Source organism: Lygodium microphyllum, chromosome 24 (genome assembly GCF_053477565.2).
Source record: "Lygodium microphyllum isolate KBCC chromosome 24, Lygodium_microphyllum_v1.1.10, whole genome shotgun sequence".
Lineage (NCBI taxonomy): Eukaryota > Viridiplantae > Streptophyta > Polypodiopsida > Schizaeales > Lygodiaceae > Lygodium > Lygodium microphyllum.
The window spans coordinates 8,831,653-8,903,741 of NC_141158.1; positions in this window are offsets into that span (position 1 = coordinate 8,831,653).

Consider the following 72,089-nt stretch of genomic DNA (forward strand, 5'->3'; position numbering starts at 1 on the left):
ACAGGTTTGCAAATAAAATGCCTAAGGTCAGATGGAGGGGGAGAGTACCTCTCAAATGAGTTTGCAAGGTTCCTGCAGGAGCATGGCATAAAGCAGCAATATTCATGCAGTCATACCCCACAACAAAATGGAATTGCAGAAAGGAAAAACAGGCATATTGGAGAGGTATCTCTTGCCATGCTCAACGAAAAAGACTTGCCAGATTTTTACTGGTGGGCTGAAGCAGTTGCTACAACAGTCTATATAATGAACAGGACTCCCTTTGCAGCAATACATGGGATGACTCCAGAGGAGAGGTATACTGGTAGGAAACCAGATATTTTTGATTTGAAAATTTTTGGTTGCATTGCCTATGTACATGTTCCAGATGAGTTGAGATCCAAGTTGGATCCAAAAGCTGAGAAGTGCATCTTTATTGGTTACTCTCTGCAGCAAAAAGGGTATAGATGCTATAACCCTTATACTCGTAAGTTTACAGTGAGCAGAGATGTTGTTTTTGATGAGATGAGTAGCTAGTATAAACCAGTAAATGTGATTGATGATGTAGATGCACAAAATGGTAATGCTGCACAGAATTCACAGCAGCAGTCACAAAATATTAGTGGACCTGGAGCGTCCTCTAGCAGTGGTTCACATTCTTTGCCATGGACAGGCAGATTGAGATCAGGAGAATCTTCTCAAAGCAATGCAGATAGTGGTATGCAGGTATCACGAAAAGGAAAAGAGAAGGTTGATCAGCCCATGTTTGATGTGAATGTAAGTCACTCTTATCTGGATGGTGAATCCAGTGGCTCAGAACAGAGCATTGATGATGAGTTGGGTATTCCTTCTATTGTTACACCTGGAGTAAGGAAGACCATGGATGTTTTGAGAGTACCTGGGAGTGAACCTACTTTGCGCAGGTCTACGAGAGCTAGGTATCCTGTGGAAAGGCTGAAATATGATGGATTTACAACCATTCACTATGCATATATGGTCAAAGTGATACAGGAACCAGAACCCACTTCTTTTGAGTAAGCCATGGGAAAAGAAAAATGGGAGAAAGCCATGGATGAAGAAATGGATGCCTTGGAAGCAAATGCTACATGGTAATTAGTACCTTTGCCTAAAGGTAAGAATGAAATTGGCTGTAAGTGGGTTTAGAAGGTGAAGCACAATGCAGATGGTTCTGTGAACAGATACAAGGCAAGATTAGTAGTCAAGGGGTATGCACAAACATATGACATTAATTATGAAGAAACATTCAGTCCGGTTGCAAGGATGACAACCGTAAGAGCAGTCATTGCTATGGCTGCATCAAAGGAATGGTCTTTACATCAGATGGATGTAAAGAATGCCTTCTTGCATGGTGATTTGCAAGAAGAGGTCTATATGGAGCAGCCACCAGGTTATGTGCATGGTGTTCATCCTGAGTTTGTTTGCAGGTTGAAGAAAGCCTTGTATGGCTTGAAGCAAGCACCTAGAGCATGGTTTGACAAGATAGGACAGTATCTTGTCACTATTGGCTTTCAGATTTCCAAGGCAGATTTCTCACTTTATGTGAGAAAAACAGAGAAATGTATTATGCTACTTGTCATTTATGTTGATGATTTGATTATGACAGGTGACAGTGATGAAGATATCCTTCATGTGAAAATGCTATTGAAGCAGAAGTTTGAGATGAAGGATTTGGGAGAGCTGCGTTATTTCTTGGGCATTGAGGTGATTAGATCACCAAGTGGGATACAGCTCTTGCAGAGGTAGTATGGATTGGACATGCTGTCCAAATATGGGATGATAGGCTGTAAGTCTATTTCAGTTCCATTGGAGCAGAATGTGAAGCTGAGCACAGATGCAGGTGAGCTTCTGGAAGACCCTACTATGTACAGACGCATAGTAGGAAGCTTGATTTATATGACTATTACCAGGCCAGATTTGAGCTATGCTGTTGGATTGGTAAGTCAGTTTATGCAGGCTCCAAGGAAACCGCATTTGGATGCGGCTAGACGCATACTCAGGTATGTGAAGTCCACATTGCAGTATGGACTATTTTATGAGACTGGGATTCAGATACAGTTGCATGGATACACTGATGATGATTGGGCTAGTAGTATTTCTGATAGACGATCTACCAGTGGATATGTGTTCTCTTTTTGGAGTGCTGCAGTCACTTGGAGCAGCAAGAAACAGCCTACAGTTGCCTTGTCGAGCACAGAGGCTGAGTACTGGGGTGCAGCAATGGCTGCATGTGAGGTAGCTTGGTTGCATAAGCTACTTTATGATATGCATCAGCCTCCTACAGATGGGCCAGTTGTCATTTATTGTGACAACATGAGTAGTATACACTTGGTAAATAACCCAGTCTATTATGCTAGGACAAAGCACATTTAGGTGCATTATCACTATTGCGAGAGAGGGTTTTACTAGGTCTTATTGATCTAGTTTATGTTAACACAGAGGATCAGGTAGCTGACATATTTACGAAGGCATTGGGCGCAGAGAAGCTGTGCAAGTTTAGAGATCTACTTGGTGTGCAGGAATTGGGATTGAGCTCGAGGGGGAGTGTTGAGATATCGAGCTCCACTCGTGATATGCCAGGGTGATCGTTGTGCATTTATGTCACCGACATGTCAGTTGCAGATGCGGTTGGTACACCGCCCATGAATAATAGCTACATGACAGCTATCCTTATCTACTCTAGTTCGTGGCTCAGTTAGTATGCCACCTTAGTTAGTTGAGTTTGGTTTGAGACCCATATATAGGGTTCTTCTATTTCTTTGTATGAGAGTTCTTTTGGCTTACACAACTAAGAAGAGGAAAACTGTTTTCAGCCTCCACCTTTGTGTGTATTCCCCCATTGTGCAAGCAAGAAAGCTACAAGTGAGACTCCTTCCTTCTCTTCCACAATCTTGACAGAAGGGGGCAGCCATGGGGGAAGAAAACGGGGGGGTTGGGACAGGCGGGACAGGTGCAGGGGGGCAGGTGGGCGTAGGCGGAGGGGGCAGGGCGGGTGGAGGCGGCACATAGGGAGCTGGCGATGGGGGCCCTGGCGAAGGTGAGAGGGATGGGGCACAGGTCAAACAGGGTGACGTGAGACAGGGCTATGACAATCAGATGGGGCGACGACGATCAGATGGGGCATAGGTCAGACGGGGCTACGATGATCAGACGGGGCGCACGTGACAAGGTAGGAGAGTATCCAATTCTTCTAGGTTGCAACTTCAAATCTATGGTAGCAGAAAGTCTTCAGGGTTGTGTTCAACAGGTTCAAGATGATTGTGCAGTTTCAAAACTTCAGGTTTGTGTTGGAAGTGTGCTTACAGAAACATGGTTTCACTATGGGCAAGGCTGATCATAGCCTATTCACAAAGAAGACAAGGGTTGGTTATATGGTATTAGTAATCTATGTGGATGACTTGATCAGTAAGGTGATGATGTCACAAAAATTGGAGAGATCAAGGAAATGTTACATGCTGAATTTCAAGTCAAAGATTTAGGTGAACTGAAATATTTCCTTGGGATTGAGGTTTTCTCTACACCTCATAGTACTTTGTTGTTGTAGAAGCAATATGCACAAGACATGTTAACCAAGTATGGTATGTTGGATTGCAACTCTTTGAGCACTCCATTGGAGAAAAATGTTAAGCTACTTGCAGATGTTGGACATGAGATTGAAAATGTCACTATGTATAGACAAATGGTGGGTAGCCTGATTTACCTTACCATTACTAGACCGGATCTTAGCTATTCAATTGGACTAATTAGCCAATTCATGCAAAAGCCTATGAAGCCTCACTTGGATGCAGTGAGGAGGATTTTGAGATATGTGAAGGCTACATCAGATTATGGTATATTCTATGAGCATGGTAAGCCCTTGGAGCTTATAGGATATATAGATGCTGACTAGGTAGGAAGTGCCTATGACAGGAGATCTACTAGTGGGTATGCATTTTCCCTTGGTAGTAGTATGGTCAGCTGGAGTAGTAAGAAGCAACCTAGAGTTGCTCTCTCTAGTACTGAGGCAGAGTATAGAGGTGATGCACTAGCTGCATGTGAGGCGGCATGGCTCATGAAGCTTCTTGATGATTTGGGCATGCAGGAAGTCAGGCTTGTCACACTCTATTGTGACAACATGAGTAGTGTACTCCTAGCCAGTAATCCTGTCTATCATGCTAGGACTAAGCACATTGAGGTACACTATCACTTTATCATAGAAAAAGTGATTGCAGGTGACATTGATTTGGTCCATGTGAGGACAAAAGACCAAGTTGCAGATATCTTTACCAAGTCATTGGGTAAAGATAAGTTTGTGCATTTCAGATAGCTACTTGGAGTGACGTACCCTACTTGAGCTTGAGGGGGAGTGTTGAGAGTCAAGCTCATAGTCTTCTATCAGTTGTCTACCTTAGTTGAATAAGGTTAAGTCATACTGACTTAACCATGGTTAGATCTAGGTCTCTTGATCTTTGGATGTGTGTTGTACACAATTGACTTTAGACTATGTGTTGGAGAAATGGAATGAATAAGGAGCATGTCTGCTACCCTTGAGTCCTATATTTTTGTCCATCTCTCTCTCTCTCTTTTTCTAATATCCTAAAGATATAGGTTATCAGTTTACCATTGAAACATTACAAGAATTGAAAGTTGGCATAGAAGGGTTTCTTTTGCCTGTTGAAAGAGATTGTTTTATGCAGATGTTGGCTAGGCATGGAAAAGCATTTGCATTTCAGCCAACTGAAATATATTGTGTGGATCCAAATGTTGTCTCTCCTATGGTAATATTTACTGTGCCACATGTACCATGAAACTTGAGGCCTATTCCATTGCCTAAAGCTTACTTACCAAAGCTAATGGATTTGCTAAATGAAAAGATTCACATGAAGATCTTGGAGCCCTCTTCAGCCCCATACTCAAATCGTTGGTTTATTGTGCCCAAAAAGAATGGGGCTTTGAGATTTATTCAAGACATATAGCCGGTCAATAAAGTGACCATAAGAAATGTGGGTGTCGGTCCTTTGGTTAATGAATTTGCGAAAGCTTTTGTAGGTAGAGCCATCTATTCTTTGGGTGATATTTACTCAGGGTATGATTAGTTTCAGCTTGCAATTGAAAGTAGGGATATCACAACCACGAAGACTCCCTTGGGGTTAGTACGGATGTGTACTCTCTCGCAGGGTGCAACAAACTCAGTGGCACACATGACAAATACTATGAATAGGGTACTCACGGATTTTATACCAAAATTGACATTGCCCTTCTTTGATGATGTTTCAATCGTGTAGTGGATGAAAAGAATGAAGAGATGGATGCTCATGGGTACAGACAGTTTATTCTAGACCACATTGTGTATTGTGAAACAATTTTGACGCATCTAGAAGAGGTGCATTTAACTCTTTCTGGACAAAAGTTTGTCTTTAGAGTTGAAGAGGCTTTGATTGTTGGGCATATGTGTGGGCCCTATGGGTGAAGACCATCACCGGAAAAAATAGATGGGATTGATAGAATGCAAGATGTATGCACAGATGTATCAGAGGTGCATAGATTCTTGGGTGCATGTGTGTTCTATTTGATATGGATTCCTCACTTTACACATGTAGCTGATGCTCTATATCAGCTCTTGAGGAAAGGCCAAAGATTTCATTGGGAAAGGAAGCATCGGAAAGCAATGAAGAAATTGAAGCACCTCTTAAAATTTACTCCTACATTGAGAAAGACTGATTATTGACATGGAAAGCCTATCATTATTACTGTTGATACGAGCCCAATCAGGATTAGATGGGAAATGGGGCAAGATGATGAGGAAGGGCAAAGATATGCAATTTGCTTTGGTGCTAAAGTATTGACTAAATGACAAAGAAGGTATCCACAAGTAAAAATAGAATTATGGGGAATTGTGACAGCCCTTAAATGTATAAGGAGTATTTTATAGGTGCTCATGTTTTCATTGAGACTGATTGTTTGCCAGTATTGGGTATGATTACTAGTTGTGCTACCCCAGACATTGCTATGCTCTGGTGGATTGCATACATCAAATCTTTGAACCCTGAATTTTAGCATATTGCAGGAAGAGATAACCCATTGGCACACATGTTGTCTCAGGCACGCTATGAGAATGAAGATGGGATGAGGGATTAGGAGGAAGAAGATGATTTTCTTGCAACTGAAAATAATGTTGTAAGAGTGAATTTAGCAATGCAAGGAGTTTCTATAACACTATAACAGAAGCTTGGATAGTAAAGAGAAGACACTTTAGATGTTATGTATCTTGTGTAGAAGTGTTTCTGGAAGAAAAATATGCAAGAGAGTGGCTGAGAATTGGTCAATACCTCAATACATTAACAAAGAGAGACAAGTGGTTGGATGAGGAGTTTAAGAAGATAAAGGGGAAAGCATGTAATGGGTTTTTCTTAAAAGATGGATACTTGTGAAAACATGTTAAAAAGAAACATGGTATGCCATTGCGAGTTTTGGGTAATAGAGCTTCACAAGTAAACGTTATGCAAGAATTTCATAAAAGCTTATGGGCTGGCCATAGAGGTGTGTGTCATACTTTTGTAAAGATCAAAGAAATATATTAGTGATAGGGTTTGTATAAGGATGTTGCTCATTTTGTGGAAAAATGTATGACATGTCATATTGAGAAACGCGTGGATCTAGAGTATGGCTATGGTGGATGGAACACAAAGAGAATGTTCATGATGACATAGATTGAAGAGACCAACTGTTACTCAAGTGAATTAGGTTCCAAGATGGAAACTTGGACTTAGAAACACAATCTTGAGTATGACACTGACTATGACTGAAAGGACAAAGTACAGTTGTATTCCCTCATTGAATGATAAGAAGGTACATCACTTTATAGGCTCATGATGATTCCCTTTTTCTCCACTGTGCTTATGGGATTCAGGCATCCTTTCTAGCAAACTACTTGTGTTTGCCCTATTGCTCCATACAAAGAGGCTGTCACATGGGTGTGATTGCATATTTCTCAACATGTCAAATGTATTCATCTGTGAGACATCGGGATGGATTGCAAGCCACATATCCCTTGTCTCTTCATTTTAAGTGGGTGGTGGATTTAGTCATGATGCCTATAGGTCTTTGGAAAATGAAATATATTGTACTTGCCCATGAAGAATTGACTAATCAAGTGGAAGGAAGAGCTCTACATACTAAGATAAAAAATGCAGTGTGTACTTTTCTCTTAGAAGAGATTTTTTGTCGGTATGGCTGTGTGGGAAAAATTACAGCAGATAGGGGTGAGTTGGATGCAAATGAAGCTCATGATTTCTTTGAACGATTAGGGATAAATTTTGCTTTAATTTTAACTTATAATCCTGAAGGAAATGGCAAAAGTGAAAGAGGTCATCCACCTATTGTGAAGGCATTGGCAAAAGCATGTGGAAAAGAGTGGCCATGATTGCTCCCTTATGCTTTCTGGACTGACCAAACAACTCATAGTGATGTTATAGGATATATGCTTGCTGAATTGATGTATGGTAAAAAACCTATCATGCTGATAGAAGAGATGACAGTCACATGGAGTGTACTACCTTGGGAAGAGGAGTTGAATCAAGAGGAGTTGTTGGCCTTACGTATTAGATAGTTAAGGCCTACGTATTAGATAGTTGGAAAGAAAGTCAAAAGACATAGAGGCAATAGTTGCAAAATTAAGGGCATCAAGGATACAGAACAAGAAACAGTTTGACAAAAGACATAGATTGAGGCCAAGAACTATACAAGATGGGGATTGGGTACTATTTTATGATAGCAATTTAGACAACCAGCATAGTGCCGTGCGTAAAGTTTCCAAAAGATGGTTTGGACCCTATGTGGTAAGACAAGTGTTTGATAATGCTACTTATGCATTAAATGAGCTGGATGGAACATCCCTAAAACTTTCGGTAGCAAGGAAAAGAATCAAATTATTCAAGAAGTGGGAATGTACTACCTATGAGTTGCCAGTGTTGGAAGAAAATAGTGGCCATGATACAGGGGCTAGCCATGAAAATATGGAAGATGAAGAAGTAAAGGATATGGTTGTAGAGGATGAGGAGGATTCAGAATCTAGTGACAACTAGGAGGCACATACCGGAGGATGTGTAGATTCAGAAACGGGGTGGATGTCGTGCCACTATGCGAACACAATGTGAAAAACTCTAGAGTGTAACGTTGTCGCACGGAGTTCCCATGGGGGTTCGTGATTGTCGCTCGATGTAGGGACGCTGAAAGAGGGAGCAAAGTAAAGGCAGAGAGATCACCTGCCCTTCTTTCAAGCTACTTTTAAAATTATCTTTCACAAAAGATTTTCAAAGATTCTTGCTTACAAGAGAGGAAAACTTGTCATGGTTGTTAGAATATCAAGCTTGAGCTACTCTTCAGTCAGTCTATCTTTATGTGTATGATCGACATTAGCTAGATACAGCTATATACATGTGTATTATTTAATAAGTCAGTGTAGTCAGTGACTTCTTGGTAAGTCATACCTATGTGTGTAAGTCTCTTTCAATTAATATGATGGAAGAATAATGGAAGATGAATAACAATGAGCTGAGGCTCATCTTCTGATCCACTCTGTCTCTCTCCCTCTCTTCCAGTATGGTATCAGAGCTTGAATGCCTGAAGCCTGAAGGCTTAGCAGTGGCCATTTGATATCAAGACATCAGATCTGAAGAAAACATCATCAAAGGAGACTGTGTCTACATCTCTTTTTTTGTAGAAGATATATCTTGCTACAGAAATGGATTTTGGAGAAATGCCCCTTTGATCTTGACCATTTTGACGCGATCTACAACTTTGTAGAAGAATAAAAAAAAAAATTCCTCACAGATGTTGAGATATTCAACACAGACATGTGCAGACTGGCTGCTTACTGCAATAAACAGCAGGTGATAGCATCATTGCTTGACTGAGAGCTCATCTGGGAGCTTGAAGAACTGATTACAGATCTGAAATAACAGTGGTCTACTGTATACAGACAACCTACAGCATGTATGCACCTCTAACATGAGCTTGGAGCTCTCAAACTTGTTTAGGAGTACCATTGAAGCATAGGTATATGCTGGGAAGTCATATGGACTTGATGTCATGCATTGAAGCTGGGATTTTATGCTGAAAATATTCAGATCTAGAATTTTTTAATGGCTAGAAACTGAAACTGAATGTAGGCAACAAGCATTGTCTCTTACTGAAGCATTACATGTCATTTTGGAGCTCCTGCCCTAACATATGTATATTGAATGCTTGGAAGAATAAAGAGAGCATTGGATGCAACTAAGGATTGAAATATGGAGATGAAATAAATGCCTTGACATCTACTTGGCTGGTCATTTATAGTAAATGTAGTGTATGACATTGCCACTTTACACTCCTGATCAGATAACTTGAAACAGACATCGTAAATATTCAGAACACGAATACACAGCAATAGAACCGCTATGAGCAACCAAAATCTGGTGCTGTCCTGAAGAAAATAGCATCATTTATCACTCAGGATCTCAAAGGAGTTGATTTCCTGAATGTCAGGAAGGTGCCTGAATGTTAGATTGCAAGTTTTAGACTGCATATTCTCTTCAATGCAGTAAGAATACATGAGTCAGAGATACAGTACTTGCAGAGTCTATGCATTGACTAAATACCTACGGGTTATGCCACATGCTTGTGGATGTTTCTGAGGTTGTAAAGGGTTGAAATACCTTGTTTTTTTTTGTTGCAGAAAATTATTGTAGGAAACTATGCTAATCTGCAGGAAACTATCCCAAATTGCAAAAAACTATCCTGAATTGCAGGAAACTGTCATGATCTGCAGGAAACTGGTCCTGAACTGTAAGAAAAGGAGTTAGATACTTACAGGTTGTATATATCACTGAATAACTAATCTGCAACTATGCCAAATGCTCAAGGTATTGACAATATCACTCAAATTATGGGAGAAAAGCTGGACAACAAAAACTTTGCTTTATGAAAGTTCCGTATGAATAATTTTTTGGTTGGCAGAGGTTATTGGGACTTATGTATAGGTGATGAGACTGAACCTGAAATGCCTGAAAGAAATCCACCAACAAATGATCAGAAAAGGGCTCATAAGCTATGGACTGAGAGAGCATGCAAGGTGTTACATTGGTTTTCCTTATGTATATCAGATGCTATGGTTATACAGATTACTGGATGTAGTTTTCCAAAGGATGCATGGAACATACTCATGAAGAATAATGGAAATGTAACACATACAAGAAAGATTCAGCTAAAGCAACAGTTCAATAACATGTCTAGGAATGGCAGAAGCATTCAAGCATACACTACAGAGATCAAGAACATAGTGGATCAGCAGCTTGCCACCATTGGATCTTTAGTGTCTGAGGATGATATGATTGCAGTGACATTGAATGGACTTGGCAAAGAGTATAAAGCATTTGATACATCTATTTCTATGAGAGTTGAATCCCCTGATTGGGATGAGCTGATTGCTTTGTTGCTACATAAGGAAGTTAATCTTGGACTGAATACAGGTTCCAGTAATTCTCAAAGCAGAGACACTATTCTTTACTCTAGCTAGTGTGGCAGAGGCGGCATAGGCCGTGGCTCTTTTCAAGGTCAAGGAGACACTCGAAACACTTATGGACAGTAGCAGCAGAATGCTTGGCAATACATAGGGCCAACTTGGATTTGGCGGTTTTTGAGGCAAGGGGAGATTCCCTAGAGGCAGAGGAGGATCCTAATAGTCAAATGATTAGTCCAACAGGGACAAGGACTATCATTATTGCAGTAGATATGGGTATATAGCCAAAGATTGTCATAAGAAGGCTGATATGAAAGCCAAGGGTAGACAACATGGAAATTATGCTTCATCTAGCAGAGTTCCTGATGATCAGGGTGACAGATTGTTTGCCATGTAGCATGTGTCTAAGAATGCATCTAGGCAGAAGAGAGATGAGAGATGGTACATTGATTCAAGGGCTTCAAATCATATGACACCCCATGGAGAATGGTTTGATGAGATGGTTGCAAGTTTGCATGGACATGTTTATACTGGGGATGACACCCAACATACTATTCAGCATAAAGGAGTTGTACCTTTGTTGATGCATGATGTACTACATGTACCTACAATAACCAAGAATCTTTTGTTAGTTCAAAATAGAATCTGCTGGTGAGATTTAATAGAGATGGATGCTTTGTTAAAGAAAATGGTAATGGCTGCAAATTGATTGCTAGGGGCCGAAGAGATGGCAGAATGTTTACTCTTGATGTGTCAATTCCAGAATTGAAAGCAGCCATGTTTGCACATGATGGTGGTGCTATATGGGATATTGAGATATGGCATAAGTGGATTGGCCATGTGAATGTACAAAAGCTGAAATCTATGCAGCAGAAGGATACTATGTATCCTTCATTGATGATTTCAGTAGGTACACTTGGCTTTACATACTGAAACATAAGGATGATGTGTTTGATGCATTCAAGGATTTCAAGAAGCATGCTGAAAATGAGTTGAGTTGTAAAATTTCATGTCTTAGATCAGATGGAGGTGGAGAATATGTCTCTAATCATTTTGACAGGTACCTTGCTAAATATGGGATCAAAAGACAGTTAACTTGTAGCTATACACCGCAGCAAAATGGTGTAGCAGAAAGGAAAAATAGGGTACTGATGGAATCGGCAAGAGCTATGCTGAATTAGAAGAGTTTGCCAAATGGTTATTGGGCTGAAGCAGTAGTGACTACTGTGTATGTGCTGAATAGAACCCCTACAGTAGGAATTCATTATGTAACTCCATATAAGAGGTTGTATGGTCATAAACCTGATATTTCACACTTGAAAGTATTTGGTAGCATTGCATATGCGCATGTTCCTGATGAAAAGAGGAATAAATTGGATCCTAAAGCTATCAAGAGTGTGTTCCTTGGTTATGCACAAGACTGGAAAGCTTACAAGTGTTATCTACCATCTACACATGAGACATTGATTAGCAGAGATGTTATTTTTGATGATTTGTCTTCGTGGTATGGTAATCCTATTGCAGTGGCTAGTGATGGATTAGCCAGTGCTAGTAATACTGAAAATACACCTACAGTGAGTACATCTATGAGTGGTCCTACAGTTGATGGGTCATCTACAGTAAGTCCTTGGTTAGGATGCTTGCAAAGTCGTACTCATACATCCACTAACACAGATATGTCAGTGAGGGGGAGATTGGATAAGGGAAAAGAAAATATGCTTGAGGATGTGACAGGTCTACTTACAGTAGGTTATGAGTCATCTAACAGTGATAGTTCAGATAGTGAGTTGGGAATTCCGTCTATTATGATGCCAGGAGTAAGGCAGAGTCATTATGTATCGCCTCATGAGAGGCAAGCTCAGAGTGTGCCACAGTTACGAAGATTTGAGAAAGTGAGAAAACCAGTTGACAGGTTTACATACACTGGTTATTCAGCCCGCCATTTTGCATATATGGCTAGTGTGACAGGTTACAAAGAACCTACAAAGTTTGATGATGCAGTTACAGATGATAAATGGTGTGCTGCCATGGATGAGGAGTATGCAGCCCTAGCTGAAAATGAGACATGGGAATTGGTTGAGTTTCCTGAAGGCAAAGCCCCCATTGGCTGCAAATGGGTGTACAAGGTTAAGTGCAAGTCAGATGGTTCGTTAGAATTCTATAAGGCCAGGCTAGTTACAAAAGGGTATGTGCAGTAGTATGGCCTTGACTATGAGGAGACTTTCAGTCCTGTGGCTAAAATGGCAACAGTTAGAACTATCATTGCTTCGGTAGCATACAAAGGCTAGAAATTATGGCAAATGGACGTCAAGAATGCTTTCTTGAATGATGATTTGGTTGAGGAAGTATATATGGAGTAGCCTAAATGCTATGTTCACCCGGACTTACCTACATATGTATGTAAGCTAAAAAAGGCTTTATATGAGCTGAAATAGGCACCTAGAGCATGGAATGCTCGGATCAACAGTTATTTATAGCAACATGGATTTAGATTGCGTTATGCAAATCACAGTCTGTTCACGAAGAAGACAGATCATGGATATGTGTTTCTAATGGTTTATGTAGATAATCTTATCATCACTGGAGATGATGAAGAGGGCATTGCTGAAATTAAATCATGCTTACATGCTGAATTCAGAGTCAAAGACCTTGGTGAGCTGAAGTATTTTCTTGGGATTGAGATAGTCTCTACACCTCAAGGTATATGGCTACTACACAAGTAGTATGCTCATGACATATTACAGAAGTATGGTATGGCTGAATGCAAGCCTATGGAGACACCTCTTGATCAGAATATCAAGCTGCAGATTGATGTTGGGAATGACATAGAGAATGTGACCATGTATTGTAATAAAGCATAAAATACCTTAGTCTAGGATATGTGAGGGTTTGGTATAAAAGGGTGAAGATGTAACATGTGAGGGATCTTTTTGCCATTTTTCAAGAGTAAAAGATTGAGGGATCCTTCCTCCCACCTATCATAGGGGTGTGTACCTATGTCCACCATAGCAAGAGGTGAGTATCTTGTTGCAGCATTCATCCTTTGATTCTCATGCCAATCTATTTTTCTTTCATTGGTAATACAATTCATGATAGCATGGTCACCTTAGCTATGGTTGTCTTTGGAAATTAAGAGTATTTTCTTGTATTTTTCCATTTTATTTTTGTTGTGAGAAATGCCTCTTTTACATTGGTATTGAAGCTTTGCTTTGATCCATGAGCAAGGTCAATTTCATGTCACTGTCCAGTTTCAGACATTAAAGACAGGGAATTGCAGTTAAAGATTAGATATAGGGTTTGGTTACACCACAACTGTGACTAAATAGGTTCTGCTTTAGCAAACCATGGTTATTTTGAAGAATTTGACCAAGATCCAGGGCAAAATGGTGGAGATCTCCCAAGTTTAGTAGGTCGTGACCATTTGGCAGAGTATTTTGGAGGTCTGTGGTTCAAAAATGGGCTATAGGGAGTTGGAAGAGACTAAAAGTTTCACTACTTTTTGAAGAGATAGGGTCTTCTCTCTCTTCCAAAGCTTCCATTGAGCTTCCATGGCTGAAATCTTCTCCTATCTCTTCTTCCAGGCTTCAATGACCTTCTAAGCATCCTTCAATTGATTCTCATTGCCCAAGGCTTACAGTAGATAACCATTTTGGAGAGGTTTGATGCCACGTAATCATGCTGGAAATCAATGCAAATTGCGCTGATTTTCAGACTCTTGTCCTCTGAAATGGAAGCTTATGCATCAAGCATATGAGTTATGGCTTATGAAGGGGACTATTTGGAGCATTATCTTGAAGATCTTGGCCTCAAACATCTTCTTATTCACTGACATTTGAGCTATGAACTCTTATGAAACCCTAGCTATGGCAGGTTTTGGACATCATGAAACTTCTTCAAATTTCTTCAAGATTTCATATGGCTTTTGATCTTTCTTGCTTCTTGAAGCTTCCCCACACCTCAAGGACCCGACATTGAAGGATTTTGTCAAGATTGGAGCAACTCTTCTTCTCAAATTTGGGGGAAAACAAGGCAGCTACTCAATTCTTCAAAATTTTTTGTCTTACAAGGATCATACCATGGGGCTTTTGTATTCTTCAGCTTCAAGAAGGTCTCATTGAATCTACTACATCAAAGGATGGACAACATTGGAGCAATCTATCAAGAATTGAAGGCATGTTATCTTCATGAAGGCAAGAAGGTCCTGAATTCTCATAAATTCTTGATTCTAATCAAGAATTGAGGCTTCTTAAGGTTCTTGGATTATCTACAACCCTTTCTTGAAGACACTCAATCAATGATGGCATTCCCATAATCAATTGGAGCTTCTTGATTGCTTGGAGTTGGATCAAGTATTATGGGATTAATCTTCTCTTGAAGCTGAGCCTAAACCCTTCAACTTGGATCAATTTGATGGTGGAATTTATGGAGTATTGATGACCGATTGTGATTCATCTATCATTCTTCATCAACAATCAAGAGGTATTCCTATTGCTCATTGTTAAATCTCTCTTTCCATCCTATTGTTGAGCTAAGTCCATTGTTGATAAGAGAGATATTGAGCAATTTGAGCTTCGAAATTTACTCTTAGATAACATAAGAACTCAACCTAGGGCTGATTGATGTTGTTTACTGATTTCCAGCTCTGTCCATTCATAAATTGATGCCCAAATGATTGCATAGAGTGATTCATTACTCATATTTTGTGCCTAACTTGTACTTGACTTGGTGGTGCTAACATTAATGCTTAGGACTGAAAAATGCCAATGAAAATGATAAGTGGGATATTGTAAAGCAGTGAGTCATTGCAAAGGGTAAGTCCCTATCCATAGCCCTTCCAATTTTAGCAAATTTTCCCATTTCCCACTTGCATTTCATCAAAGAATCAAAGGCTTTTTCCATCTATGCATAGCATCACTATTTTCTTAGCCTAGAATGTACTTTCCATGTCGATTCTCGTGAGGAAAAGCGGATGCTAGGCAAGTTGGGAAGACAAAAGAGAGGTGACCCTCCCTTCCCAATTATGACCCTGATGGGGTGCACAATCCGGCACGGGAGGAACTTTGCACATCTCCCGTAGTCTCAGAGCCCACATACTTTTCAAGTTTAGGTGCAGGTACATCCATTTGACAGTTATTGGAAGAGACATTTTAGTTACATCAGGGAATTATAGGTGTTTGAAGTTCTATTGGCACAAACAAGAACAGGGCATTTCATACTCTCTTGATACCTACAGGGTCACAGTTTTCACAGGTTTATACAGCAGGTACCCATTATTCACAGGTCATTCTAAAGCTCTACAGGTGCCTCACTACCCTCTCCAAGTAGCTACAGGGGTTTACAGGGTCTATTCTTACACTTAAAAGTCCTACAGGTCCAAATAGGGCACTTACAGGTTGTTGACAGGTTGCAAGAAATTCCAGGACAGTAGTAAAGATCTAATTACAGAAAATTATGTATAGATCCATAATTGAAGCTTGATAGCTTGTTGGATAGAGGGCATAATAAGCTTCGATTTGAATTAGGTGGCTCAAAGATCTAACATCTGTAGCTCAAGATATTTCAGTTTTAGTGACAGTGGGTATAGTTGGACAACACCTAGAGAGCATAACATGGACTCACTGCTTGTCAGTATTTTACCTAAGACCTTCATTCCAAGTTGAAATCTCTTCAAATCTGTATATCCCTACATCATAAGATTTCTTTGGAGCTATTACACGTCGGGATTGAAGCAATAATTTGAGAGATATAAGGGATTTTTTGACTGATAGTCCATTATTACTGCAACCATTTCTAATGGCCAAAGGCAAAAGGAAAGACCAAGTGATGGAGACAATTCAAGAAGACATTAGAGAGTATAAAAATGAACAAAATATCTCCAATGAAGCCCACAATCAAGATCAACATGATGATGGTGTAAGCATTGGTAATGCCCATAGTGTGCAACTTGGAAATGAAGAGAACCAATCATTCCATGAACCTTTTGGGGATCCTACACTTTCAAATGAGTTACATATGATGAGTATTGGAATGCATGATGGTTTTGAACAACTTTCTAAATCGATGGGGAATATGGAGAAGACAACCAATGCAATGAATGAGAGTATTAAAAAATTGGTCAATTTCATGCAATATGAAAAATGGGTTTGATGAGGTATTATCAGCCCATCAAGGTTCAAAATACACCTTCTTCTCCAAATAGACCCACTACTCATGGTGAAAATACTTCAGCCCAACCATCTAATGCAAAAGGGAAAGGGATTGATCAACCAATCATGTCCACTTTTGAGAGAGGAGAGCCTTCTATATTGAAGAATACCTATGGACATCCATCAAAGTATTATGCCCATCCACATTTTAAACCAAGACATGAGGCAACTTATGTAGGGGATAAAGACTTAAGAGAATTGGATAATGAAGAGTTCCATGGAAGACTTGAAGAAAGAAGGTCTTAGGAACTGTGAACCATCTGTTGGAATATGGAGCTAAAGATGGCTCTAGAATCCCCATCTTCATTTGCTCATTCAAAAGCTCCACCAATTTGGGCAAGTGAGCCATCGCCAAGAATAGGTCATAGATTCCAAGGGACATGCGGAATGGTAAAAATAACCATAGGCATCACAAATCTAGGATCAACACATCCAATCTCATGTGGAAAGAAAGCAAAAGCTTTACCATGTCTGTATACCATCTCTTCAAAACATATTACCTATTCAAGAAGAAGCAAAAAATATTCAGTTTCAATCTTCATCTCTTTCAATGTCTCAGATGAAAACTTATGTCCAACACCTACATGATCTCACAAAGGAGGTTGCATAGCAGCTCTCCTAATCATCTCATCAATGTCCAAAGGTAGCGGTCCTACAACTGGTCTAACCTTCTTGTCAACTGTCTTATATTTTGCTCAACTCTGGCTTCATTTCTACAACCTGCAAATTTCAACCGTTGTTGAAAATGCCCTGGTAAATACAAATTTTGCTGTTTATAAACAGCAACATCGAGCTCTTTTTGCTGAAATATATTAGCAAAAAATACCTTTTGCTGAGAATCCTAAGCACCCAAATTCTTTTGAAGCATGAAATCAGCAATTTTGCAATACATCACCAGAGAATGGACATGTAAGACATATGACAACTCTTGATTGTCAGTATTCATCAATACCAAAAGTTCTTCCATGGTATCTGAGCATGAAAGGCCATCATAGAGACCGTCTATCCAGTCTTCTTCTTGCAAAACACTTGCAAGCATCAAATATTTTTCTTTTCTTTTTGTATACTGCCTGACAGCTTTAGGCATATTAAAAATATGCTGAAAACACAAAGTACTTTCAATGGATACACCATAAAGACATGAGGAAAAACTGCCGCTACCAAAAGGCGAGAGCTTCTCCTGACTTGTACCACTATTGTCTCACAAGACAGTGGTACCTAACAAAAATGCGGCTCTCCTGCTGGAAGACGGGAATCCCTCAAAGAATCCTTATTTCGTTGATGATTGATGCAAATGGTCATGAATTGGACATCTCTCTTTCCATCGTTGCTTCGAATTCGTGCATAGGTGGACCCATCATCCAGGACCTTAGTCTCCATCCGAGACTCAGCAATAAATGGCTGCCCCAAAATAATAGGATAGGAACAAGAGTTCTACACAAAGAAATAATAAGACTCACCCACATCTCCAATAGAAATCTTCAAGTTCGGACAAGCATCATGAAAATCTCCTGTAGTGTTATTGGCTGCACACATGCGCCAACCATGATTCACATCAACTGGCCATCTACCAGTATTATATAAACCTTGCACTATGACATTAATCCTGGAGCCATGATCCAAAAGAGCAACAAAAGGAGTCTCTGTCTTGCCAAGATTGACTACAATCTCTGTAGTTGCACAAGCCGAGTGACTACGAGAAAAATGGCTACGAGGCACCAATCTAGGTGCATCTTTGCTCTCATCATACTGTACGGGCTGAAGTAAAGGATGAAGAGACTTCTTGGACTGCATACATAGAGCTCCATTTGTAGACTCCTCAATAGTCTCCTCATCAGAATCAATCTCCTCAATCTACAACCCATAGAGAATAGCCTCGACAACAACTAAAGCCTCTCGATGGATCATTTCCTGTGTCGGTTCTTCAATAACCTATCGTTTTTTTTAAATGATGTCGATGATAACATCATGAAATTCTCTTTTGGAAATCCCAAGACTTCTCCAAGAGTAAATTCAAATTTGCAATTAAGAATTTGATCCTCAAGTACCTTTTTCAAGTTCGTGGATGTCTGAATGTCAGATAGTAGCTTGAATCCAGGTTGCTTTTTGGGCTTTGGATCCTTTGTCTTTGGGGCCTTCTGATCTTCTTGTACTTTTGGCTTCTGTACGTCAGCCATACTCTGCTTCAGTCTGAAGAAGAAGGCTGAAGAATTGGATCACTCCTTCTAGTCACCCTCTTCAATCCTTCAGGTTGATCATTATCTCTTTTCCTCTTTTCTTCAACAAGCGCTTCAAATCCTTGAGATTTCGTGATGTAAGCATAGATAGAAAAGACATCAATGTGATCATTCCATTTGATCCCTTTTCTGATTGTATCTCCTATGACTGAAAGATTGGATGATGAAGCTTTACATTTCTTTTCTGCATGCAGTGCTACATAGGACCATAAAGGAGACTTGTCCTTCGGTAACTGCCCCCAATTGAAGACCATAGGCAGCAGCTTCTCTTGCCACCTCTCGCATCACATAAGAAGAGTGCAAAAGAGACTCCTCCAATAATTTCTTCATATCTCCTTTACCAAAATTTCGTTTAATCGGTTGCTCTGTATCTCTCAAAACATATCATCTTGTCCTTCGAGACCACCAACTTTAGCCTTTTCACCTCTTCAAAATCTTGACAGTTCTTTTGCTTATGGTTTGGACTATCACACCACATGCAATGGCAAACACAATCATTTCTAGAAGAATTTATAGGAGTAGAAGAAGTTGGGGTAGAAATTGGAGCTAGGTTAAGTGGTTGTTGCTCTCTCTTGGTCATCTTAATTTGAAGATCTTTCAAGTTCTTTGAAATTTCCTCGACAGTTGGTTTGGTAGATGGTCTGACAACCGCAGATAGCAGGAATAGGCATAGGCATAGACATTGAAGTAGGCATAGCCATAGGATGAGAAATAGGAGAAGAAGTGGAAGGAGAAACAGGAGAAGTCGAGGTAGGAGAAGACATCGCTAGAGGTGTTTGCATGCCATTCAAGTGAGGTTTTTATCTTCGCCTCTTTGTCAATGTGGAAACTACATCAATAGCATCTTTCTAGTCCATCTTCAATCTCATAAACTGCGTACGATCTTCAAGAAGCTCTCCCAACTCATCCCGAAATGCAGGATCAACTGCTTGCAAGAATAACTCTACTTTCTCCGAGTTTAGGGCTCCTTGCTCTAGTGTATCCAACTGGTTGTATTGTTTTTCAAACTCCCGCAACAACTCAGAAGCAACAAGACCTTTGTTGGGCTGATAGACCCACTCTCTGAATGTCTTCTGCGTAGCAATACCATAATCCTCCATAAAATATTTGTCTTTTAGTGCTTTCTTGAAAACATTCCAGTTTGAGTCTTGCACAAACAAATTAGTCACTCTAACCCGCAAAGCAGGCATGACAAGCCGTAGGAAATAGTTACTCCAATTGGACAGAATTCCAAAGAAGTGCATCTGGCTTTCAAAGGATTTCAGATAGGCTGAAACATTTTGGCTATCAAATAATTTGTGCTCACTAACCACGTCCTCAATCGCTTTGGTTGAACCATGCATATGCTCTTGTTCGTGATGTAGCATTCGTTGTTGATCCAATTGTTGCTTATGTAACTGCTATTGTTGCTGTATCGATAACTGCATCTGCTGATTCTGCATCATAATAGCTAAAGAAAGAGTTTGTAATAAACTCTTCATCTCATTGGTCAAAAAGGAAGAAGAACTCGATGATTAAGTGGGTGGAGTATTTGATAATTCTCCCATCTCGACGCGATCAGAAGCGATGCTTTCACGTCAAGTTCACCAAATGTTGTGCGGAGTTCGCGCAGGGATTCATAATTATCGCTCACCATAGGGACGCTAAGTGAGATGAAGAGAACTCAAGATAAATTCATGGATGTTTACTTGTTGTACATGTTGAAGACCATAATAAAGAAGATGTTTGATTGTTGTTGATTGGGAGCAAAGTAAAGGCAGAGAGATCACCTGCCCTTCTTTTGAGCTACTTTTAAAATTATCTTTCACAAAAGATTTTCAAAGATTCTTGCTTACAAGAGAAGAAAAATTGTCATGGTTGAGCATGAAAGCGGGTATTTCAAAGATGTTAATACATAAAGAATCCATAAGCTTTAAGCACATGACATCATGGATATGAAGCTAAGCTAAATAAAAGAGAAGATTATTAAATAAAGAAGGAGATAAGCTTTCTTATGATGCTAGAGGAGCACATGAATTGGGCCTTGAAGTATTGTAGCAAATGGCTATGTGGAAGGGCTTAATCAAGATGGAGTTTAAGGACCTCAAGATGAAGCTCATAAGGGACATAATAGAGAGAAAAGGCAATGCTTGTGGATTTGTTAGGCAAATAGTAAGGACGTGAGATGAAGATGTGAAGGTTTAAAAAAAGTACGATATCACATGAGTTTCTTAATGTGGCAAGTCTATGTTACATGTCTACGTCATGTCCTCAAGAAGCATCTATTGCAAATCTCCTTTGATGATGATAGAATTATTGACATTGTGATGCTTTTAATGTTGCATGAGATGGGAGTTGAGACATAGTGTCAGCTATAGCAGCTAAAGGAGCTCTAGCAACTCTTTGGCTTCACGTTCTCCTTCGACTTCAGCTCCTTCGTATATCATACCATGTATTTGCCATGGCATGAGTTAAACTTTGCCATCATAGAGGATGGCTCGAAGGCACTATTTGTGATCTCAGCATTCAGATAGCTACTCATGGTATGCATTCTCTGCTGAAATTACTGAGACATGATCCTGTTGAGATTGGTGTAGGTAGGGCAATTAATGTCAAGAGAGCATCGGCAATAAATGACTTCATTGTCAGGTAATACTGCAATATCTATGTGCTCTAGTAGAGTAGACATCACACTATTATAAGGTTGAGTAATAGACTTGCATAGATAGATACACAGTAAGCCAAGTTTAGAATTTTTCCCATAATCCACTCCAACAAAAGGGAGCCAAGGGCCTGAGCCTATTCTTCCATGCTTCTCCGTATTGTTCATCTTCATAAGGCGTTATTCAACATACTAATCCTCACCATCAACGTGCCAGCAACTGAGTTTTAAGCAAGCTTGGAATATTTCTCAGCATCAAGAACAGTTGGCTGAGTGTTTTATCGTGTCATCAATCTTCCATATTTGTTCATGGAATGCTGGTGCCATCAATTGCTTTTAGATGGTACCCAGACTTCGCAACCTCAACAGCATATTCTATGCCATTATAAAAGGTCCAGCCACATAAACACCCCTATCAGCTATGAATTCCATCCTAACCACGGCTTCTTATTTCATAGTTCCATCAAAACTATTTGCTTTTGCAAAGATGGTTATATTAATAGCTACTAGTAGAGGAATAACATGTCAAGAATCGCGTGGTGGGGGGACTTGTCCGAGCTGCTACACCAAACACACATTGTATACACAAGAGAAATCTCACTCAAGAACACAAGAAGAGAGATGGAGGCCAAAACATTTTCTTGCTGTTTCTTCTTCTTCTTCCACACACTATACAATGTACACAAAGTATAGATAAGATACAACATAAAGAAAAGTGGCCTACTAAGTCAAATAGTGCATAATAGACTACACTAATTGACTGGCGCTATATCTTTGTCAGTTGCAGGTAGGTGTAACAGACTAAATATAATAAGTGATAAGTTAGTGGCCATGTGAGTATCATAATGACCACCAACGTACTAAGTATAGACATGTGGATCCATCTAGCTAAGCGGTCCATCATCAATGTCCGCACGTGTTGAGCTTGCCATCTCAACACTCCCCCTCAAGTTCAACTCTATCTCTGCAACTCCAAGTAAGCTTCTTTCGAAGCTTCTCTGCACCCAATGCCTTTGTGAAAATGTCAGATATCTGATCCTGTGTGCTGACATATACCAAGTCAATCTCTCCTGCAAGTACCTTCTCTTTCACAAAGTGGTAGTGCACCTCAATGTGTTTTGTCCTAACATGGAACATGGATTCCTAGCTAGTTGTATGCTGCTCATGTTGTCACAATGAATGACAATTGGACCATCTCCATGCACATCCAAATCACCTAATAACTTTTGCAGCCATACCACCTCACATACTGCCATAGCAGCACCTCTATACTCAGCCTCCGTACTCGCAACTGTAGGTTGCTTTTTGATGCTCCATGTAACTACTGCACTACCAAGGGAAAACATGAATCCACTGGTAGATCTTCTGTCTGACATGTTACTAGCCCAATCTGCATCTATGTATCCAAAGACTTGTACATCCTTACTTGCCTCATAAAAAAATCCATAATGTAAAGTGGACTTCATATACCTCAATATACGTCTAACTGAATCTAAATGAGGCTTTCTAGGCATATGCATAAATTGACTAACAAGGTCAACAACATAGCTTAAGTCTAGCCTTGTGATAGTCATGTAAATCAAACTCCCTACTATCCTCTTAAACATAGTAGAGTCTTTGACTTGGATAACATATCCAAGCCATACTGCCTTTGGGATAGCCTTATGCCATCATCACATCTTGTCACCGCAATACCAAGAAAGTATCTCAGCTCACCCAAATCTTTTATCTCAAACTTCTTCTTCAAGAAGTCCTTAACTTTAGCAATCCCATTGTCACTGTCACCTGTAATAATTAAGTTATCCACATAAATGACTATGATGACCAAACCTGCATCTCCCCTTCTCACATAAAGTGAGTGATTAGCATCGAAAATACAAAATCCAATATTGACAAGATACTCTCCAATCTTGTCAGACCATGCTCTAGGTGCTTGCTTCAGCCCATAGAGTGCCTTCTTTAACCTGTACACATATGTGGAATGCTCTAAATCCTCATAACCTGTTGGTTGCTCCATATACACTTCTTCTTGGAATTCACCATGCAAGAAGGAATTCTTAACATCCATTTGCTGCAAAGTCCAACCAACTGTTGCCAAGACAATCATGCATCTAATAGTTTCCATCCTAGCAAGTGGACTGAATGTCTCTTCATAATCTATGCCATATGTTTGAGCATAGCCTTTTGCAACTAGCCTAGCCTTATACCTGCTAACGGAACCATCTCCATTATTCTTGACTTTGTGAACCCACTTATAGTCAATAGCTTTCTTACCATTAGGCAAGGGTACTAAATCCCAAGTCTTATTGGCTTCTAATGCAGCCATCTCCTCATCCATTGCTGCATCCCAATGAGCATGACCAGCAACATCCTCAAAACGAGTGGGCTCAATATCCTCAACTAGTTTCACCATATAATCGTAATAGTGAGCTGCATAACCTTCAAAACCAAATCTTTTAATAGGGTATCTGACCCTGCTAGACCTGCATACCACTGGATCACTCAATGGAGCCTTTACATTACTATGAGCTCTTTGTACACCTGGTGTCCTGACTAAAGGAAAACCAAGCTCATCATTCAAACTCTCTGAATCACTAGAATCTCCATCAAATCCCAAATGACTAGTAGATGCATCATTACCATCCAACACTTTCTTCTTTCCTTTGTCTTTGCCTGCAACACTTATAGATCCTCTTGAAGATGTGGGGCTACTCCTTAGTCTCCCAGAACAAGGACTCACTATAGGTGTAGTACCAGATGATGTTCCCGGTCCACTAAGACTCTGTGATTCTTACTTTTCTTTCTACACATAGCTATCATGATCATTATCATCATCTAATACATCACCAGTAGGTGTATACCAATTGTTCATCTCATAAAAAATAACATTCCTGCTCACTATGAACTCACCTGTGATAGGGTTATAACAATGATACCCTTTTTTCTCTAAAGAGTATCCAATAAAAATACATTTTTTGGCCTTTGGATCAAGCTTTTTCTGTAGCTCATTACGTTTATGCCATATTTCAATGTTTGCAACCACTCCTTTTCCTTTAGCATACATAGCAGCATCCATTGCAAGAATACCAGCGTCTAAAGTGAACATGTGGCTAACTCTACTTCCTTTTGCGACCAACCTGCACTTATCATTAAAGTCTTATACAAAACAACCTTTTGTATTGAATCAGACCTACAACTCTTGCTCTACCATTTGGCCAACATACACTAGATTCTTTGTTATTGAAGGCACATGTAATACATCGGACAAACTCTTTGTCTAGCCATCATGCAAGGACAAGGGAACCTTTTCAATGTGTGAAATTGAGTGGCATGAATCATCACCCGTCTGCACATAACCTAGATTTTGTAAGTCCTGTATCTCTCCAAACCATTCAACATGACTGGTCATATGATTAGATATACTTGAATCAACATATCATACATCATCATGTGTTCCCTTTCCTGTAATGCATTCATCATATCTGCATAATAAACAAACGCTCATTTTTGTCTTCATTCTATCGTAAAGACAATGCATAGTTTCCTTCCTGCAATTTACCATTGCATATATCATCCTTGTTAGCATAACAATGGGTTGCAATATGACCTATTTTGCCATAATAATGGCAAACAATAGTAGAATTTCCAGAACCTCTGTTTTGCCATCCATCTCTTCCTCTAGAGCTCCCCCTGCCTCTAAAGTTTTCTCGGCCTCCTGAAACGTGCATTTCACCAAATTGCTGATTGAACCTGTTTTGCTGGTTATCACCAGCACGTCCCATACCACGGCCTCTCACAAAAAATACAGTGCTCTTCTCGTATATCAAATCTCATAGCAATCTGAGGTTTTCACTCTACCCTGCTTTCGGTGCCTCCACAGGCACTATCCAAGAGAAAGAGTGGAAGAATGGGAGAGCTTCTTACCCGTTGCTTGCTTGCTCAAACCTTTCTTCTTTTTCTTCACTTCAGCCTCTCTCAGTGGCGCGACTTTGATACCATATCAAGAATTGTGTGGTGGGGGGACTTGCTTGAGCTGCTGCACCAAACACACATTGTATACACAAGAGCAAGCTCACTCAAGAACACAAGAATAGAGATGGAGGCGAAAACGTTTTCTTGCTGATTTCTTCTTCTTCTTCCACATACTATACAATGCAAAAAAAGTATAGATAAGATACAACATAAAGGAAAGTGGCCTACTAAGTCAAACAGTGTATAATAGACTACACTAATCAACTGGCACTATATCTTTGCCAGTTGTAGATAGGTGTAACAAACTAAATATAATAAGTGATAAGTCAGTGGCCATGTGAGTATCATAATGACTACCAATGTGCTAAGAATAGACGTGTGGACCCATCTAGCCAGGCGGTCCATCATCAATGTCCACACGTGTTGAGCTTGCCATCTCAACATAATAGTATCCTCAATATATATCCTTTAAGGATTGCTAAATAGTGGAATCTCTTGCTGACAATCATCAAGTTATACATGGCATGGTGCTCTTTAGGATAAAAGAGATATTCCTTGGTTGCTTCAATTGATGTTTCAAAGGGCATGTCCCAAACCAATAGTATTCTGTTCTCCCACATCTTTGGAAACAAATGTCAACTTAACATCTCAGCTTCATTTATGTTCGATAGGGTCTTAAAGGATTCCATTAATGTTGAAGTTACTTCCTCAATGTCATAGTTGGGGATTGCAAGTTGTCCATAGTCAAGATCATCACCATGTACCAGTTGAGTCTCAAGGAAAGGTGCATCATCCAAAAAGTATGCTTTGCCATTGAAATAGTAATTCTAGCTTGTGTGCATTTTTAATAGCTCTCCAGTTTTTGCATGGCCATCTTGAGCTTGTGTAAACTTGAAACATGACCTCACAATAGAGTAGTTGCAAAGCACATAAAGTCTCCTCCTTCTCCACAACGAATGCAAATGTCGGATATAGCAATACTCCACTTAAATGTCCATGATATGAGCAAATAACTTTTAACTTTTGAACCAATTTTTCTTTTGAAGAGACATACTATCTACGTTGCAACTTCCGAATTACAAGTCACATGGGGAAAGACCAAAGCGAAGGATCAACATTGCAATCTTTTCCTCAAGTCCTTGAGTCTTCAAAATAGAAACCTTCATATGAACCTTCATATGAACCTATTTTTCCATGCATTGTGCCCTATCAAGAACATGCTTTGGAAAAAAAACTTCGTGCCCATTCACTCATGCAGTTTGCAAATTAAAATCCATGCTATGCAATTAATCAAGTGATGTTTACAAAAAATTATGAATGCATTAAAGAAATTGTGTCTAGCCTAACTATAGGTGCTCATGCGTCATGCAAATGCACAAAAGATACACACAACGGAAAATAAACTCCTAATGATACTGACTAATGTGATTAATTTCTTGGTGGAAAACTCCGCCCTCAGATTTGTAGTGGTGGACGCGCAGTGTCATGACAATGTCATCCGACTTTCATATTGATCTAGAGAGTCAATGCCATATTAGTCATTATGTCAATGTCCATAGTATGGATGATTCAAAAATACTAGATTTTTGAACAATTGTAGCCTATTTTTTATATTTTGGATATTATTTTTTGTAAGTATCCTAAAAAGTTGTAGAAAACTTATAAAATAGGGTGACATGCAAAAAGCAAGTGGCTTTTTGAGCCAATTTGGGGAGATTTCATACAAAAAGAAGGATGGGAAAAATTGCACATATCGCAATCGCAGTTTATAGGTAACAAACAGCACTGTGAACTGGGAGAAGGAGTGATCTGGGAGATTTCTAACTAGGAGTCATGGGGTTTTACCCCCCTTTTCGAAGCCAACAGAACCATCAGATTTGAGGTCTAAGCAACAGAGAAGAAGCTACTACTTGATGCACGTTTTTGGCCTACAATGGAGCTCTAGGAGATCTAATGCTTGGAGATTGCTTCTAAGAAGTGCTAGACAAGGAATTTGAGGTTCTATCAATACATAGTGCTTTGATTCATTGAACTTTGTCTTTATCTTGTGTACCTCTTGTCTATTCTTTTTCTTCTCTTCTATCTCCTATTCTCTACTTCCTTCTATCTCTGATCCCGGGTGGATATGACCTTTCGACTAAAACCCCTTCGACAGCGTGTGTAGGATTTCTTGAAGAGCTACAATTGCGATTGGTCATCCTGGCGTTGGAGAAACAAAGAGAGAGAGAGAGAGAGAGAGAGAGAGAGAGAGAGAGAGAGAGAGAGAGAGAGAGAGAGAGAGAGAGAGAGAGAGAGAGAGAGAGAGAGAGAGCTTTCTCTATATTATTTTTTCCTTTTTATTTGCATAATAATCATGCCTCAATCATGAAGAGAAGGAAAGAATTAAAAAACATATGAAAAAAAATACATGCATGTGCTTTTTTGGGGGTACCTCCTCATCATCATCATTGTGATCATCATAGCATCCTATCATGTTGTCTTTATCATTCTCACCATTAGTAGTATAGCCATTACAACCATAATCCTTGTCATCATGAGTGGTAGTTGCACCATGATAATCATCATCATCATCATCATCATGATCATCATTATCATATCCATCATGCTTCCTTGCTATACTACGCTACCCCAGTGCTGCATGATGATATGCTACTATTGTGGATAGTCCTGACAATCACACCATCAACATGCTACCCATCATCATCTTCAATAGTAACCCAACAATCATCATCACCATCAATCATCATTAACAACATAGTAGCTACCAGATCATGTGACCCCTATAGACCACACTACCCTACTTCACATTGCTCGATTGTGCACCTATATGCTATCATCCTATTTGTGCACACTACTTGCAAATCATCTTCCTTAGCATTTGAATCATAATCATCATCTTCATCAATTGCAGCAGCATAATCATCATTGTTATCATGAACAACAAGAGCAAAGAATCATAATCATCATTTTCATGAGCATAGGGATTGTTTGACATATCTTCTTCATCATTAAAATTAACATCTATAATGTAAGCCTCTTCTTCACCACCACTGACATCATCATTTGTTGTATCTCCACCTCTCCCACTATCCCGACCATATCTATTACCTCATGTTTCCTCTTCTTTCACCTCTTTCTTTCTATAAAAATTCCCTGTGCTTCATTCACTATACATTCAACACTACCAAAATGGAGAAGGAGCCATTGAGAAAGAAGAAAAGTCACTAGAAAGGGAGGAGACTATCAAAAGGAAGGAGTTTTCTCTTGACTAGCAGTGGAGGAGACTACCCTTTCTAGTGACTTTTCAAACCAAAAATATTTTGGCATATTCTTTTTAGTCATTAATGCCCATGCAACTTCTGCAATATCTCATGAGTCCTCAAGAAGTTTATGCTAGTCAATCCACCACTGCTAGTCAAGAGGTAAGTGTTACTTATGAACTTTATGTAAAACATTCAAGTTTTCTTAGTTGGCATCTACTTGTCAAGAGGCATTAATGTGCATTAATGAAAGAGAGAGTGGGGGAGGCTACTTGACACCCTAGCATCTCTGGCACCTACCCTATTTACAAAGGGATGAGAGAGAAGATTTAATGGGAAAAAGTTTAGTGGCTTCTTGCCAATAAAGCATTCTTCAGGAGTCATCCCATGAACTGCAGCTGTGGGAGTTCTGTTCATAATATAGATAGCAGTATGGATAGCTTCAAACCAAAAATATTTTGGCATATTCTTTTCAGCCATTAATGCCTGTACAACTTCTGCAATATCCCATGAGTCCTCAAGAAGTTTATGCTAGTCAATCCACCACTACTAGTCAAGAGGTAAATGTTACTTATGAACTTTATGCGAAACATTCAAGTTTTCTTAGTTGGCATCTACTTGTCAAGAGACATTATCGTGCATTAATGAAAGAGAGAGAGGGGGGAGGCTACTTGATACCCTAGCATCTCTGGAACCTACCCTATTTACAAAGGGATGAGATAGAAGATTTAATGGAAAAAGGTGCCTCATCTACACATCAATTTTAATTCTTGATTGATTAAGGTTATTGTACTTAAGGGTGCATTTAATTCTTTTATTTATCTATAAATTCACACTAGTTCATAGTGCATGGCACACATGTACATGTACATGATGCACATGCACATGCATAGATACATGCAAGCACCTTATCCACTGCACACATAGACACACTAGATCTCCTTTCCTCCTCCTTGTCTATGTTCAAAGAGAGGGAAAGAGACAAAAAAGAATGGGAGCCATGAATAGAGAGTAGTGTACTCTCTCTTCTTCCATTATTCATTCATTGTGCAACACACAAAAGATTCTAAGTCTAAGTCATACATACAATGTATGTAAGTAGGTCACTATACCTGACTAGACCTCTCTAGCTTGAATTAAGTTTGACTGACTCATTATTATGCCACACATGATTGGTAATAGCTAGCTATAATTGTGCTAAGTAGTGTCAGTGTCAATACCATTGATGAGCTTGATTTTCAACACTCCCCCTCAAGCTTAAGTCAACTACTATAATCCAGGTAGCTCCCTGAAGTAAACAAAATTATCTCTACCAAGTGATTTGGTAAAGTTATCAGCTACCTGGTCTTGAATCTTCACATGGAGTAGATCTATCTTTCTTGTTGCATAAGTACCATTTCCCTAATGAAGTGATAGTAAACTTTTATGTGCTTTGATCATGTTGTCACAATGCAATGTGACCTTTCTATCTATTTGTATACCCAATTCATGTAATAGTTTCAAGAGCCAAACTGCTTCACATGCAGCTATGGTTGACCTCTATACTTTGCCTTTGTGCTAGAGAGAGCAATTGTAGGTTACTTTTTACTGCTCCAGCTAACCATACTACTTCCAAGACTGAAAGCATAACCACTCATTGATCGTTTGTCATATGCACATCTAGGCAAATCAACATCTGTATATCCTGTCAAATCATGTGGCTTTCCAAACTCATAAAATAGCCCATAATCAGAAGTACCCTTCACATATTATATAATCCTCCTAACTGTATTATCGAAGTGAGATTTGTGTTGCTTCTTCATAAATTGACTAATCAACCCCACAAAATAACTAAGATTAGGATGAGTAATGGTAAGATAGATCAAGTTGCCCACCATCTACCTGTACATTGTAATATTCTCTATCCCACAACCAACGTCAGCTCCAAGCTTTACGTTTTGATCTAGTGGTGTTTCCATGGGCTTACAATCCATCATTCCATATTTGATCAGCATATCATGTACTATTTTTTTAGCAGCTGAATTCCTTGAGGTGTAGTCACTATCTCAATGCCAAGAAAGTATTTTAGCACTCCCAAGTCTTTTACTCTCTGTATAACATGTATTTAATTTTAGCAATACCACGGTTATCATCTCTGATATAATGATCGAGTCATCTACATAAATAACCAAGAATATATAATGTATCTTTGTCTACTTAGTGAATAGACTATGATCTGCATGTCCCATATGAAATCCAAGTTGTTGTAAATACAATCTAATCCAAGAATTCCATACTCTCAATGCTTGTTTAAACCCATAAAGTGCTTTTTTTGACCTACACATATGATTCAGATAATGAGGGTGTAAAATATACATGGCGCAGCGAACAGAATCTGAGAAAGAGATAGAGAGTACACAACAGATAAGAGGAGAATCAGTAAATTCTTTAACTCCAAACAACTGATACAAAGATGGCTCTGTCCACCCGTGCGCTTCCACTGTGTGAAGCTTAGATGGCGATCTAGACAGAAGATAGGTGAAGAGCTTAAGGCTAGCTGGAACAACAACTCTGACTGGGTGAAAGATGAGTGAGTGATGGCTGCGAAGGGGTTTATCTTTTATAGCCCGCGAAGGTCGTTAGGTCGGCCTGCTGACCGACCTACCATATGAGCCTCCACTAGTCGGCCACGTAATATTCCAGGGAATATTCCCTTTACCATAGGGGCCCCTTTTAACTCCCTTACCACGCAACTCAATGCAATGTGCCTCAAGTTGCTACCAGCTTAACCACTCCGTCTAACCCAAAGATTAGACCCACAACATTCACCTTTTTGCCATCCGGTCACATAGACCTCATCTGATATACAAGTCAGGACTCAACCAATGTCCGGGCTCACATTTGGCTTCTCCTCATAATGGGGGCCTTACAACTTTGAGCACCATGGATCATTGGTAGCACCTAATGAGGGTGGGGCATTGATCATATCTAACACCCCCCCTCGATGTCCACCCATAGGTGAACTATCTCCTCGGCCCAATGCCGAGTCTTTGAAGATGAACTTGAAGCAGATCCTTCGTAAGTGCTTTGGTGAAGATATCTGCTCCATTCTCCTCTGTTGGACAGTAGACCAATTCCACTATCCCATCCTCCATCAAATCACGCACATAGTGATACTGGATCTCTATATGTTTGGTGCGTGCATGAAACATTGGATTTTTGGCAATGGCGATGCAACTTTGATTGTCACATCTCAGCACAGTTGGTTCTTCATCCTGCACTCCCATATGCCATAGAATCCTTCTCAACCATACGGCCTTACATGCAGAAAAACAAGCTGCCTTGTACTCTGCTTCGGTAGAAGACAATGCCACTGTTGGTTGCTTCTTACTAATCCAAGAGAAAATTCCTGAACCCAAAGAGAAACAATAACCAGAAACTGACTTCCTGGAATCAATGTCTCCTGCCCAATCTGAGTCACAATTCCCCACAAGAGAAGTTCCGAAACTGTATGTGATACCATAGTCAAGAGTTTTCTTCAAGTATTTGAGCACCCGCATCCCAGCCTTCCAATGACTCTCATGAGGTTTGTTTGAGAACCTACTCAAAACACCAATAGCAAAACTGATATCTGGTCTGGTGTTACACAAGTAGATCAGACTGCCGACCAACCTCTTATACCTCCCAATGTCTGCTAATGCTGATGTATCCTCGACGGATAACTTTGCATTCACCTCCATAGGTGTAGCTATCTCCTTGCACTCGGTCATGCCAAATGCCTTCAAGATCTCCCATGCATACTTCTTCTGGAGATGAAGATCTTTCCTGGCTCTTGCCAGACTTCAATCCCCAAACAATAGTGCAGCAAGCCTAAGTCTGTCATTTCAAACTCAGAGCTCAAAGCCTTTCGAGTTTGGTTGATCATATCTTCATAGTCACGTGTAATAAGAAGGTCATCCACATATAGGACAATCACTACAGACTTTTTACCATCCCTGTAAACATACAAATTAGCATCTGAGGCACATCTTTTGAAGTTTAGGTTTAAAAAGAACCTATCTATCCTTTGGTACCATGCTCTGGGGGCTTGTTTCAGCCCATACAATGCCTTCTTCAGTTTACACACTTTGTTCTCAGAATGGGGGACCTCAAACCCTGGTGGCTGAGCCACATACACCTCCTCCTTGAGGTCACCATTTAAGAACGCTGACTTAACATCCATTTGGTACACTGGCCACTTCTTGTGGGCAGCCACTGCAAGTACTGTGCGAATAGTGGTCATTCTGGCAGTTGGGGCAAATGACTCTTGAAAATCAAACCCTTCAACTTGTGAAAATCCTTGGGCAACTAGTCTAGCTTTGTACTTTTCTAAGGTACCATCAGCCTTGTACTTTACCTTCCAGATCCACTTGGTGCCAATAACCTTCCGCTTTGCTGGTCAATCCACTAGCTCCCAAGTGTCATTCTTCATTATGCTGTCATACTCTGCCTGCATAGCAACCTTCCATGATGGATCTGCAAGTGCTTCTTCTAAGTCAGTTGGCTCCTTTATTTCTCTCATAATCTCAACCATCAAGGCCATATTGACTATGTGAGCAGAAGCCCTTCTTTGCTCCTCTATTCTCTGAGACCTCCTTGGTCCGTCTGCCTTCTCCTCAACAGATGCAGGCATAGGATTATTGTGGTCATAGAGCTGCTTCACCCAGCGCGGCAATGGATTTTCCGGTGGGGTGATGTCAGGTTGGTGAACTTTTTCCTCATCATCTGAAGATGATGCTTCCTCCTCCTTAAGGATAGGGATAGCTCTCGGGACAGGTTCATAATGGACTACTTTTTCGCTTGATGATAAAGTGGAAGAACTTGCCTTCTCCTCCTCCACTGTATGTGGCTCCTCCTTGAACACCACATCACGACTCGTGATGATCTTCTTTGCCTCTTGGTCATATAACTTGTAAGCCTTCTGCTCATCACTATAACCCAAGAAGATACATTTTCTGCTTTTTGGTTGTAACTTGTTTCTCTTCTCATCTAGAACATGTGCATAACATTCACATCCAAAAATTCTAAAATGTGAAACAGATGGTTTCTTACCAGTGTAAGCCTCATGAGGTGTTTTTCCCTTGAGAGCCTTTGTATAGCTCCGATTTAGAATGTAGACTGCAGTATTAACAGCTTCAGCCCAAAAATGGTTAGGCAATCCCTTGCCCTTTAGCATGCATCTTGCCATCTCCACAATGGTACGATTCCTGTGTTCCACAACACCATTCTGCTGAGGTGTGTGAGGCGTCGTCAATTGACGCTTGATCCCTTTGCTCTTGCAAAAGCCTTCAAACTCCTTTGAGTTGAACTCACCACCACCATTTGTTCTAAATTTCTTCACACTTTTCCCTATTTCATTCTCAACAAGTATTAGCCATTCTTTAAACTTACCAAAAGCTTGAGCCTTATCACGAAGGAAGTACACCCACATCTTCCTACTATAGTCGTCGACAATCAACATAAAATAAGAAGATCCCCCCAAGGCCTGTGTAGGCATCTTACCACATAAGTCAGCATGCACCAACTCTAGAGGAGCCTGTGCTCTATTCTTGCTTTCTTGTGGAAATGCCTTTCTCTGTTGCTTGCCCATCATACAAGCTTCACATGGTTCCTTCAATTCAGTTATTGTAGGTAGGTGAGCAACCATACCTTGCTTTTGCATCTCCTTCAATACTGCAAATCCGATGTGTCCAAACCTTTCATGCCAAAGCTTACTTGTGCCCACTCCAGCGGTGGCTGTAAGAGCACTTAGCTCATACAGGTTGTTCCTTCTTTCTCCTTTGCCAACAATTGTGCCAGCACTATCAATAATTTTTGCACCTGTCTTCTTGAACCTCACTTCATGACCAAGATCAGTTATGGCAGCAACTGATAAGAGATTTCTCCTGATTTTGGGAACATACAACACATTTGAAAGCTTTTTGACTTTACCATTTGCAGCAACAAAAGAAATAGTACCTGTGCCCGCAGCAGGGCATTTAGCATCATTTCCAACCGTCACAGTGATGGATTCTTGTAGAGGCTGCATAGAACTGTATAGACCTTTCTTGTTGGTCATGTGACGGGAGGCCCCACTATCCAACACCCATGAGTCAGTGGTAGATTCTTCTTGCGCCGAGGAGCACACTTCCTCAATGGTCGCCATGAATAATTCCAACTCTGCTTCAGCCGTATTGGCTGTCTCTTTCCCTTTACTTTTAAGGGTACCATTCTTTTCATCTGCCTTCTTGACACGACAATCTGCAATTGCATGTCCTTTCTTCTTGCAGTAGAAGCAATCTCCTTGAAACTTCTTCTTGCCGCCCTTCTTCTTTTTGTCACCATCATTTTTGGTGGAGGAGAAACCTTTGCCTTTTGCATTGGCAGAGAATGCAGCATCTCCATTGTTGCTTCCTTCTCGAGCTTTCAGCCTCAACTCCTCCTCCATTAATAATGCACAAAACTCCTCAAAAGTCAAAGCTTGAGGTCTCACCTGAGTATTAAGGGCAGTTACTAGTCCATCAAACTTTTGTGGACAAATCCGAAGACACCTCCGAGCTAGCTCTTCGCTAGTCTTTTGTATCCCAGCGCCAGCCATCTGGTCACGCAGATTCTTAATCCGAGTGATGAATGCTTCAATCGTCTCTCCTTCAGCAAACTTCTCCGCTGCTAGTTGATTCTCCAAGTTTTGAATCCTTGTTTGGTTTCGTGTTTCATACTGACTCCTTAGCACATTCCAAGCCTCTGACGCTTTGGTTGTATGCTGAATCAAAGTCAAAACACTGTTAGAACAGCTTGTAACTAAGGCACACAATGCATCTGCATTCCTTCGTTTCCAAGCTCGTAGAAGATCTGCATTCGGAGGAATCATCACACTAGGATTTGATGGGTCGGGGGTAGGCTGTGGTTTTGCGTCAGTCCCTAGCATAGTCTCCAGAAGCTCATAAGAATCAAGGATAGTTGTAATTTTGAACTTCCACAAGGTGTAGTTTGTACCATCTAACTTGCCTTCGCTGAAGGTTGGTGGACGAATCCTCAGTGTTTGAATAGCCGGTACAGCAACACCACCTCCTGCACCGCTTCCGGAAGTCGACATAGTTTCTCTTTTCTGTTGAAGCCTTTGCCTCTTGCACGCTCTCCGATCTCTAGAGCCCCCTGGGCTCTGATACCATGTAAAATATACACGGCGCAACGAACAGAATCTGAGAAAGAGATAGAGAGTACACAACAGATAAGAGGAGAATCGGTAAATTCTTTAACTCCAAACAACTGATACAAAGATGGCTCTGTCCACCCGTGCGCTTCCACTCTGTGAAGATTAGATGGCGATCTAGACAGAAGATAGGTGAAGAGCTTAAGGCTAGCTGGAACAACAACTCTGACTGGGTGAAAGATGAGTGAGTGATGGCTGCAAAGGGGTTTATCTTTTATAGCCCGCGAAGGTCGTTAGGTCGGCCTGCTGACCATGACCTACCATATGAGCCTCCACTAGTCGGCCACTGAATATTCCAGGGAATATTCCAGGGAATATTCCCTTTACCATCGGGCCGGGGGCGCTGCCCCCGGACCCCCGCCAGGGGGGCCGCTGGCCCCCTTGGGACCCCCCAGCCAGGGGCCGCTTCCGCGGCCCCCGGACCCCACAATAGGGGCCCCTTTTAACTCCCTTACCACGCAACTCAATGCAATGTGCCTCGAATTGCTACCAGCTTAACCACTCCATCTAACCCAAAGTTTAGACCCACAATAGTCACCTTTTTGCCATCCGGTCACATAGACCTCATCTGATATACAAGTCAGGACTCAATCAATGTCCGGGCTCACATTTGGCTTCTCCTCATAATGGGGGCCTTACAACTTTGAGCACCATGGATCATTGGTAGCACCTAATGAGGGTGGGGCATTGATCATATCTAACAGAGGGTGTATATAACCCTTAGCTATTCCATATATACTTTCTCAATCAAATCTCCATTCAGAAATGCATTTTTCACATCTATCTGCCAAAGCTTTCATCCCTTAGATATTGCCAAAGCAATGATAGTTCTCATGATTGCCATTTTTGCAACTGGGCTGAAAGCCCTCATAATCAAGACCGTACTGCTCATAGCATCCAATTGTGCTTTATTTCTCTCCTCTAGATATCCATCTACTTTGTATTTCACTTTGTAAATCCATTTACATCCAATGGGTGTTTTGCCTTCAAGCAATTGCCTTCAAGTAATGACCAAATCCTAAGTGTCATTTTTAGCCAATGTATCATATTTTTCATCCATAACTATACACCAATTCTCATCACCAACTGCTTCATAAACTTTGTAGGCTCTTTGTGACCTATCACTTTAGTCATATAAGTAGAGTTTCTAGGTGAGTACCCATTGTAAGTCAGCCTATTAGTAGGCTTTCTAACTCTCTCTAACCTTCTTGACTATGGTGCACTATGTGGTTCCCTCTCATAAGGTGGTACATACTTGATTTGCCTAACTCCATGCATAGTAACATATGGTATACCAAGTTCACAGTCAATACTATCATTGCCAGACTACTCATAACAGAAGTAAGTGGCCCAGTAACATCTTCCCTTTTCCCTTACCTAATCTCCCCCTCATTGACATATCCATGTCAGTGGACATAGAACCATGGCTACACAAGCAACCTGTCCATGGACTAATAGTAGATGATGTGTCTCTTATAGGCCCACTAACAATTGTACTATCCATAGCATAAATTTCAGCATGAATATCATTTGCTGCTCCATGAGAAATAACCACATTTGGACCACCATACCATGAAGCTAGCTCATCAAACACTACATCCCTACTAACCAATGTCTTCCGAGTAGTCGGATTATAGTTTTTGTAGGCTTTTCTATCCACCAATGCATAGTCAATAAAGACATACTTTTAGTAGCCTTCGAATCTAATTTCTTCCTCTTCTTATCTGACACATGTATATAAGAAATATATACAAATATTTTAAGATGGATGATATTTGGTTTGTGCCCATGCACTTTCTTATATGGTGTAAGATCATGCATACCAACTGTAGGATTTCTGTTCAAGATATATATTGCAGTTACAACTGCTTCAATCCAATAGGAGTTTGGTAAATTATTCTCATTTAGCTTGGCTCTTACAGCTTCCATAACTGCACCCTATTTTTCCTTTGTACCACACCATTCAATTGTGGTATCTAACTATACGTAAGATATCTTTTAATGCCATACTCAACCAAGTACTTGTCAAATTCATGAGAGACATACTCACCGCCTCCATTAGATCTAAAGCATGAGATATAACATCCAAACTCTTTTTCAACATGTGTTTTAAAATCCTTGAAAATATCTGGCACTTCATCCGTGTTCTTTAGAATATACATCCAAGTATATATGCTAAAATCATCAATAAACAAGACATAATATCTTACAACACTGAAGGATGCATTATGTGCCAAACCCCAAACATTTGAATGCACAAACTATAATGGTCTAGTACTTTTCTTGACATGTTTGAAAAAAGAAAGTCTTGTTTGCTTCCCAAACTAGCAAGCGGAGCATACATGTCCTAACTCCATATTCTTAAATTTTGGTAAACTAAGTACAATCTCCTTCTGATGCAAGGTTTTTAGCCATTGTATGTTTACATGTCCAATGTGCTTATGCCATATTTTCACATCTCTAATTGCTCCAGTGTCACGAGCAAACATGGTTGCCTTTAACTCAAGAATAGTAGCATCCAAGTTAAACATCTTGGCATCCCTTCTACCTTTAGCAATCAGCATGCAACCATTTCCATACTCTTCAATAATACAATCAGCATGGATAATAAATTGTTAGTGATAGATGGTATATGCAACATATCATACAAACTCTTTTTTTTCCCATCATGAATGACTAGCGGTACAATACTTGTATGCCTAATTCCATGCTGTGTATCACCACCAGTATATACATAGCCATGAGAGCCCAAAGTCATCTCATCAAACCGTTCTCCATGTGCAGGGTCATATGATTTGAGGCACCTAAGTCAATATACAACTTTTCATTAGCCTTGTCTTGCTCAAGCATACCCCCTGATACATGTATCATATCAAATAGCCTATTTGATTGATCATTAGTAGCATTTCTAGAGGATGCATAGTTATCAACTACCTTTTGCTTTCATGTCAGCTTGTGTTTTATGATAATCTTTTTCTATATGTCCATACCTACCACAATAATGAAAATCTTTGTCTCTATTCAATTATCATGAGACTGCCAAGAACCACCTCAATAGAAGCAAGCTGATGTGCAATGGTTTTAATTTTCATGGTGTAAGCCCATATGATTTTTCCATTTCTTGACATGTTATTGATATGCTGCTTCAATTGAATTTTCCATACATGAGCAACATTGCCATAGTTTTTCATAAGAATCTCCCATGCATCCTTTGGAGTTTGACAATTAGTGATTTGCATGGACACAACATATGATATGCATAAGGAGAACCAATGCAAAAATTTACTAGCTCTTTCCATCCACTGCTTATGAGCTCTCTACTACTCGAGTGTAGGATTTCTATTAGGCAATCTTGGTTAAGCTTCATCTCTAGTACATAAATCCCAATAACCTCTTCCAGTTAGGAAGTTTTGCATTTTGAACTTCCATAGAGAAAATTTCTTATTGCCAAGCTTCTCCCCCACAATCTAAATGATATTATCAATTCCTATTGCTTAGCCATAATGCTACCAATCCAAGACAATGCAATGTCTTTTCAACTAGGCAACAACAATGCCTTCAGATACTCTCCACAACCTTGTTATAGTTTACTATAGTTGTAGCTACAATATCATCAACTTCTTAAGACATAAACCAAGAGTATTTACCACAACCAGTGGTAGTGTAACCAAGCTCCAATATAGCAAATGTAATTTAGATCTGTAGCTTAAAAACTCTCATACATATCTTCATACATGCACATGACACCCAAAGATTCAATACATCCACTAGAAGTACTCGATCAATATCAAACTACTTTATGGATGACTTGTCCAAATGAGTGCTGGCTGTAAATTATATTATAGTAGCAAAATAAGAATTTAATCAAGCTCAATACAAGCTTAAATAAGCTCAAAAACATCTTAGGACATCAGAACAATATCCCGACATCAAAACATGTCCATATAAGCATCATTAGCACATAGATTTCATGCAAACATGAATAAGATCCTTTGCAAGACTTGTCCAAATGAGTGTTGGCTGTAAATTATATTATAGTAGCAAAATAAGAATTTAATTGAGCTCAATACAAGCTTAAATCAGCTCAAAAACATCTTAGGACATCAAAACAATATCCCAGCATCAAAACATGTCCATATAAGCATCATTAGCGCATAGATCTCATGCAAACATGAATAAGATCCTTTGCAAGAATAGTAAACAACATAAGGACTACTATAACTAGTAGCAAACCAGCTCAAAATTGAGCAAACAATGCTTAAGGCATTAAACATCACAAAATGGAAGTATTCAAAGCATATAAAGAGTAATTATGTAGTCACTGTCAAGAATAAATTAATGTCTTTAGCCTTTAGCCATTGAGGTACATCACGAAAATATCACCCACCAGGAGCTCCAATACATCAATGTTTACCATCATTAATCATTCTTAAGCATCTACCAAACATTTTGCTGACATCTCATGCCGAACAGGTTTGTGTTGAATATCTCAAAATCCATGCAGAATTTGGAAAAGTTTTCTTATGCAAACCTATAGATCATGTCGAAACAATAAGGGGAAATGGGTCATTTCTCCAAAATCCATGTCGAAACAATAAGGGGAAATGGGTCATTTCTCCAAAATCCATTTCTGTAGCAAGATCTCTTGTGCGACACAATAAGGGGAAATGGGTCATTTCTCCAAAATCCACTTCTGTAGCAAGATCTCTTCTGCGAAAAATGGGTTGTTGCAGGGTTTCTCATAGATTGAAGATCAATTCCAACTCCATAACTCCAGTTCTCACAAAGCCAAGCTTTGATACCATGTTCAAAGAGAGGGGAAAAGACAAACAAGAATGGGAGCTATGAATAGAGAACAATGTACTTTCTCTTCTTCCATTATTATTGATTATGTAACACACAAAAGATTTTAAGTCAAAGTCACACATACATTGTATGCAAGTAGGCCACTAACTAACCACACATCTCTAATCTAAGTTAAGTTTGACCAACTCATTATTATGCTACAAATGACTAGTAATAGATAGCAACAACTCTACTAAGTAGAGTCGGTGTCAATACCACTGATGACTTGATTTTCAACAATCTACCACCTTATTTGCAATGATAGGAACAATGAGAAAAATGAAAAAAAAAGGAAACATATGTAGTGTCCAACCATATGCACTATGTCTATGCATAGTGCATAATGCATGGTGTATATGCACATTGCACCCTTGCACACACCATGCACATAACACCTTATTCCAAGTATAGCATAACACTTGTATACTTGTGGAGTCTCTCCATCCTTTTTCTCTCTTCCTCTTGACACCCATCCTATTTGTAAGAGGTAGACTAAGGGAAAGGAGGAGGGAAGGTGGTATCTTATAGTGCTGCCAACATCAATGCACACCATACTAGTGCATGGTGCATAGTGCACACAAATTTGCATACTTGCACATTACCCTTGCACTTAGACACATTACCAAACCACTAAGCAAACTTGTATTGCATTTAGTCTACTAGTACTATACACCTTGCATTAATCGACATAGGTGCAGATGCACATATACACTCAATCTTGCACATTGTGGGAGCTTTTGCTCAACCACCAAGACCCACGGACCGTTTATTGTTTCAAGTGTTCCAAGCCGAGCACTAATGGCTACCTCTCACATAGCCGATGCGCCATCCGTGTTGAGATATCGAGCTCCACTCATGATATGCCAGGGTGACCGTTGTGTATTTATGTCACCGACTTGTTAGTTGCAGACGCGGTTGGTACACCGCCCATGAATAATAGCTACATGACAGCTATCCTTATCTACTCTAGTTCGTGGCTCAGTTAGTATGCCACCTTAGTTAGTTGAGTTTGGTTTGAGACCCATATATAGGGTTCTTCTATTTCTTTGTAAGAGAGTTCTTTTGGCTTACACAACTAAGAAGAGGAAAACTGTTTTCAGCCTCCACCCTTGTGTGTATTCCCCCATTGTGCAAGCAAGAAAGCTTCAAGTGAGACTCCTTCCTTCTCTCCCACAATCTTGACATGGTATCAGAGCCTTGTTCGTGGTAAGGAGCTCAAGAAAGCAAGCCAAGCTCGCGGTGTTCTGGTTAGAGGAGCAGTGTTGCTTTCATTTTCGGTTTTGGGAGCAGATCTCTGCAGGTAGCACAGCCGGAAAGTGCAGGAGTGCATTGTCTCAGGTTGAGATGCCCTTCGCGATGAAGCAAGAGGGCAGTATATGCTGCGGGAGAAGGCCTTTAGCCCTCGGCGACCTTTTTTTAAAAATTTGAGGCCATTTCGGGGCCTGTTTTGGAGGCGGAAGTTTTCTGCACGCACTCAGGAAAAGGCCCAGTTTTATGCTATGCAGACTGTTCTACAGGTCGGTGAAAAGTTACTGTAGAAATTGCATCGTATGCTTGTGCGCAGAGACATTGGGAGTTACAGAATCATCCCTGTTGCCTGTTGATGCAAAATCGTCACTAGGAAGTGACTGTGTGGTCAAATACCACTTTCGTCAGTTTTGCAGATTTGCCTTTGTGAGGCTGAAGCTGTGTTCTTTGCAGTGACAGAATTTTTTTGCAGTGTTCTGTAATGGCGTCTGATTCTCTCTCACAGATTGTCACTGAAAAGCTTGACAAGAACAACTTCCAAGTTTTGGAAGTTTAGAATGACGAATTTCCTTATGGGAAAAGGATATTGGGAATTTGTTGCAGGAAATGAAGAAGAACCAGTTCTTCCTGATGTTCCCAATCAACAGCAAATGTAGGCATTTAAAGCATGGCATGAGAGAGCCAGGAAAGTTATGTACTGGCTGTCTATCAGCATTTCAGACTCTATGATTGTGCATATTCAAGATGCAAGTATGCCAAAGGAGGCATGGGATACTTTGTCAAAAATGTATAGCACAAATACGCAAGCCAGGAAAATGCAGCTCAAGCAAGAGTTGCATAATGTGCAAAGAGAAAATATGAGCATCAATGACTACCACATGAAGGTGAAGAAGATTGCAGATGCACTTGCTTCCATTGGGTCGCCAGTGGAAGATGATGATTTAGTTTCTGTGACCTTGAATGGTCTAGGAAAGGATTATGCACAGTTCCGAACATCCATTTCCATCCGTGAAAGATTTCCTGATTTTGAGGAGTTGATTGCTCTTCTAATTTCTGAGGAGCAGAGAAATGGTGGTGCATCTTCTTCAGGAGGAACTTCAAAAGAAGCTGTCTTCTACTCAAATGCTGGAAGAGGTAGAGACAGAGGTAGAGGAGGCCGATATGGAGGCCGTGGTAGAAATCACAATATGCAGCAAACTCAAGAAAACCAGTCCTATGGAGGAGGACGTGGTAACTCTAGAGGCAGGGGGAGCCAAAGAGGTCGTAGTGGATGGCAAAGAGGCCAAAATGCAAACAGTAATGTTGAATGCTACTACTGTGGTAAAATGGGTCATATGGCTAAAGACTGCTATAAAAAGCAGAATGACATCATGAATGGAAAACTGCAACAAGGGAATTATGCATCTTCTAGTAGACAGGGTGATGACAGAAATGAGCACTTGTTTATGGTGCAGCACATGAACAATTCTGTGACAAGTGCAGAAGAAAGCAATGATGTATGGTATGTTGACTCAAGTGCATCAAACCACATGACAGGCCATGCAGAATGGATGGAGGATGCAAGAAAAATGGAAAAACCAGGATTTGTGGAGACTCGTGATGATACTGCACATTCTATTGTGCAGATTGGAAAAATTCCTTTGTCTATGTAGGATGGGAAAAAGAAATACCTGTCCGATGTATTTCATGTCCCGAATATCACCAAGAATATGGTTTCTGTTGGTCAAATGGTTGAGCAGGGCTTGCAGGTCAGATTTAATCCTCATGGATGCTTTGTTGAGGATATGAAAAATAAAGGTCGCTTGATAGCAAAAGGAAAGAAGAAGGGCAGAATGTTTACATTGGATGCAGACATGTCTGAATTGAGTGCAGCAATGTTTGCACATGGGACCGGTGTAGTTGCAGATATTGATATCTGGCATAAACGCATTGGTCATGTTAATGTACAGCGACTTAAATCAATGCAGGCCCAAAATATTGTTGCAGGTTTGCCTAAATTCAAGGTTGCAGAAATGCATAAGGTATGTGAAGCCTGTCAGTTTGGAAAACAGGCAAGGAAACCATTTCCTAGACATGTTCAAGAGAGCGAGAAGCCATTGGAATTAATCCACTCTGATGTGTGGACTACTAAAGCTGCATCTCTTGGAGGCTGTCATTATTTTGTTACTTTTATTGATGACTATAGCAGAAAAGTTTGGGTGTATTTTATGAAAAAGAAAAGTGAAGTTTTTGGGCATTTCAAAACCCTTAAAGCTATGGTTGAAAAAGAAACAGGCCTGCAAATAAAATGCCTAAGGTCAGATGGAGGGGGAGAGTACCTCTCAAATGAGTTTGCAAGGTTCCTGCAGGAGCATGGCATAAAGCAGCAATATTCATGCAGTCATACCCCACAACAAAATGGAATTACAGAAAGGAAAAACAGGCATATTGGAGAGGTATCTCGTGCCATGCTCAATGAAAAAGACTTGCCAGATTTTTATTGGGCTGAAGCAGTTGCTACAGCAGTCTACATAATGAACAGGACTCCCACTGCAGCAATACATGGAATGACTCCAGAGGAGAGGTATACTGGTAGGAAACCAGATATTTCTCATTTGAAAATCTTTGGTTGCATTGCCTATGTACATGTGCCAGATGAGTTGAGATCCAAGTTGGATCCAAAAGCTGAGAAGTGCATCTTTATTGGTTACTCTCTGCAGCAAAAAGGATATAGATGCTATAACCCTTCTACTCATAAGTTTACAGTGAGCAGAGATGTTGTTTTTGATGAGATGAGTAGCTGGTATAAACCAATAAATGTGATTGATGATGTAGATGCACAAAATGGTAATGCTGCACAGAATTCACAGCAGCAGTCACAAAATATTAGTGGACCTGGAGCGTCCTCTAGCAGTGGTTCACATTCTTCACCATGGACAGGCACATTGAGATCAGGAGAATCTTCTCAAAGTAATGTAGATAGTGGTATGCAGGTATCACGAAAAGGAAAAGAGAAGGTTGATCAACCCATGTTTGATGTGAATGCAGGTCACTCTTATGTGGATAGTGAATCCAGTGGCTCAGAACATAGCATTGATGATGAGTTAGGTATTCCTTCTATTGTTATACCTGGAGTAAGGAAGACCAGGGATGTTTTGAGAGCACCTGGGAGTGAACCTACTTTGCGCAGGTCTACGAGAGCTAGGTATCCTGTGGATAGGCTGAAATATGATGGATTTACAGCCATTCACTATGCATATATGGTCAAAGTGATACAGGAACCAGAACCCACTTCTTTTGAGCAAGCCATGGGAAAAGAAAAATGGGAGAAATCCATGGATGAAGAAATGGATGCCTTGGAAGAAAATGCTACATGGGAATTGGTACCTTTGCCTAAAGGTAAAAATGCAATTGGCTGTAAGTGGGTTTATAAGGTGAAGCACAATGCAGATGGTTCTGTGAACAGATACAAGGCAAGATTAGTAGTCAAGGGATATGCACAAACATATGGCATTGACTATGAAGAAACATTCAGTCCAGTTGCAAGGATGGCAACCGTAAGAGCAGTCATTGCTATGGCTACATCAAAGGGATGGTCTTTACATCAGATGGATGTAAAGAATGCCTTCTTGCATGGTGATTTGCAAGAAGAGGTCTATATGGAGTAGCCACTAGGTTATGTGCATGGTATTCATCCTGAGTTTGTTTGCAGGTTGAAGAAAGCCTTGTATGGCTTGAAGCAAGCACCTAGAGCATGGTCTGACAAGATAGGACAGTATCTTGTCACTATTGGCTTTCAGATTTCCAAGGCAGATTTCTCACTTTATGTGAGAAAAACAGAGAAAGGTATTATGCTACTTGTCATTTATGTTGATGATTTGATTGTGACAGGTGACAGTGATGAAGATATCCTTCATGTGAAAATGCTATTGAAGCAGAAGTTTGAAATGAAGGATTTGTGAGAGCTGCGTTATTTCTTGGGTATTGAGGTGATTAGATCACCAAGTGGGATACAGCTCTTGCAGAGGCAGTATGGATTGGACATGATGTCCAAATATGGGATGACAGGCTATAAGCCTATTTCAGTTCCTTTGGAGCAGAATGTGAAGCTGAGCACAGATGCAGGTGAGCTTCTAGAAGACCCTACTATGTACAGACGCATAGTAGGAAGTTTGATTTATATGACTATTACCAGGCCAGATTTGAGCTATGCTGTTGGATTGGTAAGTCAGTTTATGCAGGCTCCAAGGAAACCACATTTGGATGCGGCTAGACGCATACTCAGGTATGTGAAGTCCACATTGCAGTATGGACTATTTTATGAGACTGGGGTTCAGATACAGTTGCATGGATACACTGATGCTGATTGGGCTGGTAGTATTTCTGATAGACGATCTACCAGTGGATATGTGTTCTCTTTTGGGAGTGCTGCAGTCACTTGGAGTAGCAAGAAACAGCCTACAGTTGCCTTTTCGAGCACAGAGGCTAAGTACAAGGGTGCAGCAATGGCTGCATGTGAGGTAGCTTGGTTGCATAAGCTGCTTTATGATATGGATCAGTCTACAGATGGGCCAGTTGTCATTTATTGTGACAACATGAGCAGTATACACTTGGCAAACAACCCAGTCTATCATGCTAGAACAAAGCACATTGAGGTGCATTATCACTATGTGCGAGAGAGGGTTTTACTAGGTCTTATTGATCTAGTTTATGTTAGCATAGAGGATCAGGTAGCTGACATATTCACGAAGGCATTGGGCGCAGAGAAGCTGCGCAAGTTCAGAGACCTGCTTGGTGTGCAGGAATTGGGATTGAGCTCGAGGGGGAGTGTTGAGATATCGAGCTCCACTCATGATACGCTAGGGTGACCATTGTGTATTTATGTCACCGACTTGTCAGTTGCAGACGCGGTTGGTACACCGCCCATGAATAATAGCTACATGACAGCTATCCTTATCTACTCTAGTTCGTGGCTCAGTTAGTATGCCACCTTAGTTAGTTGAGTTTGGTTTGAGACCCATATATAGGGTTCTTCTATTTCTTTGTAAGAGAGTTCTTTTGGCTTACACAACTAAGAAGAGGAAAACTGTTTTTAGCCTCCACCCTTGTGTGTATTCCCCCATTGTGCAAGCAAGAAAGCTTCAAGTGAGACTCCTTCCTTCTCTCCCACAATCTCGACAATCCGTATCTATAGGTGTAGTGAGCTTACCTCTATACCGTTCGAGTTACCTCCTCTCCCGCGCACTCCGGTAGCTCCATGATCCAAGTGCAAGCTTCAAGCAAGCTTCATCCTCAAGCTCCACACTCCAAGCTCCATAGCCGCGAGGAAGGTAAGAGAAGAGAAGAGAAGAGAAGAGAAGAGAAGAGAAGAGAAGAGAAGAGAAGAGAAGAGAAGAGAAGAGAAGAGAAGAGGAGAGGAGAAGATGGAGTGCTTCTCCACCCCACGGTCCCTCACCCTCATATACTCACTCCCTCACACTCTCACACTCCCTCTCTCAAGCACAAGCTCAAGCAAGCAAGAAGAAGAAGAAGAAGAAGAAGAAGAAGAAGAAGAGAGCCACTTTTGGCCACACACAAGAATGAGCTTCTCATTCACTTTTCAACTTTATATACAAAACCCTAAATTCCTTTTGGGCGGTCATCCCCTTTTCCCCTTTTTTACATGGCCGGTCGTAGCCTAGGCCCTTTTTCCCATTGTCCTTCTATCTTCCTAGCTTCCTTTCCACCGCCCATCTACATTTACAAATTGCACAGGTGAGAGCCCGACGCTCCTTGAATTAAACTATGATGTGCTTGCGCTCTTTTACAAAATTTTTGACTTGCGCTTTTCCTTGTGCGCCTTTGTCTTCCGTTTCTCTTTGCCTTGCCCTTTGTCCTTGTCTTCTATTTTAGCTTTCCAGATTTTCTACCGCCTGGCACTCTTTTACAAGATTTCAGGGTGCGCCTTTGTATTTTAAAATGCACCTTTCCCCTTTTTCATTTGCCTTGGACTTTTTAAGGTTGCTCCTACGCTTTTGGCATTTTCTCTCTTCTTTCTTCAGTCGGGCTACCTTTTTTCCGCCTTTGCCTTGCGTCTTTTTTATTTCATTTTGATTTCTTTGTGTTGGGGTTAACATTACCCCCCTCCTAGACGAGTGCTAGTCCCATGGCACTCACCGTCGTAGGTAGCAGGCGGTAGCATGCACCGAAGACGTGGATGGCAAGGATGGTTGTGGTTTGCCTTGGGGGAGTTCTAATGTTGGTGCGGATCAAGGTCATTGGGGGCACTGGCTGTTTCGATTGACTGGTGATATGATTGTTGTAGGTGGCGATAGGGTGACTTTTTGTTGGGAATGGCCACTCATAGCTGGCATGGGGGTTGGTGTGCGTGGGATGCTCCTGGTGGAATTTGCACGTGATGATTCTCTGGTGATTGTCATGATGGAGTGAAGGACAAGAGTTTAGAGTTGAGCGTTGATGTAGAGCTGACCATGCTACCGTTGGAGTCTTGAATACCTGCAATTGGAAAACCTCTCAGGTGGTCTCTCCCTAAGGGGTAGTGCTAGTCGTGTTAGCGTGCGCAATACATATTTTGATGAGTTTGGGAGACAGGTCAAACTCTAAGCAAGCCTGGAGTATTGTCCTGCACTTGAGGACCCAAACTGTGTATAGACTTTTGTGCAGATATTATGTGAGTGTTCGTGCATACTTAGATATTATGTAGGTAGAAGACCGCGGCCTGGTGGCTCATAACGTCGTGTGGATGAAGCAAAGTGGTCCATGGTGGAAAGGAGTACACGTGAAGGTGGGTGCGACATCCTGTGCATTGTGATTTCATGACGTAGCAGGATAGGACACATGGATAGTGTATGAGCCGTAGGTGGGAGACATTGGGCCTGTGGATGAGGATGATGTACTGTTCATGGCCATTCGTGCAGTGTGTGTTCCAATTGATTGCCATGGTTTGAAGGCAGAGTGGAAGCGGGAATTGTGTGAATGGTTCAGGGTAATAGGTCTAACCACAGGCGAGACAAGCTCCCTAGGGCTGTTTTGCCCTGATGTGCCCTGAACTATTGTGGGTGATGCTAGGGGGCTAGGGGACTAGGGACGGAGCCAGCTGATCAAGTCACTAGATGCATTTATTTTGAGAACCCCTAGGTGCGGTGTTGTGATCGTGGGTTTTTTTTTTTGCCACAGTACAACCATTGCAGTATGCGGAGGCTATGAGCCTTTCAATGGGTCGAAACATGTCAAGCCTCGGAGGCTCAGGAAATGGATATGACCGTGATGATTTGGCCCTAGCCTCATTGTTAGGGGAGCCGTTATTGCGATATCGGTACGATTGCAGCGTCACCCATCGTGAGTGTAGAGCTTGGCCCAAGAAGAGAGTGTAGCCCATGACTATGCATTGGTTCGTGTGATGTGGGCACTCGCAAGGGTGATTGTTTGCATTTAGCAGCGTGACTTTGTTGCGGTTTAGTGCAGGATTGTGGTTTTGCGGTGACCCAGGCATTGAACACATCTGCACGAAGACCTGTGTTATCCTGCATCCACTTGTCACGTCGTGAGAGCACATGTTTGATTTTGTTAAGTAATTCAATAGATGTAGTTATGTTAAAACATGACTTTTCGAAATGCTAGGATGTTAATTGCAGTGCCCATGTGATCGCTTGTCAAAGATGCGACATACATTAGCGATAGGCAGAAGAAGTTGTACAAGTGGGGAGTTGCCCTTTTACCCACCATCAAAAGACAAAAAGTTATGTCCTGATAACTTGCCAAGATAATTGTACATCATAGGGGCTTAGTTGATTTGTACTAGGTGGGGTGAGTCCGATTGGTTAGGCGACTGGGCTAGTGCTGGTGCAGGACTCTTGTCAGGTCGGCCAGGGCACATGTCAGTCAGGACATGGATGGTGTAGTCCTGAGCCGCCACCGTTTCCAAAATGCCTTTAAATAATTCATTGTGGGGGGTTTGTGCAACTGGTGTTGCCACAGCTTGCACGCTTCGCTGAACTTCGACTTTCCTAGTCCGAGGATTTTTAGGCCTTCATTCGGGGCGGTGCCGTTTAGGTCTGTGTTTCTTTGCATATCTCTTGAGAGTGGGCACATAGCGCGCCGACGGAGGGGCACGTGCTCATGTTCCTGTCGTCCGCAAAGAGCGTCTCTACACGCCAGCTGCCCGTGGTTCTCCATGTTTTCCTTGTGGGGGCCTGCAAGATGCAACCCAAGGGTTAGGCCTTGATACAAAAAAAGATTGCTCGCATAGGAGGGATTTCAGTGTGGGTTGTCAAATGCATATGACTAGAAGAGAAGGTGTGGAACATGTTGTACTCGTTGTAGAGGGATGGCCCCCATAATGGTGTCCATTTAGCCTCTAGCTACTAGCAAATCTTGACTCACGCCGAGTTACATCGGTTGGTGGTCCTACGTTCGGGGGGGGCTCATCCTCGAAAGGATAGGCCGGAAAGGGAAAAGTGTATAGAGAGGGACTGCACCCTGATTACATCATGAGATATGTTGGTCAGGGCTTTCCATGGTGGCAATGCAGGGTGCATGCCCTTCGCCCGGAGGCGGACATGATCATGTGAAAGGGGGACCGGACTAGCCTAGCCTGTTGGCCCCGACTCTTCTGTCTATGCTTGACTTTTTATTGCTTGTGTGTGTGATAGTGTCTATACAGGGTGGCACAAAAATCATTGTTTATATATATACATATTTACGAATCCCTGTCACTTCACGAGGATAGAAACCAATTGTAGAACTCGAGATTGTACTGAAGCATAGCACACGCATCTAGTACACGTGGTAGCTTACTCAATACTGATAAATGTTTTGCCATATGGAGTAGCATGGAGCCTTGCCCAAGTCTACTGGCGACATGTAACATCTTCTCATTGAGAACCTTATCAAGTAGAGGGTTTTCTTGGCTTGATTCAGCCAAGTCCGTTCTCCGAATGGCAGTCAGTACTCGAAGGGACGTTGGTGCCACATAGGTTGGGTCTCTTTGGGATCGCCATTTGGCCAATCGCTCCTCAGAGACGTCATGATCTGAGCTCCTAGTTCGGCCATTGCAATGCGGTTTTCACACCAACGCTATTCAAATCCACTTCGGCCTTCTGACAGTCACTTTAGTTGCTCTATCTCTAAGAGATTTGGTTGACAAAGTGCATAATTGAATGTGACAGTTAAGTGCAGTTCGTCGGCTTCCTCGCCCGAGATGAGTGGCATGTGCTCATGCAGGAGCCTGTATAGCGCTCGTCGAGATGTTCCTGCTCTGCCCAAGATAAGGGGAATGGCAAGTATTCTCCGAGCTACTCTTTAGGGAATGCGTGCATGTCTACCACGACATAGACACGTGTGAACACCTTGAGCTTGGCATCCAACTCAGTTAGGCATTCTGGACACTTCTATGTTCAATGAGGGCTTGCTCGGTTTCCATCTCATGCAAGGTTCTAGGAGTTTTCCTGGGCTTTAGCATAGCTGGGGGCTCAGGCCTAGATGAGCAAGATTGGTCAACGCTAGGAGTGCTCATGCGCTTGGGGTTTCCATGTTTCTCTTGAGGCTTCATTATTGCGTCATGGTTCTCCTTGGACATGACTGGTATGAATTTGTCGCCCTGTTGTGATAGCGTTATATCCACTCTTGACTGGTGAATGCAAGTTCTATTGTCGGTGGATTGAGTATTGCAAGCAGTCATTGTTGGTGACGACTGCTTTGATTCTTTAGAGCACACGGATGTGCCTGAGGTTTCACTGCCATTAGGGGAGGTGTCAATGGGTCCATTGGTGGGTGGAGTCGATGCTTTATTCATCAACCCTCTAGCGCTCTTTGTCTCAATGTTCTTGGGGTCCCCAACCACCTGCAACTGTTGTTGTTTTCACTGTTTTCTCCTCTTTTTCTTGGTCAGTGAAGGCACATCTCTTAATGACTCAGGACCCTGGACTAGGTCAACCGTTGTTGTGCCTGGTGGGGCCTTAGCATTTCCTTTCTCTAGTGTGTCCACATGGAACATAGCCGTGGCCTGCTGAATAGCCTTGCTAGGTTGCATGGTTTGATGCGCCATCTCCTTGGCCCCATCTTTGAGAGGTTTCTCCTCAAGCCTAGGCTTTAGGTGATTTGGAAGGGCTGGAATTGTCAAGGATACTGTTGTGGCACCTCCTCCGTAGGCGAATTGCGAGGGACACGTTCCGCAAGGGGTGCAATCACGGCCACGTGCTGTGACTGCTGCGATCCTTGATTGGAAGTAGTAGCATTTAGTCCAGTGGGCTGGTTGCTCTTGGTGGATCGCAGTGTCGAGTCCCTAGGGCGATCAGACATGGTCGTGTCTTTTGTTTCCCTTTGAGCATTCACCTGTGTAGATCAATCCTGAGTTGATCCAGTCATATTGGGTTGCACGGGCATATCCTTGGGCCGAGAGCTACAGCTAGTGTCATGTTTCCCCTCTTGGATGTTTGGAAGCTTTGATGGAGATAGAGATTGGGAGTGAGCAACCGCCATTGACGACTACTGTTGTGCTTCCTGGGTCCGTTTGGGAAGAGAGGATGTAGGAGACCTAGGACTCTTAGGCGGACCTGGCACCGGCTGAATGGTTTGCTCGTGATTGTTGGAGGATTCCATCATTAGCTTTGCTGAGCAATCAGCCTTATCATGAGTGATGTTGTGCCTGTGGTGCTCATTATCCTCTTGGGAAGTCAAAGGTTCCTTGGGCACTAGTGTACCTTGTGCATGCTCGACAGATACCTCTGATATCCGCTTGCTAAGCTCGCTAGGCTAAGGATCTAGTTTTTGATAGGTCATGTTCGGTTTCCTGATTTCAATTGTGAGGGGCTCAATCCTTCCAATATTTTTGGTTCGAGACTCGGATTTTCGTTTAGGTTTCCTCCCATGCCTCGTTGCTTTTGACCTAATTTGGGCTTCTGACCGAGGTAGTTTAACAGGGGGTTTTGGTACCCAAATCCATCGGTTGCCTGCATAATACCCTTGAGCACGAAGCAATGCCTTGGATATCCATCGTGGCATTGTGCTAGCTCTCCATTGATGCCTTTGTCTATAAGGCTTGGGCTTCTTTCGTGATCTTCTACGATATTTGTAAGTCCAAACCCTATCCTGGGCCTTGTCTCCTAACCTCTTTGTTTCAAGTATGGCCTCACGCACTGGTTCTCTTCGTTCAATCTATGCTTGTATCAACTCTTTTAACAACTCCTTCCTCTCATTACTAGGCTTGTCTTGTATGTCAGAAAGCTCCTTGCCCTTCCCTCGAGGTTTGGTGAGGTCACCCTTGCTGAAGGTTGTGATTATCCTCACACCTGGTAGTGTTAGGTGTATCCTCTGTGCAATATAGTCGGCTTCACACTTCGTTGCCTTTTTGAAGGGCCTTCTTAGGAGGATTTCCTTTCCACAATTCTCGCTATTTGGCGAAACATAGAATAGGACTGGCAAGCTTTCTGTTTCAATAGTTACAAGGATTCTGCACTTCCCTAGAAGTGCTTGTGGGTGTTTCCTGTAAGGATTGAGAGTTGCATCAGTTGGTTTGAGACCTAGTAGAGCCCATGTTTCGTAAGTTAAGACATTGAAATTTGCTCCTTCATCAATGAGAGTATCAACGCTATGCTCTCCTTTTGCGGTGAGTTTGACCCTAAGATAAGCAGGTGGCACTATGTCTTCATCTTCTGGGTCTTGGTTTACAGCTTCAAGCCTTTTGATACATGCCTTTGAGTCCCTAGCTGCACAGTCAGACGTGGATTCTCTACTGAGATCTTGGGTTGTCTGTGTAGCGCTGCTCAAGGTATATCTATCATCAGGACTGTCATGTCTAGTCATCCTTGCATTGGTAGCTTGATGATGTTGCATTCTGCTTTGACTAGACGCAGTTTGAACACAATGTACATGCGTCCTTGTAGTGTGGCCTTTTTGCCCTTGATGGGGCTAGATTGGCCCGTTGAGGTTCTAGGGTCTCTGTTTGTCTGTATTCGAGTACAGGCTTTTGGTTGTTCCTTTGCAAGTGAGAATCCATGCTTGTGTAGAGCCATTACTACCCGAGGGTCTAAGTTGGAGGGCCTATCACGGTGCGCGTTTTCTCTCCAACCTACTTAGGGGAGGTGCAGAGGGGGCAGAGCCCCCTTTGGGGAGGTGCAAAGCCCCCTTTATGGGGGTCCGGGGGGCAGTCCCCTCCTTGGCCCGCAGGGCCATTATGGTAAACACCATGCGTAGTTTGGAGGATCATTCAGCCAAATCTTGAATCACTTGCTTGAAGTTTCGCCCCAGTGGTGGATCTATGATGCGCCTTTTGCTTTATGTAGCTTGTGGGGTCAATTTCGGGGTTTAGAGTTTTTCTAATTCGTTGCCTCATTCGTTTTTGGGTCCAATCAGGCTTTTCCACTCAGCGGTTTGCGTCTAAGTCCCTGGTCTCTCAACTGCCTACTTCTAGCTGCTAAGCGGCTGCGCCCTTCTGAGCATCCTAAGGGCTTTCGGCAGTTCACGCTACTGAGTTTTAGCCGGGTCAGGTCAAGTTTTCTGAACATTTGGTGAAACTGTACATTCGGCCCAACTGGTCCGAATTGCAGGGTCTGAGTGCCCGATTCGGCACGTCCGAGGGCCGAGTGGGAAGGGCCGTGTGTAACTGTCTGAATGCTAAATTCGACCGGTCCGAACCTTGGTGTCTGAGGGCCAAGTAGGCCGAGGCTGAGCCAGTTGGGCCAAGTGGGCCGAGGCCGCGTTCCAAGGTAGTCGGAGTGCTCGATTCGGATGGGCCGAGCATGGGCATCCAAGCGGTTTGACGACCAAGTGGCCGAGAGCTGAGTCGAGTGGTCAGGAGGGCTGCGCGGGCCGAGGGCCGAATGGCCGAGCGGTCCGAGGACCGATTCTGGGACTTGGCCCAGAATCACCGTCACTCGGACATGCCGGCGTGTTTTTTTGCCGAGCTTCACAAAATTCGCTGTGCCGAGTGTTGGAGGCCTTCCCCCTAGTCAAATAGCTCCAGATTCATCCTACTCATGTAGGGGAAGGTGTAGAATTACCTAGGTTGGGCAAATATCTCTCTGATGCCAAGATCGAAGCGGATCCACTCACCAAGCTTTCCTCTTCTCTCCTGCTCTCCTGAAACCCTGCAATGCACAATGTGGCCTTTCTTGCCACTTTTGGCCCTTATATCCCTTCCCGGGTATAGTATTGATGCCCCCAATAACTCAATTGCCGATCTTAGGCATCACAAGCGAGTTTTTTACCATTTTTTGCGCGATTCTTGCCCTATTTTTCCCTGTTTTGCAATGGTAAACCCTAATGCTTATTTTCTTTGTTTTTCTTTGTTTTCTCCTACTCTACTGTATCCAAATCACAAAGTAAATGCCTACACTACTCCATCTCACAACATAAATCTCAAAAAGAAAAAACCTACTTCCCAAGGAGATCGAATACCATCTTCAACCCCCTCACTTCCTACCTATCTCAAGTACCGGTTCGGGGAAACCCTTACTTCGATGCTCAATTCGAAGCGTGCAAGCGCTCAAGGCTTGAATCCGTTGTCTCGGCAACGGAACCAAAATGTGGGAGCTTTCACTCAACTACCAAGACCCACGGATCGCTTATTATTTCAAGCATTCCAAGCCTAGCACTAATGGCTACCTCTCACATAGCCGACGCGCCATCCGTATCTATGGGTGTAGTGAGCTTACCTCCATGTCGTTCGAGTTACCTCCTCTCCCCTGCACTCCGGTAGCTCCACGATCCAAGTGCAAGCTTCAAGCAAGCTTCATTCTCAAGCTCCATGCTCCAAGCTCCATAGCCGCGAGCAAGAGAAGAGAAGAGAAGAGAAGAGAAGAGAAGAGAAGAGAAGAGAAGAGGAGAGGAGAGGAGAGGAGAGGAGAGGAGAGGAGAGGAGAAGATGGAGAGCTTCTCCACCCCATGGTCCCTCACCCTCACACACTCACTCCCTCACACTCTCACACTCCCTCTCTCAAGCACAAGCTCAAGCAAGCAAGAAGAAGAAGAAGAAGAAGAAGAAAAGAGCCACTTTTGGCCACACATAAGAATGAGCTTCTCATTCACTTTTCAATTTTATATACAAAACCCTAAATTCCTTTTGGGCGGTCATCCCCATTTCCCCTTTTTTACATGGCTGGCCGTAGCCTAGACCCTTTTTCCCATTGTCCTTCTATCTTCCTAGCTTCTTTGCACCGCCCGTCTACATTTACAAATTGCATGGGTGAGAGCCCGGCGCTCCTTGAATTAAACCATGATGCGCTTGTGCTCTTTTACAAAAGTTTTGACTTGCGCTTTTCCTTGTGAGCCTTTGTCTTCCATTTCTCTTTGCCTTGGCCTTTTTCCTTGTCTTTTGTTTTAGCTTTTCGGATTTTCCACCGCCTCGCACTCTTTTACAAGATTTTAGGGTGTGCCTTTGTATTTTAAAATGCATCTTTCCCCTTTTTCATTTGCCTTGGACTTTTTAAGGTTGCCCCTACGCTTTTGGCCTTTTCTCCTCTTCTTTCTTCAGTCGGGCTACCTTTTTCCCGCCTTTGCCCTGCGTCTTTTTTATTTCATTTTGATTTCTTCGTGTTGGGGTTAACACACATATACATTAGTATATATATTGTGTCTCCTATTTTCTTTTTTCACTTAATTGGCACCCACCTTGTTTGCAAGGGGGTTGGATGGTTAGAAATAGAGAACACAACACCCATAGTGCCTAGTGTACCATGCTGGGAATCCACCCCCATGCATACCCCCTATGTACTCAACCCATAACAATGCACGCCATCCTAGTGCAATGCTTCCTTGCACACACTTGTATTGTGCACTGAATAGTGCACTAGTGCACCTTATCCCACCATATTGCACTTCACCCTTGTACATTGCACATAGCTCATTGCAAGTGGACACTACATTCCGTACACAATTGTCAAGATTGTGGGAGAGAAGGAAGGAGTCTCACTTGTAGCTTTCTTGCTTGCACAATGGGGGAATACACACAAGGGTGGAGGCTGAAAACAGTTTTCCTCTTCTTAGTTGTGTAAGCCAAAAGAACTCTCATACAAAGAAATAGAAGAACCCTATATATGGGTCTCAAACCAAAGACAACTAACTAAGGTGGCATACTAACTGAGCCACGAACTAGAGTAGATAAGGATAGCTGTCGTCTAGCTATTATTCATGGGCAGTGTACCAACTGCATCTGCAAAACTGACAAGTCAGTGACATAAATGCACAACGGTCACCTTGGCATATCACGAGTGGAGCTCGATATCTTAACACTCCCCCTTGAGCTCAATCCCAATTCCTGCACACCAAGCAGGTCTTTGAACTTGCGCAGCTTCTCTGCGCCCAATGCTTTCGTAAATATGTCAGCTACCTGATCCTCTGTGCTGACATAAACTAGATCAATAAGACCTAGTAAAACCCTCTCCCGCACATAGTGATAATGCACCTCAATGTGCTTTGTTCTAGCATGATAGACAGGGTTATTTTCCAAGTGTATACTACTCATGTTGTCACAATAAATGACAACTGGCCCATCTGTAGGCTGATGCATATCATAAAGTAGCTTATGCAACCAAGCTACCTCACATGCAGCCATTGCTGCACCCCTGTACTTAGCCTCTATGCTGGACAAGGCAACTGTAGGCTGTTTCTTACTACTCCAAGTGACTGCAGCACTCCCAAAAGAGAACACATATCCACTGGTAGATCGTCTATCAGAAATACTACCAGCCCAATCAGCATCAGTGTATCCATGCAGCTGTATCTGAACCCCAGTCTCATAAAATAGTCCATACTGCAATGTGGACTTCACATACCTGAGTATGCGTCTAGCCGCATCCAAATGCGGTTTCCTTGGAGCTTGCATAAACTGACTTACCAATCCAACAGCATAGCTCAAATTTGGCCTGGTAATAGTCATATAAATCAAACTTCCTACTATGCGTCTGTACATAGTAGGGTCTTCCAGAAGCTCACCTGCATCTGTGCTCAGCTTCACATTCTGCTCCAAAGGAACTGAAATAGGCTTACAGCCTGTCATCGCATATTTGGATAGCATGTCCAATCCATATTGCCTTTGCAAGAGCTGTATCCCACTTGGTGATCTAATCACCTCAATGCCCAAGAAATAATGCAGCTCTCCCAAATCCTTCATCTCAAACTTTTGCTTCAATAGCATTTTCACATGAAGGATATCTTCATCACTGTCACCTGTCATAATCAAATCATCAACATAAATGACAAGTACCATAATACCTTTCTTTGTTTTTCTCACATAAAGTGAGAAATCTGCCTTGGAAATCTGAAAGCCAATAGTGACGAGATACTGTCCTATCTTGTCAGACCATGCTCTAGGTGCTTGCTTCAAGCCATACAATGCTTTCTTCAACCTGCAAACAAACTCAGGATGAACAGCATGCACATAACCTGGTGGCTGCTCCCTATATACCTCTTCTTGCAAATCACCATGCAAGAAGGCATTCTTTACATCCATCTGATGTAAAGACCATTCCTTTGATGCAGCCATAGCAATGACTGCTCTTACGGTTGCCATCCTTGCAACCGGACTGAATGTTTCCTCATAGTCAATGCCATATGTTTGCACATACCCCTTGACTACTAATCTTGCCTTGTATCTGTTCACAGAACCATTTGCATTGTGCTTCACCTTATAAACCCACTTATAGCTAATTGCATTCTTACCTTTAGGCAAAGATACCAATTCCCATGTAGCATTTGCTTCCAAGGCATCCATTTCTTCATCCATGGCTTTCTCCCATTTTTATTTTCCCATGGCTTGCTCAAAAGAAGTGGGTCCTGGTTCCTGTATCACTTTGACCATATATGCATAGTGAATGGTTGTAAATCCATCATATTTTAGCCTATCCATAGGATACCTAGCTCTCGTAGACCTGCGCAAAATAGATTCACTCCCAGGTACTCTCAAAACATCCCTAGTCTTCCTTACTCCAGGTGTAACAATAGAAGGAATACCCTACTCATCATCAATGCTCTCTTCTGAGCCACTGGATTCACCATCCACATAAGAGTGACCTGCATTCACATCAAACATGGGATGATCTACCTTCTCTTTTCCTTTTCATGATACCTGCATACCATTATCTGCATTGCTTTGAGGAGATTCTCCTGATCTCAATCTACCTATCCATGGCGAAGAATGTGAACCACTGCTAGAGGACGCTCCAGGTCCACTAATATTTTGTGACTGTTGCTGTGAATTCTGTGCAGCATTACCATTTTGTGCATCTACATCATCAATCACATTTACTGGTTTATACCAGCTACTCATCTCATCAAAAACAACATCTCTGCTCACTGTAAACTTACGAGTAGAAGGGTTATAGCATCTATACCCTTTTTGCTGCAGAGAGTAACCAATAAAGATGCACTTCTCAGCTTTTGGATCCAACTTGGATCTCAACTCATCTAGCACATGTACATAGGCAATGCAACCAAAAATTTTCAAATGAGAAATATCTGGTTTCCTACCAGTATACCTCTCCTCTGGAGTCATCCCATGTATTGCTGCAGTGGGAGTCCTGTTCATTATATAGACTGCTGTAGCAACTGCTTCAGCCCAGTAAAAATCTGGCAAGTCTTTTTCATTGAGCATGGCACGAGATACCTCTCCAATATGCATGTTTTTTCTTTCTGCAATTCCATTTTGCTGTGGGTTATGACTGTATGAATATTGCTGCTTTATGCCATGCTCTTGCAAGAACCTTGCAAACTCATTTGAGAGGTACTCTCCCCCTCCATCTGAACTTAGACATTTTATTTGCAGGCTTGTTTCTTTTTCAACCATAGCTTTAAGAGTTTTGAAATGTCCAAAAACTTCACTTTTCTTTTTCATAAAATACACCCAAAATTTTCTGCTATAGTCATCAATAAAAGTGACAAAATAATGACAACCTCTAAGAGATGCAGCTTTAGTAGTCCACACATTAGAGTGGATTAATTCCAATGGCTTCTCACTCTCTTGAACATGTCTAGGAAATGGTTTCCTTGCCTGTTTTCCAAATTGACAGGCTTCACATACCTTATGCATTTCTGCAACCTTGAATTTTGGCAATCCTGCAACAATATTTTGGGCCTGCATTGATTTAAGTCGCTATACATTAACATGACCAATGCGTTTATGGCAGATATCAATATCTGCAACTACACCGGTCCCATGTGCAAACATTGCTGCACTCAATTCAGGCATGTCTGCATCCAATGTAAACATTCTGCCCTTCTTCTTTCCTTTTGCTATCAAGCGACCTTTATTTTTCATATCCTCAACAAAGCATCCATGAGGATTAAATCTGACCTGCAAGCCCTGCTCAACCATTTGACCAACAGAAACCAGATCCTTGGTGATATTCGGGACATGAAATACATCGGACAGGTATTTCTTTTTCCCATCCTGCATAGACAAATGAATTTTTCCAATCTGCACAATAGGATGTGCAGTATCATCACCAGTCTTCACAAATCCTGGTTTTTCCATTTTCCTTGCATCCTCCATCCATTTTGCATGACTTGTCATGTGGTTTGATGCACCTGAGTCAACATACCATACATCGTTGCTTTCTTCTGCACTTGTCACAGAATTATTCATTTGCTGCACCATAAACAAATGCTCATTTCTGTAATCACCCTGTCTACTAGAAGATGCATAATTCCCTTGTTGCATTTCCATTCATGATGTCATTCTGCTTTTTATAGCAGTCTTTAGCCATATGACCCATTTTACCACAATAGTAGCATTCAACATTACTGTTTGCATTTTGGCCTCTATGCCATCCACCACGACCTCTTTGGCTCCCCCTGCCTCTAGAATTATCACGTCCTCCTCCATAGGACTGGTTTTCTTGAGTTTGCTGCATATTCTGATTTCTACCATGGCCTCCAAATCGGCCTCCTCTACCTCTGCCTCTACCTCTTCCAGCATTTGAGTAGAAGACAGCTCCTTTTGAAGTTCCTCCTGAAGAAGATGCACCACCATTTCTCTGCTTCTCAGAAATTAGAAGAGCAATAAACTCCTCAAAATCAGGAAATCTTTCATGGACGGAAATGGATGTTCGGAACTGTGCATAATCCTTTCCTAGACCATTCAAGGTCACAGAAACTAAATCATCATCTTCCACTGGCGACCCAATGGAAGCAAGTGCATCTGCAATCTTCTTCACCTTCATGTGGTAGTCATTGATGCTCATATTTTCTCTTTGCACATTATGCAACTCTTGCTTGAGCTGCATTTTCCTGGCTTGCGTATTTGTGCTATACATTTTTGACAAAGTATCCCATGCCTCCTTTGGCGTACTTGCATCCTGAATATGCACAATCATAGAGTCTAAAATGCTGATAGACAGCCAATACATAACTTTCCTGGCTCTCTCATGCCATGCTTTAAAGGCCTGCATTTGCTGTTGATTGGGAACATCAGGAAGAACTGGTTCTTCTTCATTTCCTGCAACAAATTCCCAATATTCTTTTCCCATAAGGAAATTCGTCATTCTAAACTTTCATGCTTGGAAGTTGTTCTTGTCAAGCTTTTCAGTGACAATCTGTGAAAGAGAATCAGACGCCATTACAGAACACTGCAAAAAATTCTGTCACTGCAAAAAACACAACTTCACCCTCACAAGGGAAAATCTGCAAAACTGGCGAAAGTGGTATTTGACCACACAGTCACTTCCTAGTAACGATTTTGCATAAACAGGAACCAAGGATGATTCTGTAACTCCCAATGTCTCTATGCACAAGCATACGATGCAATTTCTACAGTAACTTTTCACCGACCTGTAGAACAGTGGTTGCACAACATAAAACTGGGCTTTTTCCTGAGTGCGTGCAGAAAACTTCCGCCTCCAAAACAGGCCCCGAAATGGCCTCAAATCAAAATAACAAGGTCGCCAAGGGCTAAAGGCCTTTCCCGCAGCATATACTGCCCTCTTGCTTCACCGCGAAGGGCGTCTCAACCTGAGACAGTGCACTCTTGCAATTTCCGGCTGTGCTACCTACAGAGATCTGCTCCCAAAACAGAAAATGAAAGCAACATTGCTCCTCTTACCAGAACACCGCGAGCTTGGCTTGCTTTCTTGAGCTCCTTACCATGAACAAGGCTCTGATACCATCAACAACAATAGCCTAGTGCACAAGCCTATCGTTTCATTCCATCTAATCATTCACTTGGGTGCATTACATAGTATACTAGTGCACTCATTGGCACTCATTGGCACTCATTACATAGTATACTAGTGCACTCATTGGTATATCAAGGACACGTCTCTTTCTTGCCAGAGGATCATGAACTGAGGGAAGGTTTTCTTGGATGACCTCCTACATGAATGAACATCCAAAGTTGGTATGAGTTGAAAATGGTCCACATGGAGTCACATCAAAACGGAATGCGACGGTTCTTGATTTTCTACGAGTTGTCATATTGGACCCACTTACAGATCAACCACTTATTGGATCCCATGCATATTTTCAAGAATGTGGGTAGCTTACTATGGGACCACATCACAAGAAAGAGAGACACTGCAGGGGCATGAATGGATTTGAAGGAGGTAGGCAAGATGGAGGCGCTTTGGCCATAGTCAAGTGCTGATGGTGGTCACTTGCAACTACCTTGTGCTCCTTGGGTTTTGTTCACTAAAGAAGAGTGCATTGTACACTCTTGACCAATGTAATCTCATTATGCAAGAGTACCCAAAAATCAGTTTATGAACTTGACCATATATGCGAAGAGAATTAGCGATGATGCTAAATTGCATAAGTATATCTATAGGTTGGAACTGAGCCTTTCGAAAAATGTCATGGCTCAAAAGCCTACCACACTATTTGATGCAATTGAATGGGTTGAAAGGTATGCAGTGAAGTATCGTAAGAATGAAAATTTTCAGCAAGATTATGGATAGCCCCGTACCCCTTCAAGATCAACCCCATATGGAGGTAGTTTTAGAGGCAATTCCATGCCAAATAACAACCCCAAAATAGTGGTTCAAGGAGAATGGGAAACCAGCTCAACCTCTCTATCATAAGGCATAGTCCCATTCCGTTCCCCTAAAATAGCGTAAATCGGGATCATTTATAACTTAGACTCTAGGTCAACGCTCTTGCTGTTCGTGTCCTTTGAACGATCTTCCTGCTGTCCATCGTGATTTGAGAAAAGTTCCCGGCCAACCGGGACCACCCATCCATAGGATGGACCTATGGCCACATCCACCGCACTTTCCTCAGGTTTTTTTAGTTATTTAATTACCTAACACATTTAGTTGGACATGTAACAATTAGCTTCATTAATTAGCCAGTTCCTTCACGTAATCATAGCACTTGAGATAGAAAAGCAATGTCAAACAAGTTCCCTTTTAACATGTTATCATATTTATCTTTGAAATACATAAATTCCATCCCGTAGGCTTATCCGTAATCCACCCGAAGGCTATCGAGCAATCCACAGGGATTACTAATCCAAGATTTTGCCCATAAACTAGTATGCTGGCCTCGAGATCCAATCCCGAGTCATTTTAGCCTCTTGTGCAGGGATTGGAAGGCGAGGGATTTATGGCCAGAGCCCCCTCTGGCACCCAAGCGTCCTCCCTGCTCCAAGTAGCGCTCAACAGAGAGACCTCTCACGGCGGGTTCGGTCCACCTTCCCGACGTGGTTAACAACCCCCTTGGTTAGGGTCACATAGGTAGTCGGGGGTAACTCAAGCTGCCTCTCCCTTCAGGCCTTCAACCTGAAGCATTAGATATCCATTTATCCTTTAGCGTTGAGCAAACAAAGTAAAACAGTGCTCTTAAAATTTTTACAAGCCCAAACAATTCCATTGGTCGTTATTTTTGGCCAACTACTAAGGAGTGAATCCTTCTTTCCGAATGCATCCAGCACTCAATCCGGGATCAATTGCGACTTGGCAAGATCCCCAAGGGTTTATTTGTTAACCCTATATCCTAGGTTAGGGTCGTACCCTATTAACCCGACTTAATCAATACCTTAAGTTCATATGTTATTCCAATTTATTGATTGGTCTTTTGCTTCATGCAAATATCTAATCCCCGTATCTTGGTTGCTTTACCCAAGAAAGGTACTATATCAGGGTGATTATTCATCCTCTTGCAAGATAACTTGCGTAAGAATCTGCCAACCTCATTCCGAGGAATTGGCCATTCCCTTGTGATCCAATCACAAGATCATGCGACTCTGCAACTTGTTGCCAAATGTCGCACCCAATCCATGGGACTATTCTACCCATCAACAGCGTCTTCTAATCATGGTATCCCACTTAGATATGACAATCCCTTCCTGATTGTAATAGGCCGACATTGTCGGTCCTAGGGTTTCGAGTTTTATTTTTTTAGCGAGAGATCCTTAGAAAAAACCCTAGATCACTTCTCACAGGTATGTTCCAATGTCCCTATATTCCGTGAATGTGGGCAAGTCTTTGGGGTATAGAAGTTTTAGCTTAGGTAATACGAGCAACTAGGTAATGTCCTCAACGTACTAACCCTAGTTAGCTCTTTGGGATATGTTGCATTGAATTAACCCATCCTAAACGAGTACCTCCTGGTTTTAGGTGTTTAGGTTTAAACCAATTTAACTTGTCTATTCTTGAAGATAATTATGCTACCATTTCCGTAACCACATTATTCATTGTCTATGTGTAAGTTGATTTACAACCCTAACTTTTCGGTTTAAGGTCAAGCATAGTTTAAGTTATAGCCTAATTCCAATTGATCATCCTATAACATGCAAACAAGATTCATGCTAAAACATGCAGCCTTTTTCTACTTTCATTTCCGAATGAATTTGTTGTATGCAGAACTTACACACTCTTTTGTGGATTTGAGTTTTTAGGCCACTTGCCTAGAGTTAAATCTTCTTCATGCAACCCTAGCAATTTCCTACGGTTGCTAGCAACTTTCTTTAGGAATCATTTCAAAAAATATGTTCAATAATGCAATATGCGATTTATTTCTTCTATGCTTAATCGACATGTACTATCATAATTCCATTTTGTAAAAATGGACATTAATCTAATTTCAATTCATCGCAATGCATAAAAACTACTTGCTAGAAATGCATAGTAATCTTCTGCTCACTTTATTTTGTTCCTTTTATTGAAAATACTACTGACCGAATTCTTTCATCGTGAGCTATTGCTTTTAAATTAGTCAAAGTATTTAAAATGAAAGATGCATCCTATCTCCAAAAATGATCCATGCACGATTGGATTATAACGATGTAAATCAAAAATTAGGAAAAAACCTCGACTTGTGGTGAAATGTCCACATGGATCTTAGGAGACGATCCTCCTGCGGTTGCGCCTTGTGCTTTCTTAGGAGCCAATCGCAAATGCAGCCTTTCCGTTTGGATGCGGCTTTATGATGTTGTCCATCTTCTTTGCACGCAAAACTTCCTTTGTGATTCCTCCCTCCTTCGGAAACGAACCTTAGAGATGGAACTTATAAATTTCTCCTTCCTTTCGTAGAAGCTTTGGGGTGCAAATTGTCTATACGGGAAGGGGTTTAGTACTTGGGCTAATTGGGAGATTGTAGGAAATTCAAGAGAAAAAGCTTAATGAGCCATTTTAAAGGCCTCGAATAGGACCCACGGAAAAGGGGGTACTAATTCGACTTTTAACGGATTAACAAAGGGGCCAAAGGGTATAAAAGTCCTTAAAAATGGGTATCTCCGTGGAGGGGGGAAAAGAAACCCACGGGAAAAAGGTTTAAATCCCGGGAAGGGGGTTTTTCTAAAACCTTTAGAGGGTAAAGCGTAGTAAAGCCACGGGAAGGGGGCTTTTCTTGAATTCCGAGGGGGTAGTTTTTTTGGATGCCCTAGGTGGGAAATAGGGGGAAAAAGGGTATGAAAGAGGCCTTAGGAGGGAATTTTTTGTGTGGGGGGAAAAAAAGAGGGCTTAAGGATGCCACATGAAGACCCTTCAAGGAAAATTTGGGGGGGGGAAAGGGGGCTTATAGAGCCCCCCTTAGAAGCTTCTAAAGCTTCTAGAAAGAAGCACGTGGGGTTTTGGGCTAGGAGACAGGCGCAGGCAAACTGGCAATTGATAGCATGGCTTCATGCTCTTCTTCTTCTCCACGGCAGCGACCAGCAGTCTGATGACTCCTCCCTCCACTCTCGGTGGCAATGTCAGCAGCCTCATGGCCGCCTCTGGACGGCAGCGACGATCGGAATCCCCTCAAGCTCTATAGCAGTGACTGCAGTGTCTCCACTCCTCCCTCTTGGCTAGCAGAGCAAGGTGTTGGCTCCCTTCTCCTAACCTTTCCTCCTCCTTTACACGGTAGGGACGACCACCCTCACTCTCTTGGCTATCTCCCACACCAAACTGAATTTTAAGGCCTCTCCCTCACGACAGCGATTCGGCCGTCTCCTTTCATCCTTTATTCCCCCCACAGGGGGTTTATATGGGAGAGAGAGAGGTAACCTCCTTCCCTCCATGCGCCATTATGCATGGCCTCCCCCCTTGCAAGCTCCAGCAAGGAGCTTAGTGGCTCTTGCTATTCCCTTCTCCTCCAGTACGACAGTCGGTTGGAGGAGAGAGGGATAATTTAAAAAAAAAATGCCATTATCCAATTAACTATCCTCATGACCTCCTATTAAGAGGAGGTTCATGTGTGTTTTTGGAGAATCAGAATATTACAAGGGGGGGAACCTGCAGTGTACTGGCGATCAGGGGGGTGGCTATGGACGAAAGCCAAGGGGGACAGCTGTTATTGTAGACGGAGGGGAGAACGATCTTCATTCGAAGGCCCAGGGAGGGGGTGCGATGTATGGAAGGGGGGGTACGATGTATGGAAGGGGGGGTGTAGCCTCTTAAGTCTGTCACCGAGGGAGGGGAGAAGCCTCCCCTTATATAGGGGAGGGGAGGAGGTAGGTGGCATGGCCACCCCTCCCACCTGGAGGTTGCATGCCACCCCCCATCACCAGAATTCCCACTCTCTCTCCCCCCCGACGTGCTATCGATGGGGAAAGAGGGGGAGTAAAAAAATTTATACTGATGCTAATAAACTTTTTTTTTTGAAATTACAAAGGGGGGTTCCTATGGCATGTTACATCCGCTCCCCCTTAGAGGAATCGAGATGTCCTCATCTCGAGAGGACCTGGGGGTATTGTTGGTTGAGAGTATCTTCGTCCATCCAGGTGGCATCCTCTTCGGGACAATCTTTCCACTAGACGAGATATTCTCTCAAGGTCCTTGATCTCAAATGCCTCTCCCTGACATCTAGGACTCTACCAAGCCGTAGCTCAAGGACTCCTTGGCTAGGCATTACAATTTGCTGGTCATCAAGTACATGATTCGGATTAGGTAGATACTTTTTCAATAGGCTAACGTGGAATACATTATGAACCTTTAGGGTTATGGGCAGCTGTAGTTTGTAAGCATTAGGCCCTAGGCACTTAATGATCTTATAAGGTCCACAATACCTTGGACTTAGCTTCTTGTACTCTCCCTGGTCATTGAACTCTTTTTAGGGCGTACGCGGATGAAGACCATATCACCTTCAACGAAGGATCTGTCTTGCAGTTTCAAGTCCGCGTAAGCCTTCTGTCTATCCTTGGCAGCTTGGATGTCCTGTCTTATTGACTTGATTTGATCCTCCATGTCTTCCAGCATCTGCCTTGAAGCTTCTACCCTCAAGGTTGGATCCAAGAAGCTCAAAGGGGTATGACAATCATGCCCATACAATGCTTGAAAAGGGGACATCTGAATACTCTATTGGTAGGAAGCATTGTAAGCTAACTCAACCAACGGCAAGTATTGAATCCACTTTTTGGGTTCGCGACAGCAGTATGCCCTAAGCATATCTTCAATGACTTGGTTGACTCATTCTGTTTGACCATCAGTTTGGGGATGGTAGGCTGTAATGAAATAGAGTTGAGTCCCAATAGCCTCAAAGATAGCCCTCCAGAAGTGTGATGTGAAGAGAGAGTCAGGATCACTAATGATTCTTTTGGGTAACCCATGCAGTTTGAATATTTCCTTTGAATAATCTTGCAATGTCTGAGGCTTTATAATTTGTCTTGACAGGGATGAGATATGCAACCTTGGTGAGCATATCTACTACAACTATAATAGAGTTGTATCCTCCCTGAACTTGGGGTAGGCCAACAATGAAGTCCATACTAATGAACTCCCATTTCATTTGGGGTATGTCAAGTGGTTGCAATTTCCCCGACATTTTGACATATTCTGCCTTAATGAGTTGGCAAGACAAACATTCCGTGACATATTTGAGGATGTCACCCTTGAGCCTATCCCAATAATAGCTCTTCTTGACCGCATTAAGGGTCTTGGCATAGCCAGGATGTCCTGAGAAAGGGGAGCCATGGGCTTCCCAGAGAATCTTCTGCTTGAGAGTATGGCTTGCAGGGATACATAATCTTGTCCTAAAGTAGACAAGTCCACTACTGATAGAGAATTCTTGATACTTCATCTTTAGCTTCGGGTCTTGATCCTTGATGGGGATCTCCCTTAGCAATTTCTGATAGACTGGGTTATGACACGCCTCTTCTTTAGCTAGCTCAAGAATTGGGTTGTTTGGCATTGATACCTTTGTGGCTAGTGACCTTGCTATTGATGGATCTTGCAAAATAAGAGAGTTTAGAAATGCCTTGCGACTGAGTGCATCGGCAACTACATTCTCTTTTCTAGGCCTGTATTTAATTTCAAAATCATATTCTTCTAGCACTTTGATCCAACGACATTGCCTCATATTAAGCTCATTCTGGGTGAAGATCCATTTAAGACTCTTGTGGTCCATCACTAAGAAAAATTTGTTACCTAGCAGGTAATGTCTCCAAAGTTTGAGAGCATAGATTGAAAGTAGATGAGAGATTAGATGGGGATGCACAACATAACTTCTGCACTCCTTTGTGCATTTCTCAATCTACCACTCCATGGACTGTAGCTACCACTACTTTCCACATTCTCTTAAGGTCCTGAAGCATCTTCCACATGCTGATTTTCAGCCTTGCTGTTTGCTGAAATTTTCCTTCCATAGCCATTATCATCATTGCTTTCATAGGAATCAACATCCACTGCAATTTTGGGCTTGTACCATGATTCATATTCACTGAATTTGACATCCCTGCTTATGTATACTTCCTTACTCACTGGATCATAGCATTTGTATCCCTTCTTCTTATTAGGATATCCAAGGAAAATGCATTTTACAGCCTTAGGTTCCATCTTCTTCCTCAAATCATCCGGAACATGAACATAACAGACACATCCGAAGACTCTAAAGTATGCAACAATGGGTTTCATGCCATACACTCTCATATGGTGACATATTATGAATCAAGGCTGTAGGTGTTCTATTCATAATGTGAACTGCAGTATGCACTGTTTCTGCCCAAAATGACAATGGCATGTTCATTTGGTTCATCATTGCCCTTGCAACCTCTGCAATAATCCGATTCTTCCTTTCAGCCACACCATTTTGCTGAGGTGTATACCTGCATGTCAATTGCCTTTTGATACCATGATCTCTCAAGAAGTCACAAAACTCATATGACATGTACTCTCCACCATTATTTGACCTCAAACATTTTATGTAGCATCCAAACTGATTTTCAGCCATAGATTTAAATTCCAAGAACTTTTCAAATGCTTCACTTTTATGCTGCATAAAGTACACCCAAGACATCTTGCTGAAATCATCAATGAAAGTGATATAGAATCTACATTTTCCACTCATGGAAACATTCTGACATGGGCCCCAAATATCTGAGCGTATTATTTCCAAAGGATAGCTGCTTATTCTCCCCCTCTTTGGAAATGACAATCTGGACTGCTTGCCAAATTGACAAGCCTCACATACATGATCAAAATTTACATATCCTAAATGAGGTAGACCACGGACTATCTGTTTTGATTGCATTTGCTTCAATCTTTGCAAGTTAATATGGCCAATCCGTCTATGCCATAATTCCACATCCTTATCTTGCCCATGTCCTCTCTCAACATACATAGAGTTTTGAATCACTGGAGTACCTGCATCCAAAGCAAACAATCTCCCTTTCTTTCTACCATGAGCAATCACCTTGCCAATTCTCCCATTATGGAACTCTTCAATGAAACGTCCAAACTTATTGAATCTCACCTGCAATCCTTGATCTGTCATTTGACCAACCGAAGCTAGGTTCTTAGTTATTGTGGGCACATAAAGTACATCACCAAGCTTGTTCTCAATCCCATCTTTAGTAACAAGTGGCACACTACAATATGAGTAATTTTGTGTAAAATATCATCACCAGTGGCAACATATTCATCATTCTGCACTTGCTCCTTGCTATCAACAAACTCAGCATGATGAGTCATGTGGTTTGTAGCTCCTGAATCCAAAAACCAGTCATTCTCACGAGGAGGATGAGTCACACTCCCAAGCACATGCTCCATAGCAAATAAATGACCTCTAGGTGATCCACCTCTAGGTCCATAACCTGTACCACCATAAGTTCCTACATAGTGGCCATATTGGTTCCTTCCACGACCCCTGGACATAGCATTTTGTTTTTGATAACAATCCCTCTCAAAGTGACCAAAATGCCCACAATAATGATAAGTGCCATCTCTTTGTGGAGAAGGACTAGACCGTCCTCTACCTCTAGGGAAAGATCTCCCCCTGCCTCTATGCATGAAGTCACCACAACCAAAGTTGCCTCTTCCACGAGCAAAACCATAATTACTACGACTAGGTGAAGAGCCTTTAGCTCTAGATGAGCTGCCACGACCTCTCTGGTGATAGAAAACACTATCTCCACCTGCATTTTTGCCACTGCTAGATGCATTCAATCCCAACTTGATTTCTTCTGTAAGTAGCAATCCAATAAGCTCTTCAAAGTCAGGCATAGAGCCTCCCCTAATGGAAATAGAGGTATCCAAAGATTTAAAAGCTAGTCCAAGCCCATTTACTATCATTGACACTAAATCATCATCATCATCAACAGGTGCATTAATGGATGCAAGGTCTTTTGCAATTTGCTTGATTTCTGCCACATAGTCACTGATATTGTGATTGCCTCTCCATGCACCATGTAATCTTTGCTTAACTTGTATCTTACGAGCCTCTGTACATGTTCCATACATTTTTTCTATGATTTCCCATGCCTCCTTACAAGTACTTGCCTTTTTGATATGAGGAATCAATGTTTCTAAAATACATATAGAGATCCAATGCAAAACCTTCCTGTTCTTTCCAGTCCAATCCTTGTACTCTTTCTTTTGCTCTTCAGTTGAATGTTCGGGAACTTCTGGACATTCATCATCACCTGTTATGAGATCCCATAGACCTCTACCCATAAAAAAATTCTCCATCCTGTAGGACCAAACACTATAGTTGTCTTTGGTCAATTTGTCCCCCACGATCTAAGTGATCTGTGCCGTGTCAGACATTATGACTGCTGCAAATTCAGAAGAAAACAACAATACAATCTATCCAGAAATGGTATTCAGCAATATGACTGTCATACATGTGTCCAAAAACTGTCATATACATCCATCTGCTATAAGATCAAGTAAGAGCCTCAAAAGTTAAAGAGTGAGAGTAGGCCAGCCAATGCTTTGGCTATGTGACTGTTCACAACATGAAAATTATGTCACTACGTCTTTCTCTTGCATTTCCTCTAATTCTGCCCACCACATAAATCTTCTCAAATTCTGCAACCAACTCAGCTGCAACATTCTCAAACGGCTCCCATGTAGGTTTTTTTGTATCAGCCCATCTCACCAAATACTCCACTTTACCATTCTCTTCTCTCATCTCCAAAATTTTTCCTACAATACCATACTCCAATCCTGAAAACGCTATGCCCAGACCACTGCTATAAAGGCCTCTGAAGATAACTCAACACTAGTAGTTGCAACCTTGCATGAAGTAGTTCCCTCAGCTATAAACCCTTCTTTGACATCTGCACATTCCTTTAGAAGTATAGCAACCTGCATTTGGAAATCAGAAGACTCTTTATTTGTAATTGCCAGATCACGCTTTCTTTTCCTCAACGTTTGAATCGGTTGTATCCATCA